This window comes from Nelumbo nucifera, chromosome 6, assembly GCF_055504915.1.
Source record: "Nelumbo nucifera cultivar China Antique chromosome 6, China Antique-T2T, whole genome shotgun sequence".
Classification (NCBI taxonomy): Eukaryota; Viridiplantae; Streptophyta; class Magnoliopsida; order Proteales; family Nelumbonaceae; genus Nelumbo; species Nelumbo nucifera.
Genome location: NC_142654.1, coordinates 8,773,003 through 8,844,408, shown reverse-complemented (window position 1 = coordinate 8,844,408; position 71,406 = coordinate 8,773,003). Strand labels below are relative to the sequence as shown.

Genomic DNA, 71,406 nt, shown 5'->3' with positions numbered 1-71,406 from the left:
TCATTAGATCACATTCAATGAAGACTTTATTGTGTTCATTGGATCACTACTCTTCTTTTTCTTTTTTTTTTTTCTTCATTTGGTTTTGGAGTAAATGAGCAATGAGCAGAACAAGATGTCTATAGCTTACTCAATGAGCACTTCATTGTTTTCTTGGTTTAAATCAAAGAAGACATCCTTTCCTGATCAATGCCAATTGAACATGTAAGTGCATATAGATAAGCATCGCGGAGATTGCAATGAGGACAAGTTTGGTGTGTAGAATCACCAAAATCCATTTCAAAATGTTAATACTTCTAATAATAAGCACAGGGGCTAATTGTAAGTGCATGTAGATTAGTATCGCGAAAATTGAGATGAGGATCATGATCATAAAAGGGTGACCACCACAGACCCCTTAATTTGTTCCCCTATTTTATGCTTTATTTTTTTATTTAATTTGAACTCATTCATATATGTCAATTCAACTAACTTTGTTTGTTTGTTTGTAAGAAGTAAAATAGGAAGTAAAATGATATTATCCCCAACTTACATGAAGGAGATGGAGGTAGCAGGAGGGTTATTTGTTTTGGAATGGGGTAGGAAGCAAAATGGCATGGTCCCCTCTTTATTTGAAAGCAAAAATTGAGGTAGGAAGGTGGAGAAAATTTACATATGTACTGTCAATTAGTGCAAATAAGACAAAATATGCAAATTTTGTATCAAATAGGAGTGAGAATCAAAATTACAAGCAAATAGAGGTAAAACAGAACCCAATACAAATTTTGAATCCAATTTAGATTTGTAGTGAAAATAAAAAGAGCCTTTGTATCAGTTTGTTTGAAGTGTAAATGTTGTAAATGCATGGGTGTGCAAAAGGCTTAGTGTAAATTCTGGGTTTATCTTTGCTTCAAATTTGATTTTTTTTTTCTTATTTGTTTTTTATAATTAAAATGAAGTCATGCCCGCTTTATGTGAAAGATAAAGGAGATAAGATCATAGGAGGTTATTTGTTTGGGGCTGTGTGAACGGAAGTTAGATGTTGTAATTTCCCACTTTATATGAGAGAATTGAATCAATTGATGCAAGAGGATGGTGGTGCAAATTTTTTATCAGTTTTTAGATGTAAAATTTGCACTACCAATGAATGCAAATGAAAAATAAAAAGTGCAAAATTTGCAATAAATACATGCATAAATTATAACTACAATCAGCAAATGCAAAGCATAAATTTATATAACAAGTATTAAAAGTTTGTAAAGTTTATTTATTGCGCACAGATATGGTGGGTCATCTATAGTCCCTCAGGATCAAATGCATAGCCTCATGAAGCATATGTTCTCTAAGAGGAAGTTCCCCAATATGTATGATTTTGTTTTCTCAAAACAAAAAGAAATAATGACTTCATTAGTGAAAGTCATATTGTTTTTGCTGATTTGATAGTTACTTTTTTGTTTTGAACAAGGTTAAAGGTATTGACACGCCCAATACAAGTCCATATCTGCTGAGTGCTGACCATAACACTTTGCTAGTTAATTCATCCAACGGTTAGGGATGCAAATGGATCAAATTGAATTCGAATAGAGGTATATCTAAATCCGATCCAATCCGATGACCTAATGGATTTCACCAAAATCAATTCGAATTTGAACTTGCTAAGGATGTCGAATATCAAAGTCTGATTTTTTTAATTATCTACAAGTTAACATTTAACAAATTATTAATAAAAACAAAGTAAACAGAACAGTCTATACAAACAAGCATTTTTTCAACCACTTTTAACATAGATATTTTAAACAAAATAGGGATATACATGGATTTTTATAAAATAATATAAAGAATATAAAAAATCAAATTACAAAATAGGATTGGATCCTATTTTTCTATTCGATCCGATTCAAAAATCCGGTAGGGCAATATCAATGATATAAAGTAGAAGAAATGTTTCCAATGTACGACTATATGAACTTGGCCAAAAATGTGTTGTGGTCAGCAGATCCAAACTTTCTCCATAATCCATTTCTAATATTGAGCATATTGAGCATATCAAGCATGTCAAAGCTTCAATTCTGACTACCCCAAATAGGCCATGTATTTGGTTAGTTTGTTTTCACAATTTTTTAGCTAACATAAATTATTATGCACATGTTTGATTAGGGCGTAGGGCAAAGTCTATAGTGTATCCATTATACCATGCAATAAAAGACATGATTGGTTAAATACAATGACAAGTGCATTTTATTAAAAATAAAAATATTTTTTTGTAAAACATGAACCATTAAAAAGTTATAATAAACTTGAACGTGATTAATTAAAATTTAAATATAACATGCAGTTAATATTAATTAATGCGCTCTAATTGAACTTTTAGATGAATTATTCTAAAAATCGGCAGAAGATATTTCATTGGAGCTAATCTTTCAAGTCTTCAAGCCAATGGTCCCAATTTGCCATGAGTAAGAGTGACGACCTTCACTTGATTATCACTCTAATATTAAAATATTCCCATAATCCCACCAGGAGTAGAGACAAACGCCTTCAATATTGGTGCTTGGATCTGCCTGTTCTAGTTGGAATGATTAAGGTGGTGTTTGGTATTAAAATAACTAGATTAGGATTAAGGCATAACATACAATGTATAATATTTTATTGTAATTTCAAATATGCATGTTCTACATATGACAAATAAAGTGGAAATGCTCATAATGAGCATAGATCTCTTGAAAGCAAAAATAATGTATACACGATTTTAACTTTTTAAGAGATCCCATCTCCCTCACAACACCCCCACGACTCGATGCAAAAGTGTGGTGTCTTCATTTAGGTTAAATTTGCTGAATCAAATATGTTTTATTTTGTATAATAAAGTTAAGCCCATGCTTTTAAAAGGCACTAAGGCGTATGCCTTAAGGCTAGGGTTATCCAAACTGTGGGCTTTTTTTTGAACTGAATTGGTAGTACTGGTTTTTGGAAAATCGATAACCAGAATAAAATCGAAATTTGTCGGCTAATCAGTTGACCGATTCAGTTAATTGTCAGTTTTTCAATTTTTTTGTTTTTACAATATATATTATATAAATATATAATAAAAATTTATAAATATATATAAAATAGTATATTTTAAATAATGAATAATATATAATATATTATAAATATATATATATATATATTTATATATAATGCATATTTATTAATTTATAATATATAAAAAATATATAATATACGTAAATATATATAAAATATATAGAAATACAAGTATACCGGTCGGTTCGGTTAATCGCCGGTTTTTTATATTGGTTAACCGAAACCGAACCAGTACCTTTAGTTTTTATAAAACACCAAACCAACTGGTTCAGTTAATCGATTTTTTTGGTTCAATTTCGGTCGATTTTTCAGTCGATTCAGTTTTTTCGGTTTTTTTTTTCTTGCTCACCCCTACTCAAGGCAAGGTGGCGCCAAAATTAGAACTGTTAATGGGTCGGGTCCAGTTAGAACTGGAACCAACTCGACAAGAAATATTAAAGATTTGGAGCTGAAGTGAACCCGGTAGGATATGTAATTTTAGACCCAAAACTGAACTGATTGGTTATTGGGACAGTCGAGTCTGATTCGATTATAATAAACCTGTTGAAATATTAAGACCTGATGGCCCAACCCATTGACAACCCTAGCCAAAATGCCTAAGGCGCCTTGCCCCATACTAAGGGGCTACAACCGCTATTTTTGAGAGGCATACGCCTCACTGCCTTACGCCTTGTGCGTGAAATTGTTGAGGTGCAAATCTCATATAAAAAGCATTAAAACTGAAAAAAAAAAAGAAAAAAATATTGTAAATTAATTATAATCCTTCTTAAAATTTAAGAAGATTAATTATTTAGTTATTTGTAATAAAAATAAATCAACCTATATTAAAAAAAATTCCCATAATACTTCTTTTAAACCAAAAAAAATGTCATTTATTTTCCTATTACTGAATGTATACGTTAGAATAGGATTTCTTTTTCTCAAATCAAATTACAATGAATAAAAAAAGATCTAATATATATATATATATATATATATATATATATATATATAAAGTAAAGGAAATTTTTATTTAGTATAAAACGGTTATAAATGTAAAATAAAATTTAAAAAGGGTATCACATTAAAAAGAACATAATTTAATAAAAAAATAAATATATATAAATTAACTAAGAAAGAAAAATATAATTGAAAACATATAAGGAAATTATATTTTATAGATAAACTATTAAATAAATGGATAATTTTATTTAGGTAAAGCATTACACCATAAAACATATGATTAATTTAAGACAAAAAATTGAACTTAAATATAAAAATTGCTATAAAATAAATAAATTGTACCCTTAATGCATAAAATATTACAAATGATTTTAGTATGTATGTATGTCTATATTAAAAATGTATATAAACAGGGTTATAAACATAAAACAAAATAGAAAATAAAATTAAAAAAAAATGTAAGGGTTATAATAAAAAGAAGGGAAAAATCCACTTTAGTACCCTAAACTTTGGGGGTAGTGTCAAGTTAATACCCGAACTTTCAAACATGTCACTGCAGTCCCCAAACTTTCAAAAACTGTAAATTTATTCCCTTATGTTAACAGTTTGTTAGTTATCTTATCATATGATGACATGTGCAACTTGAATTTTTTCAAAAATATCAAAGCTACCCTTTGTTCATTGTCTTCTACTTTAAGATTGAATCATAATAACGGTGAACCACATTGGATTGACTTGATGAGAGAACAGAGTGCATGAACTGATGAATTCAAACCCATGAACACCAGTTCATATCTTTGTTGAAGCAAACTATAACAATCATATCTTTGCATGTTCTGTTTTTGTCGATTTTTTTTTTTTACCTTCATAAAGAAATCTATATCTAAGTATGGTTTAATTGATTTTTTTTTCTCTCTTCTTGTAAGTTAAGTAAGGACATCTGCAATGATTTGTTAAGAGAGTGAAACCCAATAGTTATTATAGTTGTTTGAAGTTGAAGGTTTCCCTTACTGTATTTTCATTTTTAACACAAACGATTTTCTCTTTCGATTTTGATTGTGGATTTCTTCTTTTCATAGGACAAAGAATTCCTAATGGTTCTCTCTCTTTTTGTTTCAATGATATTTATTATTATCTCCTTTTGCAATTAACCTTCTAATTAATCCTTTAGGCTCAGTTTGGAAAGAGTATAAGTATAAATGTATATAAAATAATACAAAGTACATACTTGACATTTTCTACTCACTTTTATACAAAGTTTTGCACTCTACGTATTTGTATTTATATTCCTTCCAAACTGAGTCTTAATTAAACAGTAAGAGAAAGAGGTAAAACCTGCAGTAGACATTCACAAAAGGAGAGCAAATATGGCGTGCCACTCTGATTGTTTTATTGCTTTACCAGGTACATACCTTTCTCTTATTCATCATTTTCCTTTGTTATTCGTTCAAAATGGAACCCCCTCACTCGTCCTGTTTATAGGTGGCTGTGGAACCCTGGAGTTATTGGAGGTCATCACCTGGGCTAATCACGTGTGGAAAAATAAAAAGAAAAAGGAAATTTTCTGGGCTTGAAAGTTGAGAGTAATAAGAAAGAAGCACAAAAGAATAAAAGAGATAGAAGATGCTCTCCCTTGTCCTCAAATTCGGAGGTGCCACCAGCGACGACGATGCAGGACCCAATAATTGCAACTACAGAGTCGCTGAAATGGAGATGGTGGTTAGAGATCCGAATATGAATCAAAAGAAAATTAGATGATAGGTGAAGGGAATTTTTGTTCTTTTATATGATACTTAACGTTAGTCAACGGTTTTGGACCAACTTGACACTTTTTGAAAGTTTGGATACTGTAATGACACGTTTAAAAGTTCAAGATACTAAAGTGGAATTTTCCCTAAAATGAACAGATATATAATAAAAAAGAAAATATATAAATTGAATATAATTATATTTATAGTTTGAGGCTTTGGCCTCAAATTGCCTTGAGACTTTTGCATGGCCTCTTTGGCACCCAATTGCCTCACCTCTACCTTTAGCCTTTTAAAACCTTAATTAAACCTATATGGGCTCATGTGGAGAATTCAGGATACAACATCAAGGTACCAAATATCACCTAGGTTTAGGTTACACAATGTGTGGTTTTTCTCATCTAGTCTGATCTTGTGGAGTAAAGAGACAATGAATGAGATACCACAACCTAGGAGGAGAGTGCTGCAATATTTGGATCAGATCAAATTTGTTTTGAAAGGTTCTAATGCTCTATTAATATGATGCAAATTTTGCATTCATTTTATTTGTAATTATGATTTGATCTCCTATCTGATACAAAATTTGTACTTATGTTCATGCATGGATTTATTTGTAATTATGATTCGTGTGTTGTAAGGGGTTCTCTAAAGAACCACCTCTAACACCTTGTTGCAACTTGCCTGTATTACCTTTTGTGCTCTTTTGCTTGTGCATCCAAGGGCAGAGCCAAAAATATTTTATGAAGGGGGCCAAAACCTAAAGTGGATTGAGGGTGAGGAGAAATAAATATTGATGGGTCATAGGATGGGGCCAACAATTGGGGTGGGGGGTAGGGAAGCCGAGAGGGGGGAATTTAAATGAAAGAGGGCATTTACAAGTGAGGTTTTCTGGACCATAGGGGGAAGCTCCTAGCTCCACCCCTACACGTATCAATCTCCACCAATGACCACTCTTCTGGGTAAGTGTTTTGGGTTCGATCTATCCGCTCTTCCTTCCTCTACTCCCCGTTCCTAACATTGAAATTATATTTGTTTATTTAAACAATAATTTAAAATTTAATTTTGATTTCTATAAAAATGATAGAAATACTAAATTACTTATATTTTAATAAATTAAACATTTTTTACTAATATTAACTTATTTATTATTTATAAAATTTATCATTTCAAACATAAAATATGATAAAAATTATAAAAAAGAATAAAAAATATTATACGTTTAATAACATAATCGGTTTAGATCCATTGGGTAGACTCGATCCATAGGCAGTCCTACCTTCTTCCCATCAGTTTGAAGGAAGGGATATGAAGGTCATTTGATACTTGAACTGCATGTGGAAAATGATTTTCGATTTCCACATTTCCATATTTCTAACCTTCATAGTTCATAGGAAATAACTTTGTGCTGTTTGGCAAATCTTTTTAGGAAGATCTTCTAGCAGTTTAGATGGCTAAAAGGCATGTTGAGCTTTTGAGGTCTTGTCTTTAAGGGCAAAGATGGTTTTGTAAGCAGCTTGGTATAATAGGCTTTTAAAAATGTGTTTAGAGGCTATATATCACATAAAACGACCAAAAAACTTCATTTGAAACTTTCCAAAATTCGACATTTTCGATCTTTTCAGGTCTTTCTATGCATGTGTGTTATCATCTTCCCACCTTTTGATTACCAAATGGAAAAGACGGATTTTCGATCTTTCAAGTTTGCCTAAGCCCACAATACCACACGGAAGACTTGCCAAACACCACATTCTTTTACCCTTGTAAGATGCCGCCATTAAGGCCCCATTCATTTGTTGGTAAATAAACTTGGGAAAGTTTGTCAATGGGTGTCTTTTTCCCCTTGACAAACTTTAAAATGTTATTTCTGCATTTACTAATGGGTACATAGTAAAATAAGTTCCACTTCCCCGGTAGAGCTGTAAAACGGGTCGTGCTGGGTCAGCACAACACAGTCCGTGTACGGCCTGCATAAAGTGCCATGGGCTGGGCTGGTTCGTGGGTTGAGCCCTTAGGCTGTAGACTGAGCCAAAGCTTTTTATTTAAAAAATTGAAAATAAAAATTTTAAAATTTTAATTTTATATGAATTTTGATGTATACAATTGTTTATATATACAATAATTAAATAAAATAGTATAATAATATTGAAAATAATTGTATATTTTATTAATATATTATATACTATATATTATTATATAATTTTATAATTATAAGTGATATAATATATTATATATTATATATAAATATATATGGGTCATACTGGCCTATAAACCTAAAACCCCAAGCCCGACATGACCCATACAATCGTGTCGTGCCTAGCACGACCCGATTTTACACATTTTTTCCCCAGGTAAAACTTATCCATCTCACAAGTGGTAAGTAACTTTCCCACCTATGAGAAAATAATGGGTCAACTTTACCCATTTTCATATTATCTTTTTATAGGTAAAAATATCATTATATTACTTATTTGGGAATCCTAGATTTAAAAAGAAGATGGACAAATGCACTTACCCAGATAAATGTGAGTTTGAACTCCAAATGAAAACTCCACTAAACAAAGATGCTATCTACCATTAACAGATTGCAGGAGATTCTTGGGTAAGATAAAACTACAAGACGTTCTCCTAAAGTATTCTCAGACATGGAGGACGAGGGCCGGGGTGAGATCTCCCGATGTTTGAAGGACTAGGAATAATTACGATAGTGACTTCCCCATTCTTCCCTTCTTCTTTGTTTTACAATGAAACGTAGGTTCTCTTAGAATACAGAACTAAAGTTCAGGTCTACTCGGTAGGATGGGAAATGGTGGTGCTTCGATAGATTCCATATATATGACGATGATTGTATCATCTTTCCTTCAAGCAAACATCAAGGACTGCATACCTCTTTACAGGGTTATCAACACCAAGGGGAAAGTAAAATTAGAACCAAATCCTTCATTATCATGGGTATGGTGTTGATATAGAACCAAATCCAACATCTCAGCAATAGCCTTTTGATTCTCAACTATCAGTTGCAGAGCACATTCTGAAACATTTGAAATCTTACAATCGAATTATTTTCTTCATTGTATTTCTTATACTGCTAGTAGGTGGAGAATTTGGCCATTCTACTCCTTGATTATAGTTGTAGCAATTCTTTTCTTGTCGTTTTTGCACTAGTTGGTGCCCAACACCAAATACCAAAAAAAAAAAAAAACCTTAGGTGTCCTCTATTTAACTTCTTTTTAAGTTTAAAAAAAAAATCAGTTAACGGAAGTTTTACTTTGGTATTTGGTGTAACCCTTTCTGGTCACGTACTAATTTTTTTCGTGATGTATCAATCTTTTGGCTAAGTACCTCATCCTTTGACCTGCTCCCAAGTGGTCTGTGACTCAGAGGATGATGGAGCTCCGTGGTTGTGAACTGCCTGGTGGTGAACTACTTGGTAGCGAACTCCCTGGTCATGAGCTACTTGGTGGCAAACTCCCTGGTGGTGAGCTACTTGGCGAGCTCCTTGGTAGTGAACCACCTTGATAAGCCGTTGAGTGCGCTGCCTTGGTGGTGAGCTCCCTGGTGTAGTGCAACCCGACTGCCCTTTGCATGAGATGATCTGCTCCTCTTTGTAGGCGACGGGAGCCGAGGAACTTGCGAGAACTGAATCAGAGGACCCGAGGGTATTTACCCGGCGGGGCCACTCCGATGGCTAAGTTAGCACTCTGATAGTAGAGAGCTTGAAGATGATATTAGAGAAATGAGAGAGCTAGAGAGCAGGGGTTACCTCCATTTTTCCTCCCTCTCCCCTTTGGGGGGTCGGAGCTCTTATATAGCGGTGTCCTGACAGATCTGGCGTAACCGCCTCTGATTCTCTGTCACAGTTGTTATTTGCTAGGGCTGAGCTGGTGGGTGCAGGTAACCGTTGCAGGGTACGACCCTACTAGACAAGGGACGCTTGTCAGGGACTGGCAAACACGATGCCGCCTGGCCAGAGTCGCGGGAGCATTCTCCAGATCTGGCAGGTATGGTTGTCGGGCGATACACCGAGCTACCTGGTACTGTGCTACTGCTAATATGCCGAGGTGCTTCTACCCGAGGCAAGTCTTTGAGGCGTACTAGGAGGCGAGTTGTCCGTAAGACGGCAGGTTGTCTGTGGAGTGGTCAACAGCCTATGCCGAGCTGCTTGTAAGTGGCAAACGGCCTATGTCGAGCTGCCTGTAAGTGGTGAGCTGCCTATAAGTGGCGGGCTGTCTGTAAGTGGCGAGTTGCCCGTAGGTGACGAGCTGCCTGTATGTGCGAACTGCCTGTAAGTGGCAAGCTGCCTGTAGGTGTTGAGTTGTTTGTAGCTAGCTCGAGCTGTCTAGTTGGCAAGAGGCTGCACTTAGTTGGCATGAGGTGTCAGGTGTCATAATTTCACTAGAGGGCCAAATCCGCCCTCATCATTTGCCCCCCACTCCCGAGATGAGAGTAACTCGGCAAAGGGAATATATTTCTCCTTTTGGTCCGTAAGTCGACGAGTTTGTAAGCGCTAATCTATTTTCTTAGGCTCTGGGTGCTGCTTGTAAGTGGCGAGCTGCCTGCTGCCTGTAAGGTGAGGTGGTCTTCGCCAGTTCTGTACTGTAGCCCTTAGGCTCTAGGGGCAACTTATAGTCCACTTTTGCTGATTTTGCCCATGCTGAAGAAGCGACTGGGTCTTAAGCAGTAATGTGGCCCGTAGGCTTTGGGAGCAACTCGTAGTCCACTCTTCTTGACTTTGCTCATGCCGAAGAGGCGACTGGGTCTTAAGTAGTAATGTGGCTCATAAGCTTTGGGAGCGGCTCGTAGTCCACTCTTCTTGACTTTGCCCATGCTGAAGAGGCGACTACGTTTTAAGCAGTAATGTGGCCCGTAGGCTTTGGGAGCGACTCGTAGTCCACTCTTCTTGACTTTGCCAATGTTGAAGAGGCAACTGGGTCTTAAGCAGTAATGTGGCCTGTAGGCTTTGGGAGTGACTCGTAGTCCACTCTTCTGGACTTTGCCCATGCCGAAGAGGCGACTGGGACTTATGTGGTGCCGAGGTCTCTGCCTGTGAGGTGCCAAGCTGACCAGGTGCCGAGCTACCTGTGAGGTGTCGGGCTGACCGGGTGCCGAGCTGCCTGGGAGGTGCCGAGCTGACCAGGTGCCAAGCTGACCAGGTGTCAAGCTGCCTGTGAGGTGTCGGGCTGACCGAGTGCCGAGCTACTTGTGAGGTGCCGAGCTGACCAGGTGTCGAGCTGCCTGTGAGGTGTCGGGCTGACCGGGTGTCGAGCTACCTGTGAGATGTCGAGTTGACCAGGTGTTGAGCTGCCTGTGAGGTGTTGGACTGACCAAGTGCCGAGCTACCTGTGAGGTGCCAAGCTGACCAGGTGGGTGCCTTAGAGCTATGATTGCGCTGCATCAGCCTTGTAATGCCGATCACCCACTCCTACAAGAAGCTACTAGGAGCTCGACCTTTGGGGGCAACACTATTAACTTTAGGTCACCAGTTCACGCAGGAGCCTTGGAAGGCTCGACCAGCAAGGACGCACATGTAGTTTATTGGCCGCCAACTCCCACGAAAGCCGTAAAGAGCTCATCTTTGTAAGGGGGACCTCATGAAGAGGACTAACGAGGTTTTATCTGAATTGAAAGTAAAGTTGGTAGAGCTGCTTAGTCTGTTAGCTCTCTGCATAGTCTTTGAGTTCATAAAAAATGGAAACTATAAAGTGAGAGCTCTAGTTTGTAAAAAGTGAGGACTTAGCTTTTTGTAGGATGAGAACTTAGCTTTTTGTAGCATATTCCCACAGACGGCCTGGCCACGTACCAATTTTTTTCGTGATGTATCAATCTTTTGGCTAAGTACCTCGTCCTTTGACCTGCTCTCAGGTGGCCTATGACTCAGAGGATGATGGAGCTCCCTGGTGGCGAACTGCTTGGTGGTGAGCTACTTGTTGGCGAACTCCCTAGTGGTGAGCTACTTGGCGAGCTCCCTGGTAGTGAGCCACCTTGATGAGCTGCTGAGTGTGTTGCCTTGGTGGTGAGCTCCCTAGTGTAGTGCAACCCGACTGCCCTTTGCATGAGATGATCTGCTCCTCTTTGTAGGCGGCGGGAGCCGAGGAACTTGCGAGAACTGAATCTGAGGACCCGAGGGTATTTACCCGGCGGGGCCATTCCGATGGCTAAGTTAGCACTTTGATAGTAGAGAGCTTGAAGATGATATTAGAGAAATGAGAGAGCTAGAGAGCAGGGGTTACTTCCATTTTTCCTCACTCTCCCCTCTGGGGGGTCGGAGCTCTTATATAGCGGTGTCCTGACAGATCTGGCGTAACCGCCTCTGATTCTCTGCCATAGCCGTTATTTGCCAGGGCTGAGTTGGTGGGCACAGGTAATCGTTGCAAGGTACAACCCTAACAGACAAGGGACGCTTGTTAGGGACTTGCAAGCACGACGCACCTGGCCAGAGTCATGGGAGCAGTCTCCAGATCTGGCAAGTATGGTTGTCGGGCGATACACCGAGCTACCTGGTACTGTGCTATTGCTAATATGCCGAGGTGCTTCTACCCAAAGCATGTCTTTGAAGCGTATTAGGAGGCGAGCTGTCCGTAAGACGACAGGCTGTCTGTAGAGTGGCCAGTTGCCTGTGGCGAGCTGCCTATGCCGAGCTGCCTGTAAGTGGCGAGCTGCCTATAAGTGGCGAGCTGTCTGTAAGTGGCGAGTTGCCCGTAGGTGATGAGTTGCTTGTAAGTGGCAAGATGCCTGTAGGTGACGAATTGCTTGTAACTAGCTCGAATTGTCTAATTGGTAAGATGCTGCACTTACTTGGCATGAGGTGCCTGTAGGGCTCATCAAGGCTATGGCAAGAGAAGTTTGACCATTTGATTCTTCTATTCAAAAGAATAAGATGCACAACACCAAATTAAAAAAAAAAAAGAAATGAGTTAACGGAAGTTTTAGTTTGGTATTCATTTATGATTGGAAGTGCACCCCGCCCACACCATTCTTTTATGGAAAAAAGATGAGCTATACAAGACGGGGGGTAGCTCTTCCCCTCAAATCAGCATCACAAATGAAACTAAGATCACAAAATCTAAAATCTCTATTACTATCTTGACACCTTAGAGCCCTTAAGGCTAACGCATTCCAATCCCCAGGAAGGAGTGATTCTACCATTGGTGATCTGTTGGTTCTTGTAGTTGATCGCTACATTTATTACTTCCCAAGCCACCCACGCTTCAGCAAGGTTAATTGTCGTTGATCCAATCCTAAAGGCCTTGGTTTCAAGAACTTTGCCCTGACAATTCCTAGCAATGCATCCGATGGCAGAACTTCCATTATTAGAACATTTTAGCATAGAAGTTTATTTTAATGCAATCAGGTTTAGGTTTGAGCCATTCAATTTGCTTCAAAGACTTACCCAAGACTGATTCATTACTCAACATTGGTTTCTTTAATTTGCTTCAAAGACCACCAAAACATTTTTCATTTATATTCTTCCATATGAACCAATAAAAACAAGTTATTTTCTCTTTTATGAATTTATCCTTGAAACCACAATTATGGCTACCTAAGAGACATTTACTTGAATAAATGCAAGAAAAAACCAATGAGATCAAAAAGAAAAGAAAAAAAAAAATCACGTGAGAAGAAACAACCGATTTGGTGGAACTAAACTATGCTAACCCGATAACGTTGATAACGTTGGGCTTCCAGATAGATGACCGTAGAATACGGTGGGGTAGGATGAAAAGGAAATCAGTGATAGGTATACAGACACGAGAGGTCGATAGTTACATAGTATCACTCCCTCACTTCTTTATCAAACCAAAGAAGTGAGAACTCAGAAGCAGAGTTCTACGGCCATGGCGGACGAGACAACGGAGATCCGAAACAACGCCAGGCTGGCCATACTGGAGCTCGCCAACATGATCAGCGTCCCGATGTCCCTCAACGCCATCGTCCGCCTCAAGGTCCCCGACGCCATCTGGCAAAGTGGTTCCAACGTCCCTCTCTCCGCCTCCGAGATCCTAGCACGTGCCCTCCCAACCGGCGATCCCGAAAACCTCCAGCGCATCCTCCGAATGCTCACCACCTACGATGTCTTCTCGGAGCACATCGCCGACGGCTCCTCGGAGCGCAAATACTCCCTGACCGAGATTGGAAAGACATTGGTCACCGATGGGGAGGGTCTATCCTACGCCGCGTACGTTCTGCAGCACCACCAGGACGCACTGATGAAGGCGTGGCCCATCCTGCACGAGGCGGTGGTGGACCCGAAAGAGGAACCGTTCGTGAAGGCGAACGGTGAACCGGCGTACTCGTACTATGGAGATAAATCGGAGATGAACGAACTAATGCAGAAGGCCATGTCGGGGGTATCCGTGCCGTTTATGAAGGCGATATTGGAAGGCTACAATGGATTCAAAGGGGTGGAGCGCCTGGTGGATGTGGGTGGAAGCGCCGGAGATTGCCTGCGGATGATACTACACAAGCATCCTCATGTCCGAGAAGGAATCAATTTCGATCTGCCAGAGGTGGTGGCAAAAGCCCCAAATATTCCCGGTGAGCAATATAATATTCATTTTTTGTTTTCATTAAACTATCAAATTCAGCCTCTGCATCTGCGTCTTATCTTCTGACAGTGACGAGTATGGTTTTGTGCAGGAGTGACACACGTCGGTGGAGATATGTTCGAGTCGATTCCGGCTGGCGATGCCATCTTTATGAAGGTACGCACACTGCCCACAGTCTACTCCACTCTGCTCACGACCTGGTTTGATTTGATTCTCCTCTGATCTTCTCTAATTCTAATTGGCCGGTGGAGTGTGAAACACCACCAAACACAGCCTTAAAACTCTTCAGCCAGGACACGTCGTCACAGCATACTCTTTCAACCCAATGAAATTCGGACACATCACTACATCAGCTGTGGAAATAAAATAAAAGGGAAAGGACTTTATTTGAAATTATTTCCACCGCTGATGCGTTTGTTTTTGATTGGAGGATCGCTAAAGGGCTGTGCAGGCTGCAGCGACAGTCTTACTTTTATTTCTATGGTCCCGTCTGCCTTTTCTGTGCGCGGCTTCATAGAATGGAGGTGGTCATTGACAGATACGTATTGAACTTTCAATTGTAGCATTCAATACTCTGAACTCTCAAAAATAGGCATTTTGGTCCCTCCATTAGTATTTTGTTAGTTAAACATTACATGACGTCAAAATTATATTTTCGTACAAGCTTTTAAAAACGATCCAGAAAAGAAACCGTTTCAACCACCTGATTTTGGGTCAGGTTCGACCATCTATCGAAGGGTCAAGAGGTTTTCATAGAAATTCCACTCATCAATTCTTTTTCTTTTGTTTTTTTTTTCAAATTACAAAAATGTCATTCTCTCCTACCAATTCTCTCTCTTTCTCTTTCTCCTGTTTTTTTCTTTCAAATTATAAGAATGCCACTCTCTCTTTCTTTTTTTTTTTTACAAATTATAAGAATACCATCTCTTTATAAATTACAAGAATGCCACTCTCTCTCCAACCGAGGGAGACCTCATCTCGGCTGCTAGGGGACCTGCAATTAAAGGTAGTCGAGCTGAGCATGAAGTTTTGAGCTAAAGCTCAAGTCTCTAAATCGAATCGAGCTCAAACTAGACGACACCTCGACCACTTAGAGAGACCTCAGCTCGGCACCTCGGTCACTGAGGGAGATCTCGGCTCAATACCTCAACAATTGAGGGAGACCTTAGCTGGGCACCTTGTCAACTAAGGCAGACCTTAGCTCGACACCTTGCCTGCTGGGGAAACCTCAGCTCAACACTTCAGTAGCTGAGGGAGACCTCGGTTTGGCACCTCGACAATTAAGGGAGACCTCGACTTCTTGAAAGACCTGCAATCAAATGTAGCTGAGTTTGAACTTCCGAGCTTTTGACTCAAGCCGAGCTCGAGCTTGAGCTCAAGTCTCTAATTCGAATCGAGCTCGAGCCTAATAATTTATGAGCGAGCCCCTACAACGCAGGGCCCCCTCCGCTAGTATGTCTCATTAAAAGAGAAGTGGGGTGACTATTGGCTAAGAAATGAAAAAGAAAGGGAAAGAAACAAAGAAAGGAAAGAAAGAATAAAGGAAGGAAGAAGAAGAAGGAGGAGATGCTCAATGAAGATGTTTACCGGTGGTAGTGACAACGGTGGTGGGCTGGTGGCGATAGAAAGCAGCGACAACGTTTCTCCCCAACCCCCCTCTCTCTCTCTCTGATATGAGATCTCTCATTCTCAAGACTGAGATCATTTCTCCCCCATCTCTACATCACATTTTTTCTTTGTTAATGATACTTAAAATAAAAAAATAAATAAATATTTTATTAAATCGTGAACCACTAACTAGGTTGAACGGTTTAGTGGTTTAACCGCTTGGGTTAGTGGTTCTCTAACCATTTCAACGAATTTTGCAAAATAATGGTTCAAGGCCAAAACAGAAACCAGTGACTAGATTGGTTCTTGGGCCAAACTGTTCGACCATCTGGGCCAATCCGGTTTTCAAAACAATGTTTTCAAACCATTTTGTCCTTCTAGTGTATAAACCCCAATTTGTAAACCTTTTCTTCTTTTTTTTCATCCTTAGGCCTCAACTACTGCAACGGTGGATGAATTACAAAAAAATAATGAAAAAATGGATAAAGGTGTACAAATTGGGGTTTTATACACTAGAAGGGAAAAGTAGTCTAAAAATACACGAGAAGGGGAGTTTTGGCAATATATAATGTTTAATTGATGAAATACTAATGGATGAACCCATGTGTCTATTTTTTAGAGTTCAGAGTATTCAAGTGTTGCAATTGAAAGGTCATGGTACCTATGTGTCACTACCCTCAAAGTATAAGGTATCCATCTGTAATTTATCCAAAAATATAAGTTTGGGAATTTGATTCATTCCCCTTGCGTGTAAATATTCCAACTATAAAACCATGTGTGAGCATCATTTTGTGAGGACCCAATGAACAATAAAAACCCTTATCTATAACTTCTTATGTAGATGAGGTTTTATTGCTTTTATATATATAACTCTCAACTTTTTTACTTGATTTCTGTGAGAGTTGTTTTTTATTAAAAAAACTAGTGGGGACCCGTGTGATGCACGGGATTTATTAAGCGAAAGTTAAATAATAGAAAGGGTTATTTACTAAAATACCCCTTATAGTTTCATGGATTTACAAAAATCTACCATATAATTAGCATTTTACTAAAACACCACTTATAATTTGTAACACTTCCATTAGATGATAGTGGAAAATGATAGTCTTGACCCTGATGTTTAAATAAATTTAATCAAAAGAAACTAGAAATAAAAATACCATTCTTGCCCTTAATAAGACATAGACAACCACTCTATTGGTTATATTTGGCTAATTTTGTTTTCTGTATAAAAAAAGTGTTAAGGGTAATTTTGGAATAAAAAATCATGGGCCTAATGGAAAAACAAACACTCCTTAATGAAAAGTTGATCAAGTAAATAAGTTGTAAAATATATGGGATATTTTAATAAAATAAAAACTATAAGGTAGGTTTAAGGAAATATGTAAAATTATAAGATGTATTCTAGTAAATGACCCTAATATAATCACATAAGAGTATACAATTGTTTTATATTTTCAACTTTTTAAATAATTAATAATTATTCATATTTTATATACTATTTTTAATAATTTTTTTATAATACAAAAATAACAATAATTAATTTCAGTTAGGTTTATTCATCAAATTGATGAAATTGACCAACCCGATCAACTCGACCCGAGTTGGTTGGTTTTCTAGTATTTTAGGTCGGGTTTTGGTTAAAAAATTTCCCAATTCGATCAACTTGGATCAATTTCACTTTTGTCATTTGTAAACCAACCAAAATCGAACGACCTAACCATGGATATATATTAATATTTTATATTTTAAATATAATTTTTAATATGAAAAAGTGAGAAATTTTCCATATTTCTTAGTCTAAAATATTTCATTTCATAAATCTAATTTTTATATTTATTTTTTAATAATTGCATTGTAATTTTTAAAATTAAATTTAACTTTTAAGTTTAAATCTTTTGAGACAACTGACCTTTTGTGAAAACTGACCCAAACCGAAACAACTTGAGTGGGTCAGTTTTCACAAAAGGTCAGTCGGTTTCAACTAACCAAATTTTTATCTCCAATAATTATTGAAAGTTTTCTGTTAAATAACAAAACAAAATAAATTTATACATAATCATTGAAAATACATATATCACAAAAAACAATAAATAATTACTGAAATACAATAAATATTAATTTTAGTATATATAATTATTAATAAATATTAATTTTTTTGAAAGTTATTTCCTCGAATTATTACATGATATAAGTGAAATTAGTTATTTACTATATTATGTAGAAATATTAAATTATTATTAATTTCAATATTATGTTATAATTATTTTTCTACTTTTCAGAAATTTTTAAATTTACTACATAATTTCTTTTCTTAACTATTTAAAATCTAGTTATTACTTAAAATATTTAGTTATTTAAATCCTTAAATAGTATGTAAAATATTTAAATTTTAAAATATTAATTATTTATTGAATTTAACTGTCCATAAAATCATAATTTATACTATTATTACGTAATTTCATTATTAGTTTTGTAAAATATTAAATTATTATTAATTTCAGTATTATGTTATAATTATTTTTCTACTTTGAAGAAATTTTTTAAATTTATTACGTAATTCTGTTATTTTAACTATTTATTATGTTATAATTATTTTTCTACTTTTCATTTTATTTATTTATAGCTATTACATATTATTAAATATTTGAAAAACATTTAAATTGATAATTCAGAAAAACATAATTTATATTGTTAGTACATAATTTTGTGATATATTTTGTAAAAATATAAAATTATTTTTTGTTTTTAATAAATATTTTAAAGTTGTTATATAATTATGTTAGAATATTTAAATAATTCTTAAATGTTTTAATCCAAACTTTCTTTGGATAGATATAGATAAATAGTAGGGGAGAGGATAAATAGGAATTAGAGATAATTTTGGAGATAAATAGGAATTAGAGATAATTTAGAAGGTAAATAGGAATTAAAGATAAATTTGGAGAAAGTGTGGGAGATAGTTTAGGAGAAATTTTAGGAGAAGAGATTATTTAGGTTATGGGAAAGTGCATCTCATTAGAGAAGAGATTATTTAGGTTATGGGATCTGTTGATACCTATGTATCTTGAAACAGAAATAAACAGAAAAAAAATGTTGCTTCCATACACTTGATTTCTCAATTCAGTGCCTGATTGAGAGGAATTGGGATCTGTTCCTCATAAATTGCACTCACAGGCACACCCCTCATATATTGGGAACATCTTCCATGAATTCTAATTTATAACACACAAGTACAGGAGTTCTTGGTGAGATGTGCCTGTGAGGTCAGTGTGAGGTGTGCTCTCTGAGGAGCAGATCCAGTCTCGTTTGGGAGGGCTTTCGGGCAGCAGCTTCGAGGTATTGGAATTTTGTCCAAGGTTCCTTATTCCCTCGAAATCCAAGAAAAAAAATGTTATTAAAACATTACTCATCGGTACCAAACATTGCCTAAGTTGATTTCTCAATTCAGTGCCTGTGTGGGAGGTTTGGGCAGTGGCTTCTAGTTCTAGTGTTGTGAGGTGAGAGCCCCACGACGAAAATTCAAACCATCAGATTTTGTTGAGTTGATTAAATGATTAAAGAACTCACATGGGCAACTAGACAAAAGTCCAACTTTTTCCAAAGCCACCCATTGGAAAACCGAAGGATGTGTCTTTTTAAAGAAATTCCGGTTACTGGAGACGTGTTTCATCAATATTGAAGGAAGCAAAGGTTTTTCGTCATCTTTTTCTTCTTCAAAATTTATATCTTTTTTTTTTATGTTAGGTGTTTTCTCAACTCATTACCGTGAAAAGAAAGGTGATATTTAATCTACAAAAACATAACTTTGATAGACTATCATCTTTATCTTAAAGAGTTCTGAAGTGAATTGTTACATGGCAACTCATTCATATACTTCAAATCATTGTCATTAGAGCTGTTACAAGATTATATCTGTTAAATTATTTCCTCCAAAGTTAGCAGCAAGTTCATAACACCTATTTTACTGTCACTACCCTCTCCGACTGTGAATCAATGGAAAGTCATTGAAGGTAAAAAAAAAATCAACTACAAGAATCACATGGACTATTGAGCACTCATTAATCACTACACAACACACCACACCACAATTAAATAACTTTTGCTGAAACACTTGCTGTTATAGGGTTCAGCACCAAACCCTATTGCTATCACACACATTCAACCACAAGTATGAAGAGAAAAACAGTCCCCACACATACCTGCCAATCAACAGGCAGCAACAAATGATTTCAAAATACGAACCCAAACCATTTCAAAATTAGCAACAATATCGTTTTTCTGTCAATTTACTGATTTGCTCAGCTATTGAACATGTTATTATTTTATCAAACATGATTTATGCATATGGTAGCAACTTTTGACGAGTTGTTTAACTAAAGCAACTTCTTCCTAGCAGCTCAACGGAAGCTGAAGCCCTCCCAAATGGGCTCTTATTTTCAGCATTTTTATTGTATTTTCAATGAATAATTGGTTTAAATGTCAAACCGAGCCAGGCATCATTGACAGGCCTAAGGACAGAGGAGGGTGCATGTCAAATCCTCACGAAGAGCGTAGGGTTACAGAAGTTCGATACCGTGCCTAAACACAAACTTTAGCAAGGTTCTTATGATTTATGTGTTCATGTCTTGTAACAGTGGGTGTTGACAACATGGACGGATGATGAATGCAAGTTGATAATGAGAAACTGTTATGAAGCCCTCCCTCCAGGAGGAAAGATGATTGCTTGCGAACCAGTGCTGCCGAAGGAATCAGACAGAAGCCATAGGACTCGAGCGCTGCTGGAAGGTGACATCTTTGTCATGGCTATCTACAGAGCCAAGGGTAAACATCGGACTGAGGAAGAATTTAAGCAGTTGGGTCTAGCCTCTGGCTTTCCCCATTTCCGAGCATTCTATATTGATCAGTTCTACACCGTCTTGGAATTTCAGAAGTGAAAATGAAAAGCATTGTAGCTTAGCTTTATTTGGTTTTCATTTGCTCTGATTTCCTCAGGTAGAGATAATATTGGCTCTAGCTGGTTATATATGAATTTATGCAGATTACATTCTCAAGGCAAATAATGTATGAATTAATTTTATGTCTGTGGAGCAGATTCTTGGGGTACCAAGTTGAGATTTATTCATAAATTAAAGTGGCTATAGTTTTAGGAACTAGCCTTGAGAAGATTGAAGAAATCATCACAGAGGCATATAGGTGCCTATGATAAAACCATGAAACATTGTTTATTATATTAAACATTTATAATCGGTTTGGGAGAGCTAAAACCTCTCCCAACCCAACAATTATAACCGAGATAGAAATGGCAAAACCAGAACGGACCAATTATAGTTTATAGAAGCAGACCCAGTATAATTGATTTGGTTAGGTTCAGTTTTGTTAGGTAAGCCCGACCCATTTACAGCTCTAGTGAACTATTAGGACAGTGTTGATAAATCATTAAATCATGGTAAAATCTTGGACTGATTCAAACCAGAGGGCAATTACTTTGCGCGAAAAATGCCAAAGGTTAAGGCCATACCTAGTCTAGCCCTCTCAAGATCCCAGTCCCTAGATAGCTGAGACAAATACTGGGTAATTAAGGGACAGGTGTCAAAAATTTTCAAATGCTTATTGAAAGTGCTTACAACGTTGTGCCATGGGCTACATGAATTCTGATCTGCCATTCCATTAGAATACAACATTCCGATCTAATTGCGCATTATGGGGGGTTGAGGGGTGAGAACCGAGCAGAGTGAACTAAGGTCCATTGACTTACCATGGAGAGCCTACAGTTTGGCAGGATTGATCTTATACCTCCATTTTTGGAGAGACCTCGAATGACCATCTCAGCTATTGGGTCATCCACTACTAACATGTTCAAATTTAAACTGAAAATGACTTGTAAATCTCAATTAGTAACTTTAATCAAATTTGTGGAAAAAATCATCTCAGTCTGATGTGGGATGAGGAAGAGGCATTCAATATTTATTGCCATTCAAGGTGTAGTTAGAAAGAACTGTAAGAGGAATGAATGGTGGGATACTGTCAATTTCACTTCTTAATATCTTATTGCTGGTAGGTTGAAGCTTTATATTCACTGCATCAATTGCTTCTTCACTTACCTACATAGAAGTTGCACCAACCAGTGTTGTCAGACTCAAATTGGACAGAAAACTGGAAAGCTCACTGGACCATGGTCTCTGGTTCACCCGTTCAACTATATTTGGTGGGGTCCATATAACAGAAAATACTTGATTTCTATCCGGTCGGAGGACATGGATCTAATTAAAATCATTTTATACAAGATTCAGGTTAGGGTTTAAGGGTTTTTTAGAGTTTAAATTTTTAAAATTTAGATTTTAGAGTTTAGGATTAATGGGTTTAAAGTTTAGATTTTAGAATTAATAAATTTAGGGTTTAAGGATTTAAAATATAGATTCTAGGATTTAGGGTTCACAATTCATTAATTTGGCCGCTTCCACCCGATGATAGATGCCAAGTACTGCCCCCCATATAACATACCATGACCTGCATTAACTAATCAGTGGTTCATGCAAAGGGTGTATTCTGACTGCATGTAGGGTCATAGATACCCAATCAAGTACGTATCACGTGTATCGGGTCCACCACCCAGAAAGAACGTATCCGGATCCGGTACGACCCACCTGTCCCGCACCCAATCCTCATAATTTAATGTACCTTTTCATTCATTTTACTCCACTGTCCACCCTTCACCATTCCCGTATTAATTAGCATGCATACGTAAGGGTGTCAATGGAACGGTTTTGGATTGGATCCCGTCCAGTCCAAAATTAATTTGAACTGATTGGACCAATAAGATATATTGGATTGAATCAATCTGATCTAAAATATTTATTAGATTAGATTGGACTTGATTCATCTGTAACAAATTTATATGGATTGAATTGGATTAAGTAAATATCTAATCTATTGATATAAGATAAAAATATATCAATAAATTGCGTTTGAATTGAAATTAATCTAAATCAAAATAAATTTGAACGGATTAGACAGTCCAAAAATTAAATTGGACCAATCTAAATTAACTCAAAATATTCATTAGATTGAATTAAGCCTGATCCATTATTCATATTAAACTGGATCGAATTGGACCAAATACAGTCCAATTGACACCCCTATACATACGGCACCATTTTATTGAAATCGATACCGACAAAGGGACTAAAAGAGAAGCTCAGCAACAAAGAATACTTTTCTTTTTCAAAGACTCGTGATTTGATAGACTTTGTCAGATGACTCCCATCTTCTTCATTCAATTACAACGACAAGGACTCCTCGAAGAGGAAAGTAAACTTTCTCCCAAACTGCTGATGGGCCCCATGTTAGTGTGGCCCAGGCCCAACACCCACCCATTGGATGGATGGATGAAGGATGATGATCAATCAAGATTGTACTTCCCAGTTCCAAACGTCTATGTTGTTTTTGGGTTAAGCGATATGGTTTAGCCAAGGGTTTTCGTATCATATGAATCCCATATGAAAGTTGGGAGTCGTGTCTGTTCACAACAATACAATGGATATAATATTAAAGGTCCGTTTGGTTTGCAGTCAGAATTGGAATTGAAATGATCTATTCTCATAGTTTGTTTAGTTCAGATAAGAATGAGAATGGGAATTGAAATCAGTAGGAATGGAATTTCATTCCTTAAGGGCTGGGAATGACCATTCCCTTAAATAGGGGAATAACATTCTAGCAGGAATGGGAATAGAATTCCGATTCCATCCAATCAAACAGTTGGAATCGAAATAACCCATTCCGATTCCGATTCCAGACCCCTATTCCCATGAACCAAACGGGCCCTAAATAAAATGAAATGGTGAAACAGGAGGAACAAGATTCTTATGATTGACCCTAATAAGGCTTGATCGGTGATGATGATGATGGTGCCACTTTGACGGATCAAATCGTTAGTTTAAATTGTTACATCATTTGGATAGATCTGATTAATCAATTGTTAATCTTGATTTTTGAATTGATTTGATACCTTGTTTTAATTTAGTAATTGTAATCATCTCTTAAGGTATGAAAATGTCCAAAATACCTATACAGTCACTATCGAGGCTGGTTTTTTGAAAAAAAAAAAACAATACAAACTTTATGAACAATTAAAAATAAAAACAAAGGGAATTTAAAATTGCAATTTTACATTTGAGTGATTGATATGAAGGGTAAATTTAAAAAATAAATCAACTTCAAAAAAAAGATTGAAAGGGTTTAAGATAGTAATTCATATGAAAAGAAAATTTGAAAAATAAACATTTTTATTAATGCTTTTTTTAGAAGAAGATTCTTAATAAATAGAGTGTATATCAGCAATAGCGAGAAACTTCAGGGGGAGGTTTCAGACTTTCAGCCCCATTATTTAAGTTAAAATGTTTGCATCACTTGGATGGTTGAGATCAATTTAATCCGTTGATTTGTCAATTGGATGGTTGAGATGAATTTAATGGCATTTTGATGGTCCAGATCTTGAAGTCACAACATATCAATGGTAGAGATCTTATGATAGAAAATAAAGGTTTTTTTTAGAAAGATTTTGATGACACGTGGCGTGATATGAAAGTAGGGGGGGGGGGGACAAGTTGTGAAAAACAGTAGTAAAGTGTCAAAAGCTTCCAAAGTAGAGGGAGGATCTCTCATCTCTGTAATTAATCATCCTAAACTAATCAGAAAAGTTGGGTAAGCATTGTACTTTTACCCAATCTGATACATGGTATGTTTCGGGCGCACGTTAGCAAAGAGAGATGTGATAGGGAGATCCGATTGGAGGGAGAGAACGTCGACGGAGGAGAAACGGTTGGGAGTGGCGGAGGAGGAGGAGGCGCGGTGGTGATGGACCTGGTGGTCACATCAACGGGATTTATTATTCGCGAAATGAAGGAACGATAGATATCAGAATAATTAATTGGTTAATTAATTAGTGAAGAGAGAGAGAGAGAGTAACGAAAATAACGAACGAGATGGATCATGGATGTCTGTGGGCTCCCCTTGTCTGGACGCTGATTTTTTGCACCGGCGCTGCGATCTTATTAAAAATTAATTAAATTCCGCCCGGAGTCCTGAGACCTGTACCCACTTCTGAACTACGTTAATGGTGTTATTCCTCCATAGCTGACAGTCAGAACGACGACGTTCCGCCCATTAATATTCTCGTCTGGTTTTCTCTGACACCACAATAAAACGCCCAATATCTTAACTATGACCAGTTAATGCTCTGTGTGTATGTGTGTGAATATGGGGTGGTGGTGGGATTGGTGGTGATTGTGATTGCAATGGGTGTGTTGTTTGAAGGGATGAAATGAGATTTTGGAGAATTTGAAGGGAGAAAGAAGGATGTTCAAGCTGCACAAGCACAAGTCTAAATCAGGGTCAGGGTCAGGGAAGAGAATAGATTTCAGATTCTCTAATTTTCAGGCACTTCAGGTACTCAAAACAACTCTCTTTCTCTCTCTCTGTCTAGTGTTTCCATAACAACTCCAATTTATTTTGCTTGAATGCTGTTGTTATGAATGCACAACTGTTGTGATACAAACAGAAACATTCTTTTCTTCCTTTCTTTTTCTTCACTAAATTTGTTTTTTTTTTTTTTGTTTTATTTCCATGTAATCCAACTCTTGGGCATTATAAGTTTGGAATAAATTCAGCATTGAGAACAACACTTGAGCATCCTTCCAGTCCCAAAGTTTTTTTAGGGCATCCGGTTTCTCATGCAACCCAACTCTTGGGCATTATAAGTTCTTTAGAATTAATTAAGCATAGAGGACAACACTTTAGCATGCTCTGCAATTGTGAGACTTATTCCCATAGTTTGTTGAGGGTATCTGGTTTCTCATGAATAGCCAATTTTTCTCAATTGTGAGACTTATTCCCATAGTTTGTTGAGGGTATCTGGTTTCTCATGAATGGGAAGGCATAAAATTCCCAATTTCAGAATCACAAGTAACTGTGGGACAATGGAAGAAAGAAATTGCAGCTTAGTTTCCAGGACTCATTGTTGTGATTCACCGTCAAATGAGACAAATCTCATTTGACAGATAAGTTTGATTACAGCAGTTCTTCCTAATTGAGCTTGAAAGTTTTTTTTACGTGCAAACTAATTGTATCAAGTACACTAATAACCTCTATAGGTTTTCTTATTTATTCTTTTGTTTTTTTTTTTTTGGGTAGGGGGATTCTAGTGAAGTGTCGATTGCCCTAGAAGTCTGTAGATATTACTAATGAACATTAGAAAAGAAGCTAGCATATAGACTTAAATTGATGTAACTAACATCAAATTACACCAAAAACCATTTTGACATGGTTATAGATTCAAGTGCCAAAAACCAAAGCAGATATGAGGTGGCTCAGCAGATATGATTTAATTTTTTTTTAATTTTATCACTAATAAATATTATTGATTTCATATAAATAAAGATGCAACTTTTGAAAAACAAATCAAATGACCTTTATTGTACAATGCTAATATTTGACTTGGCCTCACGTCAATAAGACCATCACAAAATTTTAGTCCATTTGTTTTTTCACTCATCTTGCACACACATTTGCATGTACCACTGAACCAGTATATATAAACTCAAACCAATGCAAGTGGATTTCATTGTCATGAGTCCCCAACATTGTTAGGGTGCTTAGTTTTGAAGGATACATGTAAGTATAGACTGAAAATGGCCAACTAGGAACTACACTTCTGTGCAATGGAAGGATCAAATAGAAGTCTAGTAGATCCTATATTGAGAAAACAATATTTGATTTGTTTTGAGAATATCAAGTTACTGTTTAGTTATCTAAATCCATCTGCTCAGTCTTTTTCATGAAGAACTTGGAAAATTTTTTCTCCATGAAATTTCTCTTTTAGATAGGTGTTGTAATTATTCTGATGCTTTTCCAGTATAGATGTCCAATTCCATCATAATCAATTTTAAATGTTTGATGCGTGCTCCAACAATGAATGTATTTTTTATCTTGCTAGCAATGCTTGTATAGTCTTAAATACATCTTGGGTGCTTCAAGGCCCATAGTGTAATTATCCTTTGATAAATTACCCTTTTAAAAACAAGTGCTCAAACAATGTATCACCTTTGATAAGAAAAAAAGTGAAGACTAAAAATGGTTTACATAAGTAAAACATGGCTGACTAGAGAAGTTAGCCCAATTTATATTGATCAGCATGTTAGACCTTGGCACTATTGTCTCAAGATGTCAAGCAATAAGCACCTCAGTAAAGCATGGAGCATTCTCTCTGGACTGAAATTAGTTTTTGTGCAAGAAGAGTCCCAAGTGTTATAATGGCTATTCATGTTTTTATCATCTGTATTCTCATATTTTGGTGTGAACCTCCATATTGTCTTCAGGTTGTGAATTTATCATAAATTAGTTGTAATTCTTGTTATGTTTCGAAGAAGAAAGTGAAAATCTGAAAGGGTATAGACTTAATTGAAATTGAAAAGTAGCTTCAACACTGTCATAGTGCCTACACCAACAAGGACTCTCCCTTGTGGAGTTGAAATCATCATAGACTTCTAAGTGAAACAATAATTTTACAGAAGTCTACATATTTTGGGCGCTTAATTTTTCTTTTAAGCTTCCAAACTCCCTTATGGACCTATACATGTCTTTGCAGTTGATATTTTTATTAAGAGTGTTAGACCATGGAAATTTTTCCTGCTTGAATTGTTTTTGATTACTTTAATTATCTTTAACACAGGTACCAAAAGGATGGGAGAAGCTTTCTGTGTATGTCGTTTCTTTGGAAACTGGGAAAACAACTTCCAAGACAAGCAAAGTAGCAGTAAGAGATGGAACTTGTCAATGGACCGAGACACTGATAGAATCTTTATGGGTTTCACGTGAATCAAAGGAGTCTGAAGAATGTCTCATTAAGCTTTTCATGGTCTGATATTATTTATTAAATTTTTATCGTTATTAAGTATTTGATAAACTCCATTTGCTAAAGCATTAAACACCACTGTTCTCACTGAAGATTTATTCTCAAGTTTAACTTAACTAATCTGAATAACATGCTTGTTCTAGGGTTCGTCCAAATCTGGTATTCTTGGAGAGGTTATCCTCAACCTAACAAGCTACATGAATTCAAGTGCAACTGTTCCTCTTTTATTTCCATTGAAGAAATGCAATTATGGGACAGTTTTACAAGTGAGGCAATAATCCTTTTTTTTTTTAAATTATACGCATAAACTTCTTGTTTTGTAATTATATATGCATTCTTTACTAAGAAATGCTTACAAGTGGAAGTAATTTAGATATTATGTGGATGTTCATTATCGTCCAAGCCTTAGCCCAAGTATATGGGGTCGGCTACATGAATCCTATTTTGGCATTTCATTCTGTTTAATGTCATATCCATTGTTAAATTATTAGCACTTAAATCATTTCTTACTGCTTCAAACAAATCCTTGTTGGTCTTCCGCTAGCCCTTCTAACTCCTTCAACTTGCAACTGATCACTTCTTATGGGTGCTGTCAAAGGTCTTCTATTGATGTAATCAAACCATATCTTGGTCTACTTTCTCTCATTTTATCATCTATTTCAACTACTCCTATGTTTTAAATGACTTCATTTGTGACCCTATCCTTTCTATTTTTTATACTCATCCATCTCCACATATAAATTTCTGCCACTAAATTTTTGGACATGTTTCTTGACTGCAAGGGTGGGTCTTGGCGCAATGGTTGGGTTTCTCCATTGTGACCTAGGTGACCAGGGTTCAAATCTTGGAAACAGCCTCTCTGTGTATCTGTGGGGATAAGGCTGCGTATATCTGTCCCTCCCCACACCCCACATTGGCAGGAGCCTCTCATGCACTGGGCAGCCCTTGTTTCTTGACTGCCCAACACTCTGCTCCATAAAGCATAATTGGCCTTACAAATGTTTTATAGAACTTTCCTTTTAATCTGTGGTATTCGCCTTTCGCATAAGATTCTTGATGTTCTTCGGAATAAAATATTTACTAAGTTTCACAATGGTTGAGGGACTAGATGCTGATTCACAATATCAGTAGAATGCCAATTATCCCATCCATTTCTTTGCATCATGGCAAAAGTGACAAATTCATGATCATCTCCTAACTTGGTTCTTTTTGTCTTGAAAGCATGCAATTTCTTGTTATTCATAAGTAACATGGATGTCTTCCTTGTCTGAAAATTTCAGGTCAAAATTCAGTGCCTCACACAAATAAGAGACAGGTTTCTGCCTTTTATTTTACCATACAAATATTATACTAACCAAGCTGGCTGGGTCCAAAATATTGCAAACTATTTACTTCATTCTAATTATCCTCTGTTTCATTTGATTGTGGAAACTATATTTCAGGGATGAACAATGGAAAGAAAGAAGTTCCCATCTGGAAGATCTGAATGCAGACTATTATGATTTGGACAACCGATCAAATAGGTCTGATAATGCATTTGCTAAGAATGTTGGATCTACTTCTAGTAACCTTTTGAGTAGCACCTCTCGTCCAGGAGAACTTGGGAGTAGGGTGTGGTTACCTTTGTCACTCTTAATCACTTGTCTCTTTTTTTTTTTTTTTTTAGCATTTCTATATGCAATTGACAGTGTACTTATTTGTCACGTGTTTGTCATGATTAATAATTAATCCTGTAAAATGGGGAAAATCAATAAAATGTAATATCCTTTTAAATGCTTTTTTTCGGTTTGGCTCACATTTTCCACTAAAAAACATTTTAAATTTCTTAAACTATTATTTTGGTTCTGGATCATGAAACATGAAGCATACTAGAGTCTAAGAGACTAGAAGACATATTCATTTTCCAAGGTAATTATCATTCTAATTCATTAGCTGACTCCATATAGCTGGAATAAGACTTGGATGATGATGACGATGATGAATTATCATTCTGATTCGTTATATGGACAACATAGCTTATAGCATTAGTAGTTGAAAAGCATGTGCGTTCCTGACAAGCTCTTGCAACTTTCAGACTTTCACTCAGATCATATCTGGGATAGGATTCTTGTGAAAAAGATAAATATATGCAAATTAAAGAATTGATTATCATACAATGAAATGTTTGATAGAGAAAAAATGTGTTGCCTATAAAACTTTAATGTTAATTCTCTTTGTTATATATAGTGCATCATAATGTGTTCTCATATTTGTTGGTTATGGAAAAAAAAATGTTCTTATATGCCTCAGTAGTAAGGGTGGACGACTCTTCTGAATTTAAATAAAATCTTTTTCTTTTTTGATAATATGCTTGAATTGGACAATTAAAGAGAGTATATGTGTGCTTAAAGGACATAGTAAGGTTCAATATGGAAACCTATTCTAAATTGAAGCTAACTGGTAATGCTACCCTACAAAATATGGAAAATTACATATTTAATTCTAAATGCAATCATTATCCAGCCTAATACAATCTCAAATAAATTTCCTTCTTTATTTATAGTGTGATTAGATATGGTGTATCTCATCTCTTTACTCTCTATCTTCCACACTCAAGCACATGGTGATCCAAAGAATCACTGTATCTAACCAATGAAGCCAATGCTGAAGAAACCAATGACAATGAGAACAGAAAATAAGAGCAAAATAGATCTCTCCGGTGAAAGAAAAGTCCGTTCTTAAGAGGGTGGTACTTGAGAGGGCTGAGTAAGCAAGGGAAAGTTGCATGGGGAATGTTGCCTGCTGCAGTTTTTTGGTCTTTATGGAAAGAAAGAAACACTAGGATTTTTGAAAACAAAGTCAGTTCCAAGTAGTTACAAGAAGAATTTTGGGGAAGATGATATCTTGGTTGGCGGGTCACAGAATGTTTAGAGGAAAGAGTACAAATACTTTTTTTTATTTTGAAAATATTTTTATAAACAGTCAGGGTCTGATTGCTTAAATGTTTTTTGAACAGCTTTTTATATTCCCTGTATACAGCAACCTATTGTACAGGGTTTGTCTTTTTGGTTTCCTGTTCATTAATAAATTCATTACTTTCTTCCTCAAAAAAAGAAAAGAAAGGTCCATTCCTAGCTTCCAAGCTGCAGATGTTAACAACTTTCTTCTTGCTACAAGTTGCTGACATTTCTAGACTTTCTACACAACCATGAACCCTTGTGGAAATTAACTTGCCACAAGTTGCTGACATTTCTTCTTGTCACCAACAAATTAACTGGTCCAGTCGAGTGTTCCACCAACGAAGTAACCAGCTTGATTGATGACAATCAATAAAGACAGGATTTACCATGTATTTATTTTGCACTTGCAACTTCAGCAGGATTGAGAAAGAAGAGTGAGAAGTGAGAACTCTGTTATGTGTACATAAGATAAAATACTTGAACTAATCTAAGAGAAAAAGAAAAGTCAAATTAACTCAAAATTTTATTAATAGTATGCTTGAATCACACAATTACAATGAGAAAATATGTGTTTATAAATGGAAATTAACAATAATAGTAGTATCCTACAAAATATGGAAATTAACATATTTAATTCTAAATACATTATTCATCCATCCACAATAGAATCTCAACCAGATTTCATTCTTGCTTATTTGTAGTGTAATGCGATACAGTGTATCTTATCTCTTTACTACCTATAGGATGAGTTTGGATAGGTGCATCTGAGGTAATATTGTCAGACAGGCCCTTGATGCTTCTCTAGTTTTATAGCTTTCTTCATATTACAGTCTTACTGAGATTTCTTACATCCAAGAGGTTTTTCTCTGTAGGCAAATTACATATGCAATTTTATTTTTTTATTTTTCTGCTTTTTGTTGTACTGATTAGCATTTCTTTCCTGGAAAATCACATAATTTTGCTCTCTACTTTTATTACCACAGGACCCAAGTTTCTCAGCGTCAGGGTCACACCATAGTTCTGACTCAGCCGATAGTTCCACAGACAAGATGGACATTTCCCCTGGAAACAACTTGAGTGGCGATGCATATGATCCAACTGAAATAAAAGATTCAACTGGTTCCCAAAGTAGTTTGCCTCGTGGTGTATCTCCTATTTCTGATAATTCTCAATCTGATCTTTTATCATTTAATTCAAGGGCTTCAGATTCAGCCACCAAAGGCTTGCTTGAAGCTTCAGAAGAAACAATTAATGAGCTCCGTGCAGAAGCAAGGATGTGGGAAAGGAATGCTCGGAAGTTAATGCTTGATCTGGAATCATTGAAGAAAGAATTTTCTGACCAGTCAAGATACCAGGCAGATCTTGATATGGAGCTTTCAGAAGCATGCACCGAACGTGATGGGTTGAAACAGGAAATTGAACAACTTAAAATATTGGTGAAGGAAATGACAGACAAAGGAACAGAAACTGAGGATTCAAAACTAAAAGCAGAAGGTATGAGCCATATTCAGAAGGAATTGGAGGATGAGATAAAATTTCAGAAAGAATCAAATGCAAATTTGGCTCTACAACTAAAGAAAACTCAAGAATCAAATATTGAGCTTGTTTCTATTCTTCAGGAACTCGAAGAAACAATAGAGAAACAAAGATTGGAGATAGATAATCTTTCAGAACTTCATAGCTATAACTGTATAAATAATGACATCAGGGAGTTAAATTCAACAACAAGATCTTTGCTCAAGAAAACAAGAAATGCCTCTTCCGATTCTAATTCTGAAGATGGTGATGCTAGAAGTAGAAGTTTGCAAGAAATGATAGACGAAAAGTCTAACTTGGTTCTCCAGCTGAAGGAATTGCAGGAATCACAAGAGAGTTTACAAAATACCATTAAGTTACTGGAGAAAACCCTGGAGGAAAAAAACAAGGTAATTGAGGTTGAGCGGAGCCTGAGGAACCAAGCTATATTGGATGTGAGAAAGAAATGCTTAGAAGTTGGTGCTTCCAAAGACTTTCTTGAATCTTCAGAAGAAACAATTGATGAACTCTGTGCAGAAGCAAGGGTGTGGGAAAAGAATGATCAGAAATTAATGCTTGATCTGCAATCATTGAAGAAAGAATTTTCTGACCAGTCAAGACATCAGGCAGATCTTGATATGGAGCTTTCAGCAGCATGCACTGAACGTGATGGGTTGAAACAGGAAATTGAACAACTTAAAATATTGGTGAAGGAAATGACAGACAAAGGAACAGCAACTGAGTATTCAAAACTTAAGGCAGAAGATATGAGCCATATTCAGAAGGAATTGGAGGATGAGATAAAATTTCAGAAAGAATCAAATGCAAATTTGGCTCTACAACTAAAGAAAACTCAAGAATCAAATATCGAGCTTGTTTCTATTCTTCAGGAACTAGAAGAAACAATAGAGAAACAAAGATTGGAGATAGATGATCTTTCAGCACTTCATAGACTCGAGAAAACAAGAAATGCCTCTTCTGATTCTGATTCTGAAGATGGTGATGCTGGAAACATAAGTAGAAATTTGAATGAAATGGTAGATGGGAAAAAGTCTAACTTGGTTCTCCAGCTTAAGGAGTTGCAGGAATCACAAGAGAACTTGCAAAATACCATCCAGTTACTAGAGAAAACCCTGGAGGAAAGAAACAAGGTAATTGAGGATGAGCAGAGCCTGAGGAACCAAGCTGTATCGGATATTGAGGCTGAATGGAGACATATGCTATCCATGAAAGAAGAACAAATCACCAACTTAGAAGCAATGGTATCTGGTAATCCCAATGATGAAAAAATAGGGTTGGACCATCGAGATGATCCTGATCTTACTAAAGAAATTGAATCCTTGAAAGCAAAAATTGATGAACTAGAGAGAGACTTCAATGAGCTTACAGATGAAAACCTGAATCTTGTACTTATGCTCAATGAATCAAAAAAGGGTCTTCCATCAGGAGGTGCTTCTTTGGATGATTCCAACATTTTTATCGGTATATCTGAGCCTGAAGTCAGAAACTCTGAATCCCAAATATGCCAATTGGAAAATGAGCTACAGGAAGAGATGTTCCCTGAAGAAGTTGCCACCAACTTACAAGCTGAACTGATAGATCTTGAGAACAAGTATACTGAACTGGAGCTTCAGCTACAAATCTTCAAGGATAAAGCTTCTACTCTTGATGCCCAACTTCACAAAAGCCAAGTTGAAGTACAAGAGAGGGATTTGGAAATTACTGCACTGCAACAACGTTTGGAGAGGTCTGAAGGTAGAAAAACTGACAAAGAGGACCCGTACATTGTTGATTGTGCTAGATCTGAATATATTGACTCAAATATTTGCATAGAAATCTCAAATATATTCTCCAAACTAATTAATCAGCTTCAGCTGGCCTTAACTCATGTAAAGAAGCCATGGTATAAGACTTATTCTCATGTAGATACTGAATGTGAAGATGATCTTGATGGTATCATGGCATTGAACAGTATAGCTATAACTAATCTGAAAGAGCAAGGTGAGGCTATTATAAGAAAATTTGTTATGCTAAATAAATTATTGGAAGAAAATATTACAGAATGTAAAAATGCACTTCACCATAAAGAAGTAGAAATCAGGGAGAGGGATGCAAAGTTGTCTGAATCATGTAAAAGCTTGGAAGAATATGAGAAATTGGAGATGGGATTGGAAGAGGACATTGCAGATCTGAGCAAGGAACTTATATCAAGGCAGTATGAAGTAGAGGAGCTTGCAGCCAGTTTGTCATTAAAGGTAGAAGAGATCAATGATCTAAGGCGTTCTCAAACAGAGTTAGAACTTAAGGTTTCTGCTCTTCAAAAAGAAAAACGTGAATTGGAGGAGTACGCAGAAATTTTACTTAGGGAAAACGATATTTTATTGAAGTGTTTGGATAATGTACGACATGATTTGGTGGTTCTTGGCAGCACTGTATCTTCTCATGTTTCTGCCAATAAGACTCTTGAATGGAAATGTTCAGAGCTAGAAAGTGCAAAACAAGAACTGGAGGTCCATATAAATTATCTAGAAGAAGAGAATGTACAGTTATTAGAACGCATATCTGGCTTGGAAGCTCAGTTAAGGTATTTGACAGATGATAAGGAGTCCAGTCGATTGGAACTAGAAAATTCAAAATCTGTTTCCAGTGGTCTCCAGGATGAGATCAGAAGATTGGAAATTCAGATGGAGACTCAAAAAGTGGATCTAAAACAAAAGTTACAGGACATGCAAAAACGGTGGTCAGAAGCTCAAGAAGAATGTGAATATCTAAAAAAAGCAAATCCAAAATTGCAGGCTACTGCAGAAAGTCTCATTGAAGAATGTAGTTCTCTTCAAAAGTTGAATGGAGAGTTAAGGAATCAAAAGCTGGATTTGCACAAACGCTGCATTCAGTTGGAGTCCAAATTGTTCGAATCAAAAATGCATTTCTCTGATTGCTCCAGAAAAGTTGAAGCTTTACAGGAAAAATTTTCTTCAATGCAAGAAGACGTTTCCTTGAAAGAATATTTCCTAACTTCAAAACTGGATGCTCTCCTTCAGGAAAACAAGGAGCACAAAGAGAAACTTATTCTGGAGAAAAACTTATTAAATCAAAAGTATTTGGAAAAGACTGCTGAAGTTGAGAACCTCCAAAGAGAGGTAGCACACCTCGCTGAGCAGTTATTAGCACCTGATGATGAAAGGGAGAGAATAGCTTCAGATGCAGTGCTTGAAGTAATATCTTTACGCGCAGATAAATCAAAATTAGAAAGTTCTCTTCAAGAGGTCCAAGCTAAAGTCAAGTTGTCCGAGAATGAACTAGATGCCCTCAAAGTAAAAACTAATATGAAGGTACAAGTCTTGGTTGATGAACTTGCTGCTTCCAAGAAAAACCATGAATTACTAATATCTGGCAATGAAAAACTGAAGAGATTGTTGGAGGCTACCAAATCTAGTGAAGAGAGATTCAAAAGCACTGTGACTGGTCTCGAGCAAATACTTGCAGATTCTGAGTATGAAAGGCAACACCTATTCGAAGAAATTACTACCTTGAAAATTAAACAGAAGAGGACAGCAGAACTTCAGAATTTAGTTTTGTCTCTTAAGAGCTCACTTAATGAAACTAAGTTTGAGAAGGAAAAACTTGAAACTTTGATGCAGTTACTGTCTGGAGACTGTGAAGAATTGAAAGCAGAGAGAGGACCATTGCTTGAGAAAGTTTCTAGTTTGCAGAAGGCCATGTCTGAATTTGAAGATTGCAGACGCAGCAAAGTTGCCCTGGAAGAAAAGGTTCTGCGACTGGAGGGTGATCTAACTGCAAAAGAAGCATTATTTGCTCAGGATGCTGGGATAAAAATTGAGCTTAGCAGAATTAAAAGAACCAATAGTCAATTTCAGCGGAAAATACAACACCTTGAGGAGGAGAAAGATGAGTACTTAAAGAGAGCTCAAGTCCTTGAGCAGGAATTGAAGCTAAAGAGAGAAGAAAACCGGTTTCAAAGTGTGTCCAGCAATAAAGATCTGTCTGGATTTCCTGAATCTAATGCCAAATTTATGATACATGAAGAACTGAAATTTTCAGAGGTTACTCTTTGATGTATTTTTTTTACTTTAGATTTATTTAAAAATTTTATTCAAACATACAGCAGAATCTGGTGTTTAACTTCAGGCATTATGGTGACAGGAAGGAATGGAGAAGAATGCCCACCAACAGAGAGAAAACCAAGAGAGGTCATCTGTAGAGATTGATCAAATAGGAGAGATTCCACAAGATCAACCAAACCTAGATGCTGTCCAACACTTGGGAGAGGTTATAAATATTCATATATATTTTTTTTTCTTCCTTGATAGTCATTACATGCCTTCCTGGTCTTTCGAACTTTTAGTGGCATAATATACCACTGGCTATTGCAACAGTGGTTTAGTCATGGACGATCTGTCTTTTTCTATTCATTACATTTGAACGCTCTCTCTCTTATTTTGGTTCCAGGGTGATAACCTTAATTCTAATCATATTAGAAGTCCTCAAGGTACAAGAGTTGATCCCACAGTAAGGATTCAGGCTCTTGAGATTGAACTTTCTGAGGCTTTGGAAGCAAATAATATGTATAAAGAACAACTTAAGAGGTAAGTGCAAATATTTTCCAACTTAACTGACCACCTATATTTGGTTCGTTAGAATTTACCCTGTTGTGCAACATAGCTGATAAGTTTCCTATTTATTATGTCAACCAGGTTATTAGCTGAGGAGGAAAATGAACATTCAGGTGATACTGAGGCCACTGAAGATTTTACAAAAGAAGGATACAATGACAAGATATCATCCCTAGAGGCAGAGTTGAAAGAAATGCATGAGAGGTACACTGAGATGAGCATCAAATATGCTGAGGTAGAAGCAGAGCGTGAGGAGCTTGTATTGAAGCTCAAGGCACAGCCGCAAAGGAGTGGGAGGAGGTGGTTCTGATGAATCTGCTGCTTTAGCAGGGTACTTTTCTTTTCTCCAATATTCAGTTTTTTTTTTTTCCAAATTTTTAATCCTCTTTCATATTTGAAAGAAAATAATGTATTTCTGAATACAAAATCATTAACCAAGGGAGGAGTGCTTGTAAAAAGGAATAGAGAAAAGAAAGTTAGGCTACTAAACATGATTGTACGTAATTAGAGCAATAAAAGGAAATCCAAGGTCAATGCTTATAGGTAACTCAACATTCAATCAATCCAAGCAAGAATTATGGAAATCAGGGCCCAAGAACTTGTGACTTGTGTATGCAGAGAATTAGCAAGGAGTAGGTAAGTAGAGGGTTTTCTATCAGCTGCTTATGCTAATCGAAGCTCAAATAAACTCCATGTAGTAGAAGCACTAGTTTAGAAATGACATAATTCTGGTGGATAGTGATATCCTTTTGAGATGGATGCCAAGAATAATGTGATTTGAACCAGCTCAGATCCTACTGATGCCAAGTTTTAATTATTTATTTGCACTGGCTAAGACAACACCTATCTCATGGTCCTGACCAGCATTTCACTGGAGGTGGAGAATGCCTAGATGAATCTGGGCAAGTGATTGACCTGCTCTGTCTAACTTTATTTTAATTTTTTTTTATAGAAAAATAAAAAACTTCATTAAGAAAAAGGAACTGCCAACAAAAAACACCCATTCTACACTGCCACAACTCAAACAATATCCACTCCAATACAACACCCCAAAAATAGCATAAAAAAGGAACAGTAGAAATCTCTAAATCCCTAACTCTACCAACATTACAGGCCCCAACAAAACATACACTCACTTCCCCAATGAAAGTCAACAAAACAACAACCCTTAAAAACCTAACCTCCAAGACGTTTTCCAATAAAAACATTACACCCTACCCACCATATCTTTACAACAAGATGGTCAGACGATCCCATAGGGCCCATCCTGAAGCCACCCAAAACTCCAAGGAGCTTCACCTTTATTCAATCCAGCTCCCTAACCAATTCTTTCCTTTATACTTGACGGATTCTTTATATATGAGATGTAATTTCTTTTTGAAGCTCTATTTCCTGATAATCTCAATTAGCATTATACGATGGACATAGATGTGTCTAATGGTGTCAATGGGTTAAAATGGATTAAATCTGGATCATGTAAAAGCACCTAGTCCTGAAGGCAGGTGAGATCAGTCTTTCCTAGATTGTAAACTATATGTGGAAAATCTTTGTAAAATATAAAGAGAACATGTGTCAATTCCATAGCAGGTTAGGAAAAGCTAGGATTAGCTACCATCAAGTAGGCTTGTAACTGAATTCCTTCTTCTTAGGAGTTATAATTTGTTAGATTTGGTTATTCTTTTTCTCTGTGGTAATACCAGGAACTATTAATATTATCAAAAATAACAATGAAAGAGATGATAATGATGTCAATAATCAAGGTTTTTTTTTGGTAAAAGTAATCAAGGTTTGAACAGGATCAATTAATGTAGGGCTTGGAAGTCGCCATTTACAAAGCCTAATAAACCCATCTATAGAGCAACCTTGCTCAAATGGTATTATCTTCATCAGACCCTCGGCATATTTCAAACCGACTAAAGAGGAAAAACAACAAGTAAGAATCTTAAAAGGAAGAGTTTATTATCATGAAATCAAAACCAACTTGTATGAGAAGATTTAAGAAGAAAAGGTCTTTAAAATAAATTTACTAGTACATTCTAGGAAGTTAGAAACTTAAGATGCTAACAATTACATCCTTTGGATGGTACACTAAGAATTGTTGGTTAGGAACTCTCTAATTGGAACATGTATGCTAAAATTCAATTTTATTGGATTTTTAATAATTTACTTAACTTTATATAATTATATTTAGATTTAAGTAGACATTGTTTTTTCATTTATAAGAATTTTGCATGGCAAGTCTTATTCAAGTTTTTTCTGTTTTAAAAAGGACAAACCTTGTTCTTTTTATTTTTATAATATTCATCATTTCTTGGCAACTATTTAAGGCCTTTACCCAATTGTTGGTCCAGCTACTTTTGGCACAAAGTGGCTGTTATCAGGCTTGAATTAGCATTTTCACGCTTCGTAATTATTTATGCTAATAAGAATTCTGAAAGTATGAAATTTGTCAATTAAAATTTCTAGATTTAGATTTTAAAATTTAACAGTTTATACTAAAGATCTAAAAGCATTGTAGGTAGTTACAAGGCTGACCAGATTTATTCAAATTATTTTCCTACAACCAATTATTACAAACTTAGATTTTTACATTGGTATCAATCATGACAAGGGATATTTTTACACAATCTGTATGGAATTCAAATTATTATTAAATCTGATACATAGTTTATATAATCATATTTAAAGTAACCTCTTAAGAATTTGAATAATAAATTAACAAGTTCTTAGATGTAATTGCATGCTAGTAAATAATTGACAATAAAATATTGATACATAAAAAAGGACGAGAACTTATGAGGCAAAAGTGAACCATCCATTTGACAAGGAATTCCTTGGGTTTAGCCTCACATATAGTGCCCTCACCTGCCAAAAAATTGTAGCTGCCGTTGAGTTCCCTTGTACTTTTTCAGTTGTTCAGCAGCTAGCTAAAAAGACAACTACTTTCTATTGCAGTGGTACCATGAGGCGATCTAGTGAAGCTGCAGAACACCTGCCAAAAAATGCAGAGGATCTGAATGGATTCTTTCTGGGAGATTGGTTAAGCCAAAATCTGACCAGTATGCTAACTATATATGCATAACTTCTTTTGGATGGTTATAAGTTTGCAACCTTGGACAGCACTAGGTGAAAGTTTAACTGCAGGAGTATATACGATTTTTGGTACCATACTGGATTGAAGTGCACTCCATAGTCCATACTACAAAAGTTGCCCATGCTCATTTTCCTCCGAGTTTTCTCTAGGAGTTATGTGATTGGACACTATTGGCAAGTACAGCATGTAAAATCTTTCTCAAGTCATAGTTGCTTAGGCTTATAAAAGTTATAAGTTGTCTATACCCTCCAATGGAAGAAGAAGAAGAAGAAGAAGAAGAAGAAGAAGAAGAAATAGTTGGGATGCATGGCTGTAAGATGGGAACTTCCAATGAGAAAACTGTGTTGAAGATAGAGCTCCCTCTGATGCCTACTCCTGGGGCCTGGCGGAAGTCTTCACTAGAGAAAAGCATCGAGTTATTTTGACCTGAAATCAACATCCAATCGCATTCATCACTTCGAGAACCCATATCAGTTGTTGCTATTCAGCCTGATTGTCTAAAACTGGATTCTCTTGGTTCTGTCAACATGAAACCCATCGGTTCCAATTCCAAATAGGTCGAGCTGTTAATCTTGTGCAGTGTCTGTAGAAACTAGTATGTTTCTTGGGGCGACTTTTCCAGATGATGCTGTTCCAAATGGCTTGCCACCGGATCGGTTCCCCTTAGAATGTAATAGCATACAACTGTTACTTGTAAAAGATGATTACAGAAGAGATGGATATCACTTTACAACCAACCCAAGAGCTTAGAACGGGCCACTCTTTCCAACGTGGGATTATATTCATTCCATGCACTACTTTGAATCCCAACAGAAGTATAACCATTGGTTTTCTTTTTCTTTTTCCCTGAATCCACAGGCATCAAATCCCCTTTCTCATGCTGCTGCTGCTCCTCTAACGGCAACATCTCTGTGAATGCTGTTGTGTCCATTAAGTTAAGCAAGTTAATGAATGATGGATTTCAGCCCCTAACTCTCAACAAATCACGAGTTTTGACTCGTAACAAAAAGATCGTCCACCGTCAAGCTCAAACTTACAAGTAGAAAGCCTTACGTTTCAATAACAAATGCCAATTAGCCATGCTCTGTTCTACTCTACCTTTAAGTCGACGATGCAGAAAGGAGCAAAATGCGTTAATCCAATGCCCTCACTTTACTCATCCGACAAATAGTACAGAACTAATTAATCCAATAAACTTGGGGAGAAAACTCTGCATATGGTGAAATCGATGTTTTACCTCTTCAATTTCAACGCGGAAACATCTACAGAAGCAGATTGTACATGTGGAGTCTTTTTTTTCTCTTCTTTACGAGCAAGAATGAGCTACCATCTAGTCAGGACTCAGGAGGGTACTAACAAATACACGGTTCGGCTATGTTATGGCTAAATAAATCAAACCATCTTGGCCGATTCCTGAGATTTTCCCGTTTGTTATGCATGTGGATTAACGGATTTCCTGATAACAAGGATACCCAGTTATCATATTACCCATCATCCCCTTCATTGTCACCCCCCAACTCCGGGGATCTACAGCATCAGGCGGTTGATTGCATACCACAAATAACAGACTCCGATGTGCTAGAAACAAGATATGCAACACCCATTTAGAAATAAGAAATAAATACATCAGTGATCCATCGCGTAATCCTGACCCAAAAAATTGATACATAGTGCAATCAGATCTGTAGCAACTGACTGTTTACTTTTTGATTGGGTGTTACAACTTACAATCTTGTCTTTAGCAGATCCGGATTCTGCATATCTGCATTTGAGCAAGAGGCAGTTTATCTACCAAAAAAGAGCAAGAGGAATGTGGGAAGTACACTGTCCACCTGGAAATGATGAAAATGAAGCATGGAACAGTGTCTTGCTTTCGTATTTGTGTGTGCATGTATGCACTCAATGCGAGCACGCATCTTAGCTGGCTTTATCCAATAACTAAAAGACCAGACCACCAAGTTTGAAGACAACATCTTTTATTGAGACATGAATGATGAATCGTAATCGAAGGTACCATTTGTCATTCCAAACATAAATTTACATAATGTTCCGCAATCCTGGAAATGATCAGAACAGCGGCAAAAAAGAACAAAACAATCTAAAGACAAGAACCTGATGGAGCCATGAAAATAGCAAATATCAAGGCTCTTCAGCAACATCTTATCTTACCTTTTTTTTTTATTTTTTCTTTCTTCTCTTTCTTTCTTTCTTTCTTGTTTTTTTTTTTTTTCTCTTCTCTTTACAGTATAGAATAAGCTCGGATCACCTCAACGATTGGTGCCCTGCACAGTGGACATTTTCCTCCACCTCGAACCAACTCGTTTGCACATTTTGAACAAGTGCACATATGTCCACATCTGTAAATAACAGAGGATAAAGAAACATGGACAGATTATTGGTAACTGCACATAGACTTGGTGTTTACTGTTAAATTGGACAAGGCACGAAAAATTTTATTATGTAGACCACCAACCTGTACAGTAACGAATCAATATCACAATCACAACACACACAGCATGCCCCTTTGCTTACATGACCCCATTTCGATCCATCCTCCGATGATTCCACACCTATCCCTGACACAAAACAGCAACTTCACTAGAAAGCAACGAGTGATATGTCATTGTAATTAGTTAATTACTAATTATATGGTCTTCTTGCATAGAGCGTTTTTAGCATAAACATGTCTCTGTGTGTCAAAAGCTGTACAGACCTTGCCCACCAGCTGACCGGTTCAATGCTGCAGAGACTTCCTGCCTAACTGAACGCTGCAACTCAAGTTGCATATCCATGCAGGCTTCCAACATCCTCTGCATGTGGCTCATCCCATGCTGAAGCCTAGCCATGTCAGCCCTCAAATCATTGATGATCTCCCACTCCTGCTCCAAATAAAGCACCCACACTCAATTGAAACAAATACGAGGAATTCTTGTGCAATGAGTGAAGAAATGTTCATGAAACAATGAGTCTTTTTAGATAACAAGATTATATAATAAAAGAGAATTGATTCTACCCTTCCCTTGTATGTCAAGAGAGAAAACAAATAAACAAAAATAAAAATAAACTATTAAAAAAATAGCATGTACACTTTGAATAAAAGAGGTTACTGGTGTCATCTAAAAATAAGAGGCTACTGGAGAACAGATTTCAAGGGATAAAACTTCTGTCCCAGAGTAAACTCAAGGTCAAGGGTGCATAAACCGACTCCACCAGAGCCGGGAGCAAGCCAACCCATTAGTAAAAGGCTCTTCACAATCAACCACGAGGATTAAGTAGCCAAATGTCACATCAATCAATTGATCTATCATCCATGAAAGCATGATAATTTGAATGGTCAAAAATAGAAATTAATTTTAATTACCATCTAACAGAATACAATTTCACTAAATATTTACAAAACCCTAAATCAGTGGGTTCTGATGTTGTGGTCCATGAGGTCACCATTGGAGATATTGCTGTAGATTTAGAGACTTTGAAATAGAAGGATAACAGTCACAACTCTGACAGGCTTGCAAGTTGCAACATTGACTTTGCAAACAGAAGAGTGCAAGTTCAAGCTATGAAATCTCAGTGGTCTACACCTATAATACTTTTCACCTTGAAAAAATGACGTGTGACTCCATAAAGTGCGACATGTAAGGAAAACCAAAAATATCAAACTTGTCAAGTTTAATAAAATCATTGAACATATAATGCTATTGCCAAAGGGTTCTAGTTGAAGTGTTACAGAGAAAAAATGGCGCACAATTTCTGAACGATGCATGCTGTGCCTAGGCCAATTAGCATGATGCAGATCCTGGTGCCAAATAGGTCGTGGTGGGGGGACTGGTGGAGGAGGCAGCACAAGTGGAGGTCTCACAACAGTATCAGGCTGATCACCATTCTGATCATCTCTTTGTTCCTGATCTTGCTGGGGTGAAGTAGGTGTGACCAAAGTCCGATGTAGATCCCAATCAATGGGAGAACGACCTTGTCTTTCTACATATGACTGTATCAATTGGTCCAGGCTCTCACGGAATCCACTCCGAAGAAGATTAGAAACACTTCGCCTACAGAGTAGCCAAAGTTCAATTAAGCAAAACAATAAGAAATCGATGGATAACCATTGCAAATAATTCAAAAGGTCAAGTTGTAAAAATAAAACAATTTCAGAGGATAAGATCAGACACCTGCTGAGGAGTTCCCTCAATTCCATACTATACACATTATCATCATCAGGTGGGTAGAACCTACTGACCCGCCTAACAGGAACAGCTCTTCGAGTTCTTGGAGGATCAGAAGGCCCATCTGTCCAATTCTCAACACCCTCCCTAGAAACATCTTCATGCCACTCCTGTGTTTCTTGCAGGTGACTAGTTTCTCCACCATCATTTCCTGAAGTTTCCTGGGGCCAATTCCTAGCTGTATTCTCTTGCCAGTTTCCATCCATTTCTTCCCTATTACCACCTTGCCATTCACTAAGCTCAGCTTCATTAGGCTGTTGCAATTCTCTTCTACCATCTTCAACAATTTGTTCTTGCCAATCACCACCTTCAATACTGGATCTTTGCATATTTGTGCTTTCAATAGTTGCATTGCTTGTAAATTCTACCGTACGCTCTGACAAAAGATGAATTTCATTTTCCTGCCTTCTAGATTGAAATTGTTCATGGTTCTCAGTTGTTACTTCAGGTACAGTGCTAGACTGAATTTCTTCATCTCTAGACCCATTTATGTTGTTGTCAGATGAAGTATTCGAATGGCCGCTTACTTGACCACGAACAATATTTTCTGGTCTAGAGTGAAATCCCTCCCTGATTTACATAAAAGGTGTCAAATTAACAAATTATGATTACATTTCTAATCCAGATGAAAAGAGAAGGTGATGCAGAAGTAAAGAAGCCAAACTGAAACATTCTATTTTTTTCATGTAATATTTTTTTCTGCCAACAGGCCATTTTGGTCATTTTGCATGTTGTCTGTGAAGTCCAGCCTTAGAGTTCAGTTTGTCTAATCATAAGTAAATTGTGTTTTTTAAAGTTTCATAGTCATTGTTTAAGTAGTTTAGGAATTATTTTCCTATGATATTGGTAATCAAGGCTGTCAACAACCATAAATTCATCAAATGGTGATCATTAAACTTTCCCAAGGGACTATAACTGATCCAGATAAGTTTTCCGTATTTATCATCAAACCCAAAGTTTTCCAATTCCAACAGCTTTTGTACATTTGTGCCAAACCATTTCCAAGTGCTCTCATATTTGGGTGCCCTCCATGGATTTTCATAACCATTCCACCAAATCTCTCAAAGTTCCACCTAAAACCCTAGATTCCATAATTTTCAGGTTTTCTCCACAAAGCAAAGTGTTCATCATCATACTCCAAGCCCTACCAAATGTGGTCACTACTTATGTTTATCCAGGATAAAACCTACATACAGAATTTCATTAATAAAATCTAACACTAAACCCATTTTCCCCAAACAAAAATTTTTCACAGTTTTGGGACAAATCTACAATTGTTACAGTTAAGTCTCAAGACCCTTCCTAACCTGATCAACTCTACCTTAGTGTTAAGATCATTCCTCAACCCTGTTCTACCCAATCAACACCTACCTTCCAATGCTCACCCTCAGGTTCATCCTACATCAATTGGTATAAGAGAAGGTGATCCTACACCAAAAAGTAAGAAACAGACTTACATATTGGGTTGCACAAATATAATTTAGCAACATATTAATATACAACATGAAATTAAGCACAAATAGTTGAAAAAAAATAACTACGGTAATGATTAAAAACCTTCTACAAAAGATTCCAATTAAAGGCAGATCACCAAACAAGTGAATCCATGCAATAGATAACAACTAGAATCAGTGTTGCATTGACCCTCCTAAATGGGTGACACACTCCACAGATTCTTGAGAACACTTTTACATAACATTTCCCTTTTACCTCCTATCTTATTTCACGTAAATGAACAGCTAATGTACAAGATAAATGTCGTTTTTTGTATCTTTTGTTACTTGGTAACAAATAGGGGTGGACACGAACAGAGCTTTTCATGAGCTATTTGAGCTCAACTCGTGAAAAACTCGATTCGACTCGGTTTAAACTGAGCTTTGAGCTGAGCTTGAGCCCAATATGGCTCATTTGCTAATCAAGCCAAGCTCAAGCCTAATGAAGCTCCCGCTCGTGAGGCTCACAAGCCTAATCAAGCTTAAATTATATATAATATTTTTAGTTTTATATACAATAACAAATAACTTTTTATATGTATAACCACAAATAGTTTTTTACATATAGAATTTTTATTTTTTACATGTATACCTTTTTATTTTTATTGAAGCTTGGCTCACTATCAACAAAAGCAACATTTTTAACCCTTTTTTGCAGGTATATAATACAAAAGGTATGGATTATCTTAATAGGCTTTTCAAATAAGGTGTGTAGGCATGTAGGCTTTTTATAACAATTATTAAAGTTCTAAAAGGCACGTAGGCTTTAGGAAGATGGTTACAGACTTTCAGTCAAGCAACAAGAACAAATCGAGCTATTACATTATTAGACATTCACATCTCAAAAAGTTCTTCGTAATTGCTGATGTCAAGACAAGACTTAACCTTTTCTTCCTTGAAAAACGGATTCAAGAAAATGTCATGGCATGGCCCTTGAGGGTTAAACCAATGTCGACCCAGAGGCTGAACCACTTTTGCCTTGGGCGGATGGGTCAATGGTCAACTGTGAAATTGCTGCAATAAAAAAAATCAAAAAAAATGTGAAAACCTTCTAAGCCAGTGAACAGGCCAAACAAGTCAATGGTTCAATCCTTTGGGTCAACAGGACAAGTTAATGGTTTTTTGTAAAGTGGCAGGAATTAGATCAGTCAGAACCAGAATCATTACTGGGTCATTGATCCAATTCCCACCAGCCCGGTCAATGACGAATTGAAAACATTGGGTTAAACAACTCAAACCCATCCTCGTGCTTTGGACACTTAGGGGAGTATACCCCATCTGTTGAAGTTTGCCTTATGTCAGCAAAAAGCAGCTCAAAGATTAATCAAAAACTAGGCTACCAGAGAAGTATGACTAGGAAACAAACAAAATAGAAAAGAGAAACTGTTTTTGTTACAAATTCTTATTTTCTATATTGTTTGAGCAATGAGCAAATGTTGCACTGCTTACTTTTAACATATTTGTAATCTTTTAAACCCTTTGGATGCTTTACTTAATCACTTCCCATCAAGGGTCGTTCGAGTAAATAAAGAGCAGTTGTAGACCCAACAATATGCTTGTACTTCTTCTTGGCTTAATCTGATGAATATTATCAACTGTTAATATGAAGTAAAAATTAAAAAAAAAATGAAAATAAAAAAAAAATCTCACCAAAATGTTCAAACAGGGCTTTGTCTATTTACTGGTATTTCATTTTTAACCAATTTTGAGAATGGAGGTTCACAAGCTCAAGTCATGTGCCTGAGTGCCTCATGCATATGGAGGGCTCTCATCATCCTAAGCAAGATCTCACCATAACACAACAAAAACAATACCAAACCACCAAAACCTGCCATTCAATACAGTGATACATCAGAGATATTTTATTTCTTCACTCCTACTCCCCATCCCCCACCACACCCCTCATTTAGTCATTTCCATCTTTGCAGCAAACGCCATGGTCCACTCTCCATCATCATCCAATCTTATCAACACCCTCCTATGATCATAAATCCCCTTCTAAATACTATCATAAAAGTGGAAAAGAAACAAATTTATTTTGAATATAGGCATGTGATCAAAATCCTTAAGAATTCCACTCAAGACATTAGATTAGATACTTCTCCAACTTCAAGTGCTTTCAAGACATTACAGGATGTTCTACCATATCGTATAATCCAGGACATTATTCCATGGGCATTGGTGTGCATTCCTTCAATCAAAAGGAGCTATAATGGGGAGTAACTCGAGCCCTAAATTGACAGGACTCCAGACAGGAGCTTGCAGAAACAACTAAAATCAATTTTCATTAATAAAGGTTTTCCAAGTATCAGCTTGGACACACTAGCTCAATATTTAACCTTAAAATGTCTCTACAGTATGTGCTTAGTACCATTTCCCGAGTCTTTCTTATTGATTACCATATGTATTTTTCAAATATCACAAACAAGAAGAATAGAACTCCTAGGAATTTAATTTATAAAGATGTATGATTAAAATCAAGGGGGCATCTTTTTCTTTTAATCCATACCTATACTACATGCCAATAAAGGACAGAAGTTAAAAGAACTAGCAAAACAGTCCCAAATGAGAATTTAACCCACAGGCTCCAAAGGAAATTATTGATGAACATTTAAAAAAATGGGTAACAAATGTTCTATAAGATTTATGGAAGATTTTCAAACATAAAAGCCCTAAACCAACTTTTGGGAAGGAAAGGCTTGTGAACAAGACACCAAGTGGAATCAGTCTCTTGCCAAAGACACGAAGCAGGCAACAATCAAATTCTTCCTTCAATTTGTATCCTGATCTCAACTTAGGTTTGTCAATTGATAATTTCACAACTTTTCAATAATGATGTTTTGGAAGTTGGAACTGTTAAGAATTATAATCTCAACATTGTTTTCAACTTAAGATTTGCAAACTTCCCTTGTTTATTTAGCCTGTAATGGGTTCTTAGCAACACACAAATTGAAATTAATTTTCTATGAATAAATGTCAACAAAATTATCCGTCGCTAAATTTTATCTGCCAAAGATGTATCAGGCGTAAATTCTTATTTTCCAACTAATCAAACTGGAAGTACACTACCAAAGAGAATGCATACAAACAATATTATAGAATTGTGTCCTCTTTACATGCTCTACAAAGAAGTAGAAATTGCAGAGCTGAACCAGAAAGAAAATGTACCAGGTAGTAACAAATAAAGCACAATGCAAGAAAAATAATGTGAAGGCAATGCTGAAAAGGGTAGAGAAGACATGGAATAGAACAGGTAATGCATACCTTAAACCAGATACAGTATGCCATTGTCTTAACTGGCCTAACTCACTCGCCGCCATTGAAGGTGGCCTCTCATCCTCATAAGATCTTTCATTTCGCAAGAATCTACCTCTGAGTAATGACTGGAAAAAATACCACATCAGATTCCAAGGTCATACAATAGCATATAGCATGTAATTTAAACATCATAGTAACAAATATAATTTCTATAGATGGTCTCATCTGGAATTCTAACTTGTGAGTAGTCAATGTTGAGAACTGAGAACATAAGCATCCTATATATTTAAAAATGAATACCTACTCATGGAATTATTGAAGATAATAAAATGATTCTAAATGAATTCATTGGGCATTAAATGACTAGAAACTTTATTAGTAAATCATTTGAAGATGTAAAAATTATAAAAAAAGAAGACAGCGAAAATAGTTGATTCTAGGACAAAAGACTTCGTCTAAGTTGAAAATAAAAACATTTTAGGAACATTTGAATCAAAATAGTAGAATAGTTTTGGAAAGATTAAAATATCATAATCATCAGATAAATTCCTTGATATCTCAAGGAATGATAAAAAAAGAGGCATGGTTTAACCATCCATTTATTATGTAAATTCTAAGTACTATATAAGATGAGGTACACCTCAAAGTTACAAAAGAAGTTGTTAATTAATGCATGGGTGCACGGGTACGTGTATGCATGCATAAGCACAGTTATGCATGTATTACATTCTAGGTATCACATTTTATCTAGCTTTTATTACTCAATTATAAATATGCATTTCAAGTAAAGAGAGACACTCAAGACATTGAATTTCTATCTCTTAAGCATGTTACCAACACACCTAGCCCTAATTGGCTAGGTCCCATCCTAAAAAAGTATCGAGTTTCCAAATCAGACTATCAGAGTACCTAGAATTTAATTTCCTTGTGGAATTGCAGATAACAAGAGTAAATGCAATATTCATACATACTAGGGTAAACATAAAAGAAATGAACATTTTGATAAGCAACTGACCTGGATACGGTTGCGATGAGCAAAGTCCGAGACAGCTCGATGCTCCAACAAGCTTTGCAGTTCCCTTTGCCTTTCCCTCTCAACCCTTACCAACAAATCAATGAGAGCTTGTCTTCCACGCAACCGCAGCCTGTCCCTTCGAATGTGCACAGTTTGGCGTTCATCATGGTCAACAACCATACCATCACGAACCCTTTCAATCTGAGAACCAAGTGCAACAGCTCTTTCTTCCCTTCTACTGCTACGAGAACCTCTCTGCTGCTGACTTGTCATTTGGACCCACTCTCTCACGAGTCTTACCCTCTCCCGTTCAGTTTCACCAAGCCACTCCGCCCTAGGGCTATTGTTTCTCTGGGAAGCATTGGACGTGTGGTCACTCATGCCAATGTCCATCCATCCCCTAACAATCTGCCTCACTCTTTCCCTTTCAACTTCGCCAATATCAGGAGACTGTTCACGGCTAGAATTGTTATGATCTCCACGTTCATTATGTGACTCCATTTGACCTTGAGACCACGTCCCATACTCGTTCTCACTCTCACTTGCATCATCCAAACTGCCACGGTGTTCACTCTCCCGGGTTTCAGACATGTTTGTGGTTGAAAGATTGGTATTAGATTCAACATCCCTCTGCTGCCTCAACCTTTCCCTCACCCTTTCTCGGGCATGGTTGAGCACGTGCTCATCCTCCAGCTCCCGCCACATTTGCAGGAGAGAGGATGCCTGCGTGCTCGGCCTCTCAACAGCCCCCTGCCGTCTTGAAGTGGGAGACTGTGACTCCCTCAAAAAGGAAGAATCAAGCATGGAAACAGTATGCAAACCGGCAAGAGCCATGAGTTCAGATTCACGGTTCCGCCTCTCAATGGTAGTAATCATCTCCTGGGCCTGCCGAGCAGCCCACCTACTCAGAATACGCGAGTGGCGCCTTCGCGCCGCAGACGACTCAGCCAAATCATCCCCTTCGAGATCCGACCGTCGCCTGCGGCGCACAAGCTGATCACCCTCCTCATCATCATCCTCCTGATCTCGAGTAGAGCTACACGAAGCCAATGACATACAATCATCCAAATGACCACGCATCAACTCCTCCAAACCCCGCTGGAACTCCGCACGAGCATCATTGCTCTCCTGCTTCTGTTGCCGCGGCCCAAAATCAGTCATGTTATCCCCTCCCCGTCCCCGTCCCCGTCCCCAACCACTCAACTACCACCTAACCCCCGGTGCCTCGAAGGTGAAACCGACACATGACAACACACATCCTCCGTATCGGATCCTAAAATCAAGGATCAAACAACGAAACACTAGAACTCGTGAACAACCGCAATCCTAAACCTTGTCAATTTCGTGAAGAAACAGAAACAAATCCTATTCCAAATTTCCAATTAGGCCACACCACTCCCCTCAACAGATACAAAACCATTCACACCCCCCAAGAATTGCGAGATTACAGTTGAGAAATGAACCAGTTTGTTCAAACAACCGAATCGTCTACAATAAAACAAAAGATCAAATCGACATTCAAAAACCAGAGCAAGAATCGACAAAACTACAATTAAGAATGGAAGAATGCAAAAGAACGTACCTCTGAAGCTCTGCTCTTCCTCCACGCAACCAGAAAACCAGAAGCCCTATCTTTACAGGACAATCTACATATAATAAGCCAAGATTTTCTTCAGGTCAGAGATTATAAATACCAGAGGGAACAGAAAGAAAGACGAGTTTTCCTTATTCTTTTAAAATTATTTATTTATTTTTTTCTCCTTTTTCTTTTTTCTTTTCGAAGAGAAGCGCCGATTTCAATTTTTTAATGATATTATTTTCACGATATAGCCTTGATCAGGTGACACGCGGCAAACTTTCCACAAAATTACGAAATGGCCGCGCTTTAATTCTGTTTTCCTTTGTGGAGCGGCGTTCAGTGGGGCTGCTGCTATAAGATTAAGACTAAGTTAACTCTCTATTAATTTAAATAATCAAGGTTAGTGTCACTGTTATGATACTTACGTTATCTGTTCATACAAAATTTAAACGGTTTATAATTAATTATTTTTACGGTGCTGAGAACGGACAGGAGTTTCGCTGTACACCTTCATTTTTCACCTACCCTGATGCCCATGATCTGGGTGGTTTTGCCGTATGGCCGTAGTCAAATGCATGCGGTGGGCCCAGTAATCATGACCTTTGATCAATTACAAAGTTGGCGGGACCGTCAGATCATTACGTCACAACAGTACCATCATTGGTGTACAGTATACACTTTTGTATAGTATAAGCGTATACGGTTACGATTACCAAGCAGTATCTTGGTATTGTTATTGGTCGGCAGGAAGGAGATTTAACGGGCACCTTCGGATTAGAATCTATATTCTTGGATGTAGATGTAGTGTATGGATGTACCACCGTCTGATCTGTATGTATTAAAAATGGAGGGCCTGGATTAATGATTGATGAGTGTGCAGGGATTAGATTTGGAAGTTGGGATTTCGTTCGTACAGCGAGGAACAAATGATGGGGACTAGAAAAGTGATATGGGACCTTATCGGGCTTCTTACTTGTAGAGATATGTCAATGGGTCGGGTTAAACGGTAAACCGCGCCGGTCCGACCTTATTGGAAAATGGTTGGGTCATCTATAATCGGGTTTGGGTTGAGGTATTACGCACTGCCCTTATCCATTTGCATTTTGAGATATTCACATTTTATAGGCTTTGTTTGAATATAGGTGCACTACATATGGGACCGGTTAAGTCCGGGTTGGTGTGGCTTTAGGTTGGGTTCGGAATGAACCAACAACCCCGTGAAGGTGAAGGCGAAGAAGCAAAAGGGACGGAACTTGGAAGTAGAGAATAGTAGGATGTTCATGATTAGACCTATTTATGGGCTAAGCCGAACTTTTACTCTTTATTAATAGGATTTTTCAAGTCCGAGCACGAGCCCAAAGCCCGGCTGTGTATACAACTTTGTTGCTCGGTACAATGGAAAAACAATCATCCATTGTTCATCTACAATTGAATTAAAGCATCAATCAAGAGAGAAATACAAATTTTATTGATTCATGTAGTTGTTTGTACATAGAAATAGAATTCGTGGCTTCCCTACAATTGTAAGGTAAAACTTGTTTTTCTTTTTCGTCGTCATCTACTATAGCATTAAAAATAACTAGAGTTAGAATGAGAAGTGAGAAAGAGGACTCATTGCCGGTCACTGGTCGCGCGATGCCTAAGTTTGCCTTTGAGAGTGCCTAAGTTCACCGGTTAGAGTTGAGAGTGAGAAAGAATGAAAACCGAAAAGGGTTTGGTTTAGGAATTTAGGGTTTAAAAGCTGGGTCGGGCCAAGCTTGGGTTAGACTTTTTTGACAAATCCTAAGCTCGGCCCAAAAAATCGAGCCGAGCTTTTAGACCCAAGGTCAAGCCCACGGGCTAAAAATCTTGTTCATGGGTCGGGCCGAGCTTGGGCTAGGCTTTTTTGACAAATCCCGAACTCGGCCCAAAAAAATCGAGCCAAGCTTTTAGGCCCACGGGCTAAAAATCTTGTTCAAGCCTGTCTGGGGGCCAGGCCGGGCGGGGCTGAACCGACCTGTCAGGCTACCCGATGGACTAAGCTTGGGTTTAGTTTTTGCTAAATTTTGAATAAGCCCAACTCGAAGCAGTGTAAAATATTCACACCAAATTACAATAAACAACACCTTGTGGGTTTAAGGTAGTGAAACCCGAACTCTAATCGGATTGAACAATCAAAACCTAAACTCGATTCTATAAGCCGAGTTTACCATCGTATCCGGCCCCTTGACATCCCTTGGAGAGCAGAGAGATTGAGTGAGGGGAAGGAGCGGTTAAAGAGTTAGTTGAATGTTGTTGGTCGATTCGCTACGACAAAGAGCAAAGCGCAAGCGGTTGTCTTACTCCTACTCCAGCCATTGAAGTGGGGTGGGTTGGGTTGGCTTTTCCAATCCTGATGTTGATATAGAAATTGCCAACTGACAACTGACCGGTCTAAAATAAAAATAGATTTGTAATCTTATCAACAAAAGCAAAATGTATTACAAGTTAAATTGAATCAACACCGTCCGATTATTGACCATGTAAACAACTGAACTAGTTAAATTAAATTGGCGGTTTAACTATTGAGAGGGCCTTGTCAAACAGGCGCAATGGGCCAGGTTTATCGTCAATTTAGAGGGTGTTTGGTTCCATTTATGTTTATTCAGTAAATGTTTATTGACGGTGTCATATCTGTGCCACTTCAGCATTTTCCCTCTCTTACTCTTTTGTATGTATCCAAAATGAAAAAAAATTAATTTTGATTTTTGCGCATGCCAACTGTTTGTGAAAATTATTTTTTAAAGTTTTCACAAATGGCTAGGTGTTTTTTCACTTTTATGCTGATATGGAGCGTGGTAGTGACTAATTGTGATAAACGATTATAATTATTATATTTTTCCATTTTATCAACAAATAAAATACAAAGAACCAAAAACATACTTTAAGTTCAATCATAAAATTTAAGTTTAAGGCCCAAACCTAAGGTCACAGGTCTGATTTTTTTTTTTCAATCACAAATCCTAATTCAATCTGAAGAACAAAAAACCAAACTCAATACTTGTAAAATTTCGGGTTAAATCGGTCAGGACTCGGATTGAACCCGCCCAAATTTCACCCCTAACTATAGACCACAGACAGTAAAATTTTCGCTGCCTCCATATGTCCTGGGCCTCTGGGCATATAAATGATCGACTTGTCTCTTAAATGGACGATTAAGATGATCTAGATTTATCATAAGGATCTTGGTTAGGTGCTTGGGCTTGGGTGGGGCTCAACAACCAGTTGTGTGAATTTGTCTGCATTTGCGTATTGACAAATAAAAATGACAACCCTGATGAAAGGTCACACACCACATAACTATGATTTGACTACACTCGATCAGACTAATCGAAATAATAAGTCTAATCTAAGTACGATTATGATGGTGGTTGATCACTCATCCACTCTATGTGGGGCCTAAAGGTAATCCAACCATACATCTTACTGCGGCACAGCAATTTTTATACTATAAAACCCCTTTTTTATTTTTGAGTCAGATATTGTCGGAGGAAAACATTCCAATTTCAACAAATATAAAAAAAAGGAAAATAAAATTACAAATGGCACAGAAGACAAAGTAGATCATAGATCGAGAGTCTAAATCCAAATGTGATGAATCAGTATCTCTTATCCACACAATCTCTCCTTACGTTTATTGCAGTCACATATGAACAACATCTCATCCACGAGATAATATTATATAATATTCTTAATTTATGAAGAATAGTATATTATAAATAAACGTGGACAGAATTCTTATGGACAGGAGATCTGAACTCAAATGTGACGTCTTCTGCACACAACTACGACCTGTTTAAGATGAGCGGGTTTAAAAAAGACCACGTGACTGTATTTCAAAAATCCAGGTGTCATGGTGGCATCTCATCAACCTGTGATGGTTGTATACCTCCGCGAAACAGGATATCATCCGGTCCGATTCGGTACTGGTTGACCGACCTGCAGCAGACCAGGGCAACGGGATTCTTTCCAAGCAGTAACCCTGCACATGGTTTGAATGCACGCCTGCACGGGAATCCAACCATGCATACATCAGAGCATCTTTCCATGAGTCTATGTACGGAGATATTCTTAATATATGACCGGATGTTAGTGCGCAAAGTTTTTGATTTCAAGAGATTTTGGTTCCCGAGCAAATAGAGGCACGGCCCGTGCAAAGTACGGGTCGTTACGGGCCATGCCGCCTTTCTCCGTAAAAAAAATTGGGGGTTGGCCTAGCCTATACGGACCCGTGCCGTGTCGTAGGTCGGGTTGGCCCGTGGGCTGAGCCTTGGGCTTGGTCGGGTTATACATCGGGCCAAAGTTATTTATTTAAAAAAATTAACAAAAAACTTAAAATTTTAATTTTATATAAATTTTATGTATACAATTGTTTCTATATACAATAATTAAATAAATTAGTATAATAAAAATAAAAAAAATATTTATTTTATTAATATATTATATATTGTATATTGTTATATAATTATAATTTATATAATATTATATAATATATATAAAATATATATATGGGCCGTGTTGGACTGCACCATGGGCTGTGCTAGTTGTGTCGTGCCATACCGTACCAGCCCATAGACTTAAAACCCCAGGCCTAACATGGCCTACATGATCATGTCGGGCCTGGCACGGCCCATAAACCGTCATACAGAGCCGTGCAAGACCGCGGGCCAAGTTCCAAATTTATGACCGGATATTAGTGCGCAAAGTTTTTGATTTCAAGAGATTTTGGTTCCTGAGGAAAGGCCATTTTCGATTTGAATCCAAAATGATCCGAGCAAATAAAATGGATTCCGAACCCGATCCGGGCCATCCTCTATTTGTAAGTAAAGGTTATGCCTACGGCTGTGTTTTGCATTGTGGTGTTGTTTAAAAGTTGTGTTTGTAATTTAGAATTTTTTATATCAAATATATAAGTATTGGAAGTTGGGAAAATAATACATGGTTTTTGAACCGTTGTTAATTAATTCAGATGGATGGACCTGTTTGAATTGTTTCACCCCCTGAATTGTTTCCGTTGATTTAGTCAATGACCCACTTATTCAGGTAAGCGAACCATCGACCTCTGTTTCAATCAAATAATAATTTTTGACATTTTTGTTTTAATTATTATTTTTTTTTTATTTTTACTTTTAATTTTAATGAATCAATCATTCAGATCAAATGGTTGAACCACTGACCAAAAACCAAATTTGTGTCAGTTTTTAAAACATTGAAAGTACGTATTGAGATGTTAAAACATTTATTCAGATCAAATGGTTGAACCACCTACCTTTCCCGTGTTTTTTCTACTCTTTCCTTGAAACCAAACACAGTCTTGGCCTCTTGGGGATTAGGTTTGGTATTATTGGGTGGGCGGGATGCTGAGATATTAATTAGTTGACATGAAATTAGCATCCTATGTTATAGATAATGTCTAAGTTGAAAAGGGAGTGTTGGAAGGGACCATGCCAAAACGTTGTTTTCATGGTGATGTCCATTTCTTGCAAAAGGAACAACTCTTCTCTCTCTCTCTCTATTAGAAAATGACATGCACATAGATAAGTTTGGTTGCCATTGTCTTGCAAGGAGGCCCTGTTCATTTGACAGTAAATTGAGAGGGAGGGGGTTTGGTCAATGACTCAATGTAGAAGCTGACCATCTTTTCTTTGCCTTGCCTTATTTTACAAGGAAATATAGGGCCCACAAAAAATAAACTTTTCCTATTGTAAAACTAAAATCCCCTTCGTAGCATGTAAAAGTTTAGGACTCTTTTGGAAAATTGTCTCACTTCCCATTTAATATTTCTCAACAAAATAACTTTACTTGGGAAAGTGTTATCTGAATAAACAACTTAGTAGAATGGCATTTCCCCATTTGCGAGAATGGCCATTTTCTTCTCCCCTCCTTTAGGAATCAAATCCCATCCTAATTGATTCTAATTGCAATTCTGAGTTCTGTCTGAACTCAATAGATTATAGGAATAGGCTATTCCCATTCCAATTTCAAAGGATTTCGATTCCAATTTCAATTATAACTGCAAACTAAATGAACCCTTATTCTCCAAAAACAATTCATTGCCAAACTATGTCACTCTATCATCTGCAACCACAGACGTAAATTGTTCATATGGTCAAATCATCTAGATCCAAGTGGACCGTTTTAAGCCGGTCCCATTTGTAGCCAATTTGGACGTTTTTCTTTCCAGTTCTTCAGTCTCCTGCAATCAATCGAAAAACCCATTTTATTGAGGGGTCAGAAGCTGTCCTAATACCAAGGTCTGGGGACACACCGACACTGGACCTAGAAGATCAGGGGCCAGGGTCCAATGGGTTCTTTCTAAGAGAAGGCCTACACCTACGACAAAATGACAATAAGCTATGAAAGCAAAATAAACTACTGTAGCTGTTGACTGGTTGATAAGTGTCGAGCTTTCAAATGGGGAAATCATGTGATGAATTGTGGCGTTCTATGGGAATTTGGGCACAGGCTACCCCAGGCTTGTGAGGCTCCTCCTATTAACTGAAAATAATACCACTAGCTATTGGCTAAGTGGTTTGATAAGATATAAAGTGATTGAATTGATAGATTTGTTGTTTTGTCTTTTAGGGGATGTTTGTTAATAAATATGAATCTATCTATATCTATATGATGTATAAAGTGGATACTTGCCTTGGTTTATGTGTATGTTATAAAAGTTAATTTTAATTATAAAATATTAATATATATTACTCGCATACATACATATCACGTGTTTTTACCCTAGCTTTAAATAAAGAAAAATCGTCAAACCTTCTTAGAGGTTATAAATATCAAAACCTCCCCTAAGTAAAATGATTTTGCTGCTAACTTTAATAGAATGGGAGAAATATCAAGAATGCTCTTATAGGGTTTTGGAAGTGTGAATCTAATACCAAAAGTGCCTACTTGTGGGTAAGTCATCTGAATTAATGGCTTTATGGCACATCAAAACCTCTACAAAAACCACCCATATTGAAGCTCATCCACTAAATATGTGACCTGTAAATATTGGGCCCAATCAAAGGTTGGCATGTAATCCAAAGTTTGATTTCTATTTTTACAAGATTTCGTTAATGGACATAGGATTATTATTTGATAGGAGGAGGGTGTATGTAAAGTTTCTACTTCTAGGAGATCCTGTCAACATCTAATGTCATTAAGGTAACCCATGTTTTAACATTTATGAGAAACTTCAGGAGAGAATTTCTCCTTTATAAATATTTGATAGGAGGTCCTTAGGCACTTGCCTAGGTGGTGGTTGTATTAATTTTTATAGAACTATAAAATTACCCTAATAAATTGTAGATTTCCATTTAGAATTATAAACCAAAAATGTTTTTACCCTGATCAATGGTCCCAAGGATGAATAGGGTAAACAATTTATGAGAACCACAAAGCAATAACCTATTCAGTTCAGTCACTTCAGCTGTTAAAATGGACCATAAACAAGGCCTAGAGAGTTGAACTAGCAAACAATTGGGCATGGATTCAATGGGAGCCACCTGTAGATTGAACCCAAGCCCTCCCAACTACTGAAGCAGGGTTCATTTTCTCACACCAGCTGAAATCTTCCTCTAGTTGAAGGTATTTCTCCCTCCGGGTTCTCAGACATCATTACATTTAGGTCTTCAAACTTTAATTTGTGACAGAGAGCTACCCTATACTTTCAGATTACAACACTCTCTACCTCTGCTGTTAGCAGTCCACCAGTCTTAAACTTTTCTGAGACTATTTTATTCTTTCCTTTAATAAGTTGTTAAAACTACCTAAAATTTAATCCAAGTTATCTGAATCCTCACCTATTTGGCATTTAGAATCTAATATTTGTATTGTTCACAAACAACTGAAATACACACACACACACACATATATATATATATATATATATATATATATATATATATATATGGTTCAGAGTTATATAGAGGCATGCTAATTTATAATTTATCAAGAATAAATTTTCCAAATCTCTCAGAGTTTTAGATAAGAAATAAAATTCCTTGGATTGCTTTCCATACAGCTGCTTTCCCTTCTTGATCATGTAACCCAAATTCTGTCCCTCCTGCTCCTCAGTAATAAGGCAGAGTTATCCACATTTCAGTGTATCATCTCTAACATTGTGGCTCCCCATAGACTGAGAAAAATTGCATTTATATGGATATAGCATAAGGCAGCATGAATGGCAGCCTAAAGGCTTTTTTTGTTTTTCATTCATCCCTTCATGGATCATAATTAGAAACAATATTCTAATTAGAAAAATTAGAAATCTTTTTTTTTCTATTTATTACATTATAAACATATTTAGATAAATTAATTAATTAATTTTCACCAAATTTTAGTTATTTCAGCCCAAGAGTACTGATTTTGATTACCCAACTTTTATTCTTAAGCTGGAATTAATTTCTTTTAAACCCATTATAAATGTCTGTTAGCTCCTCCTCACTCACAACTCACAAGTACTTAGGCACTAATGTTGACCAAATTCTAGATCTACCTAGATGAAAATCACTATTTGCATCATCATCATCATTGTCATCACCACCACCACCACCATCATCATCATTATCAAAAGCCTTGTCTTAACTATATGGGGTCCACTACATGAATTCTCTTTTGCCATATTATAGGCACTTAAATAATTTCTTATTATTTCTGCTCAAGTCTTTTTTTAGGTCAATCTACCCTTGGTATCACATCTTTTAATAGATGCTGTAGATGGTCTTTGCATGTGAGATTAATTCCTTTCCATAACTTCATTTCTAACCCTGTACTTTTTATTTTATCACTCATCCATATGAGCATTTGCACTTCTGCCATGAAAATCACCTGCAATTAGGGAAAAATCAATGGATCTATCTATCTAGCTAGAGTGTTAGGCAACAAAAGATTGTTGCACACTGGCAAAGTTATGCAAGATTTCTTCGCCCCACTCCCACACTCATAGTCTTTTCATGGATCCCACATGGTCTGAAATTAAAGAGTAGATCAATTTTTGTACTGTTAATACAAGAAAACAATGAGTCCAAATCCAAATGCTCTCTGCTTGTTCAAGGCTAGAGAGTGGGAGGCTTTGGAAACCAGCTAGCAAATTAAAAACTATATTAACAGACGTTGATAAAACAAAAACACAAAAAGCTAGAGACCTACGTACAAATCGAACAAACAACCAAATAAAATCAAACCCCATTTGCTCAACCAACCAAACAGTGAGAGAAAAAAAAAATAGAAAAAGGCGCTGCTGCTTCAAGGAACAAATTCAAAATAATGCTCGAAACATGGAGATCACCACCCTTTAAAAATCTTCGTCACAGTATGTCCGGTCGAACACCTTCGACGAGGACAAGTGCAGCACGACGGGCGAGCACGTCGCCTTCATGGTGCACTTCGTTGACTTCCAGGCACCAACCTTGAACCGAATTCTGGCCTTAACACGCACCACTAGCTCAACATCTCCAGACGTTTTCTCAAGCCGGAGATCCTCGGAAACAGAATCCAGTAGAGGCACTGACCGAGCCACGGGCTTCACTTCGAGACGGGTGGCATTGCGATGAGGTTGGAAGAATGGCTTGACGACATCCATGGCGAGGGTCTGATCGTCATAGGCCACATAAACCTCGATGGAGTCATAGTACAGAGAGACCTTACTGTTCGGATTGTAGGCCCTGATGGCAAAGTCGAAGGAAGCATTGAGATGGTTGTGGTTCAGATCGAAGCCATGAACCAACCCATCTTCAATGGTGTACTGAAATCTTCTGGGGTTGACTACCAGCCAGATGATGAGTACAGCGAGGCCAGTCAAGACGACCAGGACAAGTATGGTGATGGCAATGCATCTGAGTAGTCCTGACCGGCTTGAAGGGGCCTTCTGGGCGCTGCTCCTCGACGCTGGACCAGCCATGGGAGTCGACGTCTGTGCTGCCCAGCTGCCTACCCAGAAATATTAGCCTTTGTTTTATATTTATAGCAGACCGAGAAAAAGTTTGAAGAATGTCATGTGTTGGGTTGATAATGGATTAATGGAGTATTTTATTGTTACCTCTAGAGGAAGAATTCCTTCTGGGGGGAGCCCTGAGGAATGTAGAATATTGTGGAATAGTGACTAGTGAAATAAGATTTTGTGGGGCTGACTGGTTATCTTTATCTTCTTTCTTTAATCTAGTCTCTTTGCTTTCTTTATTACTTGACAGTTCACACACTTGAACTTTTTTTTTTTGTTTCTTCCATGAATTTCAAGCTATCTGAGACTGAGAGGTTCGGCACTTGAGCTCACTTAATTAGTTGTATATAGATCTAGATTCTCATTTTGGTTTAAATTCCAACTGTGGAGTATGGACTTCTTCATGCATGTTTGATGTATGAACATGGGCGGTTTTATCAACTTTACTCTTCCTGGAATAAACTGAGTTCCAAGCGATCCTTTCTGGTCCTTTTGAGGTGGTGCAATTTTAATTTCTTTCTATATTCTTGACTCGGCCCCCACGTTATTCCATTTGTAGGCCCAAAAGTCGGTCACAAAGGCACAGATTTAAGCTGATTCCTGAAATGCATTTTGAGGGTGAAAAGATACAAATTTGCAGAAGATAGACCAATTATGTAACGTATAGAAGAGGTCTTATAGAAGGTGGAACATTTTTCTTTCTTCTTTCTCTTCATGGCGGTGGATATAAGAGGAGCTGCTGGGAGCCAGAAACATATCATCCACATTCTATATATGCATAACTTCATTCAATGTATGTATATATGTGTGTATGCATATTTAATAAATTCTGAATGTAATTTACATGACAATAATAAGTGACACTAGGGGTGCAAGTCGGGCCGGGTTAGGTCAGGATCAGGTTGGGTTCAAGTTGGGCTCAGATTGGGTTTAGGTCAGTCTCAGGTTGGTACAACTTCTCTACTTACTATTTCCAAATGTGTTTATTTCCTAGACCGTAAGGGTTCATATTAGCATTATTACGTGTAAAACAAAACATGGTTATTATGAACAATATACATGTATTTTTGTATAAATTTATATATAATTATGTATATACATGAAATACAAAAGTATTAACAGTGAAAAAATACATAGATAGTTAGATATGTACATTTATGGATTCATAGCTGCATATACGTACATACATGAATGAATAGTAAATATACATATACATAATTACTACATAGTATACATACATAAATACTTATTTGTATGATATTTATACATGCAAATATTAAGTTAGGTTGAGTTGGTCAAGGTCTCAACCCTAACCCGCCAATCCAAAGTTAAGTCAGAGTTCATACCTTTTTGGTTTGTATACTAAAATGGATTTATTTGGTCTTAAAATTTCTCACATCCTAATTTACTGGTTTGATTTGAAATCTTCTCCAAACTAGAGGTGTAAATCGGGCCACCATGATTTTGGACCGGCCTGGCCTAGCATGGCATGGCGGCTAACGGGTTGTGCCAAGCCCGGAGCGGAGGTCTATGCCGTGTTGGGCCGAGAGTTCGAGGCCCATGGGCCGGCACGACATGGCACAATAGCACGTGCCATGCCACCTGTGGCCCGTGTGTTGGCACGGCCCAGCCCAAGGCATAGCACGACACGGCCCGCCAGGCCTGTAATGGGCCACGTTTGGCCCGCCCGGGAATATAGCCATTGGGCCCCCTCCCAAAGGGGCCCAACGGCTAGTTTCAGCTTTTGGAGGGGGGTTTACAGAAATACCCCCCAAATAGCTATAAACAACCATATTAGGGGGGTATTTCTAAATTTTGCTTATGGGGGATTGAAAAATGACATAAATGCCCCCCAATAGCTATATAACAACTAGTTTAGGGGGGCACTTTGGGTAAAGTTATAAATAACTTTATAATGACCAAAATACCCCTCCCAACAACTAAATAACAGATAACTTTTTGGGTATTTTGGGCAATTGAATTATGTCCAATTCCTATAAATAACCCTATCATCCACCATTCTCATCACACCAATTCAACAATTCTCTTAATTCTCTCTCTCTCTCATACTCATACATTGTCAATTATCTGCAATCTGAGAAATTCTAATTAGTTGATTGTTTGATTCTGCATTCTCTAATTATCAAGTCTCAACTTTATCGAAGTTTCAACTTTCAACAAGAAGAATGCTTGTTCAACCAGCTCAAGTATCTCAATTCAGGGGGATTGGATATTGAAATCAAGTTGGGATTTTGAACCGGCAATCCGGGTAAGTCGAGTTAGATTAATTTTTATCTTTTTAGAATTAAAAAAAATGGCCGGCCCTTCTCAAAACCGATTCCCTAACATGTTCACCAATTCAATCGCATCACGATGGTATTAGTGTTAACATTGATGCCGATGCGTTTGATGTCGATGGAAGTGGAACTTTCACCCCCGGTAGTAGTGATACTAGGTGAAAAAGGAGGGCTTCTAAGCTAAGTAGCCCGATTTGGAAAGTTTTCAAAGTATAGGATATTGAGGGGAAGGGGAAATGGGCCGTTTGCCAAAAATGTAGGAAATACTTTAGTTGTTGTAGCAAGGGTGGTACGGGCCATTTGAGCAAACATCTGCTCACACATGAGCGAGAGGAAGATGAAGGGAGAGAAACAACCCAAACACAGATTGGGAGGGGGACTAGTTTTGGTACTCTTAGATATTCACAAGAAAAAATGAGACAAGAACTTGTTAAGTATATTGTATATGTAGAACAATCATTTATGTTAGGTGAAGATCCAAAGCTAGAAAAATGGTTGTGTAGTTCTGTAAACCCACAATATAAAAAAATTTCTAGGAATACTATAAGAATTGATGCTTTAAAAATTTTTTATTCATATAAACAAAATTTAATTTCTTTGTTAGCAAATCTTAATTTAAAGTTGCAATTATTTCGGATGTTTGGACATTCAAATTTAATATTAGTTATATTTGCATTACCAACCATTTCATTGATGAAAATTGGCTTTTGAATAAAGGAATTTTAAGGTTTATTAGGCTTGAAAGGGTACATAGTGGCCCAGCTATTGCTGCAAGTATTTTAAATACTTTGCATGCTTATGGAATAGAAAACATATTGTTTTCTATTAATTTTGATAATGCTATCAATAATGATTCTGCAATAAATATTTTAAAATCTCAATTAAAACCATGCTTAAATGGTAAATTATTTCATATTAGATGTGTATGTCACATCTTAAATTTATGTATTCAAGATGTCGTGAATATTATTTCAAATCATATTTCAAAAATTAGAAATTGTATTATATATATAAAAAGTTCAGGGGCAAGAAAACAAAAATTTTAATATTTATACCAAAATTATGGTTTAAAATATAAACATTTTATATTATATGTAAAGCATAGGTGGAATTCTACCTATGCTATGTTAGAAAGTTGTATATCTCATAAACAAATTCTTTCTGATTTTTATAATTTAAAAATGCCTAATAATATGATATTTGAGGAAGATTGGGAAATGGCAATCTGTATAAGAGATTTTTTAAAATATTTTTTTGATGCAACAAATGAATTATCTGGAATTTATTATCCAACTACTTGTAATTTACCGTATCAATTAATGGTAATTAGTGATTGTTTTGCCAAATATAGAAATAATCCACAATTTCAATGTATTGTTGAAAATATGAAAAATAAATTTAAAAAAATATTGGGAGAACATTTCTTCCCTTTATTGTTTAGCTACAATATTAAACCCTAGGATTAGGAAAGATGGTTTAGATATTTTACTTGAAACATATTATGAAAATATGAATATTGATATAGGAAATAAAAAGAAGAAATTAATAATTTATTATTTGAAATGTACAATTTGTATGAATCTAAAGTTGTAGGAAATCCTACAACTTGTTCATCATCTTCTTCTTCTCCTTTTGACTTTGAGCCCAATAGTAGAAGAAAAAAACATTTTTATTTAATAAGTAGAAAGCAGAAATTTGCTAGTTCTACAACAAGTTCATTTACTGAATTTAATTTTTATTTGCAAGAAAAATTTTCTAATTTAGGTGAACCATCAAAGAATTTTGATATTTTAGCCTAGTGGAGTGAACACTCGAAAAATTATCCGGTTCTCGCCGCCATGACACGTGATCTACTAACCCCTCCAATGTCTACAATTCCACCGGAGTCTTGTTTTAGTGCAGGTACCAGGGTGCTGGATGACAAAAGAAGATGCATGAACGATGAGAGCATAGAGATGTGCATCTGCTTCAAGGATTGGCTAGATGTAGCAGATAGATTAGAAGACAAGGGAGGGCATGATACAACACCGGACATTTCACCCAAAGTAGATGATGAAAGTCATGAATGATGATTCATGAATTTGACTACTTGTAGAATTTTTCATTTTTTTCAAATTATTGTAAAATTTTTAAATTTTATTTGATATATTTTTTTAATTTTTTAACAATGTAATTTTGTATTTTCAATTTGTAACCATATTGTATTTTTTATATTTTATTAATTTATTCCATTTTTATATTTCATTCATCAAATCCAATCATTGTATTTGTAATTCACTAATTTGTACCATTCAAATTTAAATGAAATAAAATTTCTATTTTTCTTCCAATTTGTTATTCCATCATTCTTATTTCAGTTTGGTTAAGTATTTTTTTTTATTTATGTATTAAATAACTTAGATTTCTCATTTCTTAATTTTTAAATAGTTTCTAATTCCCAAAGTTCATAGGAAAGTTAAATATTTTAGTTTTACAATTTTACTTAGAAAAGAAATCAAAATTAAAAAAAAAAAAACAATACAGCCCAATTCGGCCTAGGCCCAAGGCCCACCCTATGGCTCAGCCCGGCATGGTCCAAGCCCACGGCACGGCCTGCAGCCCGGCCCTGCCCAGGCCCACGTGCCGGCACGGCACGAGCCCGCTTGGGCCTGGGTTGTGGGCCGTGCTAGGCTGAACCCCAAAATTTCCATCAGGGAGGACGGCATGGCCCACTTTACACCTCTACTCTAAACCAGATCGTGAACGTCTCTAATAAATACAATATGAATGTCAAGTGTATTATACATATAATAAAATTGAATCAAATCATGATCAATAGGGATAGATTCATATTTTTTCCAATTATGAACAGATTGATGATGGGATAGTCCAATTTTCACATGCATGGCATATAAAATATAAGCTATCTGGTACTTTCATACCAGTGAATCATTGTTGCCAATTCTACAGAATTGGAAATTTTAAATCTACTTAGTTTTCAGATTCAGCTTCACTATGCAATTCAACCTAAACAAAGAACTAACTGAGGGGTGACTAAGTTGGGAGATCAAATCAGCCCCCCACAATGTCCCACAGCACATCTCCGCTGTATATTGGAAACATTTTCCGATGATGACAGATGTTCCCAATACACGAAGGAAATGTGCTGTGGGACGGTGGGGCAATCTTGTGGGAGGCTGATTTGAACTCCTCAGTTGTTAGTTGGTACAATAGTACATTAGTTGGATGGTTCCAACAGAGATGTGGATTTAAGTCCTGTTACCATCTAGTTTAAAGAAGAGTTATTAGTGTGTTGCTATTGTAATTCCATAAAAAGTAAAAAAAAAAATTTCAGGCATACAATTAAATAAAAAAAAAACTAAACAAAAGATTTGATGAATTTGCAGAATTTTAATCACATTCTGTTCCTAGCACCACATTCCATTATATATTATTAATAATATATAAATAAAATATTATAAAATATCTATCCAAATCGGATTTTGGGCTTTGTATAGGACCGGGCTTGGGCTTGGGCATGGTCATTTTCTATTTTTATAAAGAAACAATGTTTGGCCCAAACCCAGCCCGTGAACAGGTCCACTTATCACACCGTATATGGTGGAAATCTTTAATTAATTTACCCTTTTTTTAAGTTGAAAAACCCCATGTGCTATACTCTATTGACTTAGGCCAAGAGTCACATACATCGAAACCATTAATTGATATCTCTCATTACTAAAATGCCCCCTGTAGTTTTATTAATTTACTAAAACTTACCCTATAATTTGTGTTTTATTAAAACATCCCATATGGTTTGTTATCAATTTACTTAATCCACCTTTCATTGCATAAAAGTGGAAAAGGACAGTTTTGACACTAACATCCATTCAAATAAATTTAATCAAAGGAAATTAAAAACAAAAATGTCATTTTTGCCCCTAATAAAATATAGACAACCATTCTATTTTTCTCTATTTGGTCAATTTTTTATATATATAAAATAGTGTTAGGAGTACTTTTGGAATAAAATAACCATGGATCCATACCCTTGAACATTTTCTCCTCAATTTAAAGGTACTTTTGGAATAAACAACCAATGATCCATTCCCTTGAACATTTTCCACTTAGTTTAAGTGAACATATTACTATTTTTATCTGACAAAATAAATAGTTCTTAATAAAAGGCCAATTAAGTAAATAAGTTGCAAACTATAAAGGGTGTTTTAGTAAAATGAAAATTATAGAGTAGGTTTAAGTAAATCTGTGAAACTAAAAAGGGTGTTCTAGTAAATGACCTTTTTTTTAAACTTCAAGCAAAGATCGACATAGCCTTCTATAATTGATTAATTTCTGAATTCCTGACTCATCTTAATATCATCATTTAGCTTAAATTACAAGTCTGATCAAGCTTCCTGTTTCCATTTTATATATGTAGCCCAAGATTATATTACTGCAATAATAAATTAGTATGTCTGCAAGAAGAAGCCTCTGTGTCGATGGCGAACAGGAGGATCAGATTATGAACCATTTCCCTGAGGAAGAAGCCACAGATTCCCGTCAATGTAAGAGATATCAATGAAGGGAGCTGCCTCAGAATGGCTCAGTTGTCTACTGTATGATGTCCTGAGCGTGTAGTTTGCTCCTGGTCCTACACACTCGTATTCCCCAAAGAAGACATTCCTGTCACACATACACTGATGAAACAATTAGCTATAACTTGTGAAGGGTTAGAACTTGATTGATTAAGCAAAGGAAGATGTATGTATATATAGCAAGTAGGATCATCAACCACAGACTGGTCTCTAGAGGGGTCATTCCAATCGTTCCATCCTTCTGGAGCTATGATGTCCGCCATGAATGTTCTGGCAAAGACAACTGAAGCAAAGCCTCCCCAAGCTCGTCCCAGCCACACCCTTCCTGTTCCACCAATGCTGCAATTCACAAAGGAAAACCCAGTTCTCGCATTCATGGACTGCCTCCCATGTGCTGTGATAGCTCCACTGATTCCCACGGAAACCTTCTTAGCTATCAAGTCGATTGTGCAATCCTGATCACCATGATAACATAGCTATTGTCAAGCTCAATATATAGATGTAGCCATTTCCAGTGAAAACTAAGAGCTCGACAGGATTTAATTTATACCTCATAAAGAGATCTGGCATTCCCAAATATGAAGTCTATGGAGCCTTGGATGAAACATTCTTTGAAGTAATGCCTCCCCCTATCATCCAGAAGCGTGTCTTGGGCGCCATAAAAGCCACAACGATAAAATGCAGCTTGGTCACCTGCAATCCTCAGTGCTATTGCCTGACCACCGACATCACCAGGAGATGCTGAAGGAGCTGTATTCTTCAGCCACATTACCCAAATTGAAACCAATTAATGAAGCATGGAAGAGACAGATTAATTGGTTGTGCATGATTCATTGATACGAGCATGGCTGAAACAAAACAATAATAAGGACAGGAGGGAATTAGGTACATTAATTACCTGAAAGCTAATGTCATAAGCTATGAAGTTGGAAGCAAAAATGGCAACTGAGGAGCTGTAAACCGTCCCTCCTGTGGAGTTTGCAGTGTCATTCCATGCTATGGATGTATTGAGATAACCTTGGCCTTGGAATATTAAATTTGTCTTGTTAGTTCCCACAACCACCTTCTCCCTGCAACCATATAAGTTCACCAAAACTTCGTCATCATCTGCAATTAATTAGAGATTACTAACTTGTTCTATTTGTCTATCTATACCATTATTTAGTGCTTTCTTATTGCCCCAGTTCACATAGAAATACCCAGATGAAACTCATCATGTTCAATGAAGACCAATTAGGAACTTAGCCAAAATTAGATATAGATGGATCTATCTGGTCAAGTTTTAGTTGAAGTATAAATTGGAATGAGATCGTTTAAATTAGTTAATTTAGTTACTTGAGTCTTGACAGCAGCCGATCGATGACAGAAGAACAAATTAATTTGACGCAGGAGAATAACTGAATGAATAAACCATGCAATTATATATGTAATTTAGGCTAGCACGAGTAAATTAAAACTTAGAATTGATGGAGACCTGTAAACGCCAGAATCAATCAAGATGAGAGTCCTAGTGGGGCTACGGTCAGGAGCAGCATCTACTGCCTTCTGCACACTACTGAAGTTTGCGCATCCATTCAAATCCACCGTGAAGACAAGAGAGATGTTGTAGCCTGAGACGAGCCAAGAAAACCACTTGGCCTCGTCGCAGACATCCCCACGCCCCCTCCCACGGCGGTGGTGGTGATGGCCTCTCCTACGGATAATGCGCCTAAGGAGTGAAGAAAACACATCTACGCCACTTTGGTTGAGGCCCCTTTTGAAAATGGCGCCAAGCTCAAAGCTATAATATGCACTGCTAATAAGGCTGCTAGGAGAAGAGGAAGAAGGGATGGTGGTGGTGGTGGTGGCAAGTAGAATGGAAAGAAGTGCAACAGAGAAGGCTGAAAACCAAAAGAAGAGTTTGGTTTTTCTTGTCATGATGGAGTTGTTAGGATGGTTGTTGTAGCTCATGTCCATCGATCGACGTTTATTTTGAGTTTGGTGATGGTGGGGTGTGGACAAGTTCGACGACAGTTGTACTGTTTTATCTGCGTGGAAAGTTGAGTGCTGGCTGGCGTGAGAGGTAAGGAACGCCATGTGTAGTGTGTCTAGAGAGAGAGAGATGATCACAACAGTTTTTTAAAGTAAGTAGTGGAGGGTGGTGGGCTGTACAATACAATAGTGCTAGTGCTGGTAGGGTTGGAGGATGAACACGCAAGGTGACTCTATAGAGAGAGAGAATGGTTAATTATGATGAATGCAGAGATACAGTGAGAATGTTTGGCTGTTGCTTCTTGACTTTTCAGGTGGGATTATGGCCTGTTGAGTGTTGAGAATATCTGAAAAGGATGAGCTAACCTGCTTTGCTTATGCAATGATCATGGGATATGGTAGGCATTAAGTTTTTAAGGCTATGTTTGGTTAAAATTCTGCTTCAAGGAATCACGATTCTTTTTTTTTTTTTTAATTTTGAGAACACTGTTATGTTAGTAAATCCAGACTTAAAAGTGATTCTTTTAATCAAAAAGTTCATCAGAACTAATTATCTCAAGGCATTCCAAACGCACCTAAGCCTTTATTCATGAGCCGACCCGGCTGCAGCCTGCGACTGCAAGTGAGGCGGTTCACTTTTTTCATTGATTTGAATTGAAGTTTGGCCAACCAAAACCGCTCAAAAGGACTGGAATAAAGTTGAAAAGCACGTTTAAGGGAGACTTGGGTCACTTATCTCTTATCTGCAACTCAATGACAGTGGAGAACCCACCAAATGGGAAAATAATTCTTCCCTCCATCAAGTATCAACTATTTCGATGATCTCAGTAGGACTCATTTTGTCTGTAAGGCAAAGAACCAGGGGAGAAGCAGGTTGGAACTAGTCAGTATTCAGCCATGGACAATAGAAAATCAAAACTGTTAACACCCAAAGAGTGATTAATCCATGAAGCACACATTCGGATGACAGAATTTTGTCTGGCCACCATTTCCCACACCGCTAAGGCTGCAACTTGGGTAGGGTTAGCCAGAACTCAACCCTAACCC

At 36.9% G+C, this 71,406-nt stretch overlaps 5 protein-coding genes across 12 annotated transcripts; 2 read left to right on the top strand and 3 right to left on the bottom strand.

The window, feature by feature from the left end:
* Positions 1–13,465: 13,465 nt before the first annotated feature.
* LOC104604592 (O-methyltransferase family protein) lies at positions 13,466–20,988 on the top strand. Its single transcript, XM_010269016.3, has 3 exons — positions 13,466–14,285; positions 14,388–14,452; positions 20,542–20,988. The coding sequence occupies exons 1-3, from the start codon at positions 13,586–13,588 to the stop codon at positions 20,839–20,841; spliced, it is 1,065 nt and encodes a 354-aa protein (XP_010267318.1). The 5' UTR covers positions 13,466–13,585; the 3' UTR covers positions 20,842–20,988.
* A 3,617-nt stretch (positions 20,989–24,605) lies between these two features.
* LOC104604590 (uncharacterized) lies at positions 24,606–40,734 on the top strand. Of its 3 annotated transcripts, none has more exons than XM_010269012.3 (10): positions 24,606–25,351; positions 27,633–27,818; positions 27,959–28,081; positions 29,096–29,130; positions 29,258–29,426; positions 31,738–36,333; positions 36,434–36,559; positions 36,740–36,876; positions 36,985–37,234; positions 39,859–40,734. In XM_010269012.3, exons 1-9 carry the CDS (start codon positions 25,262–25,264, stop codon positions 37,211–37,213), a joined length of 5,691 nt encoding a protein of 1,896 aa, XP_010267314.2. In that variant the 5' UTR covers positions 24,606–25,261; the 3' UTR covers positions 37,214–37,234; positions 39,859–40,734. The 3 variants fall into 3 exon arrangements, with proteins under 3 accessions (XP_010267314.2, XP_088746276.1, XP_088746275.1); XM_088890150.1 differs by having other exon boundaries at positions 24,607–25,351; positions 29,258–29,338; XM_088890149.1 differs by lacking the exons at positions 24,606–25,351; positions 29,096–29,130.
* Positions 40,735–41,988: 1,254 nt separating this feature from the next.
* Positions 41,989–51,729, bottom strand: LOC104604591 (uncharacterized). 3 transcript variants are annotated; one of them, XM_010269013.3, is made up of 8 exons: positions 51,569–51,729; positions 49,987–51,474; positions 48,978–49,096; positions 44,167–44,790; positions 43,725–44,046; positions 42,711–42,876; positions 42,471–42,573; positions 41,989–42,354 (listed from the first exon to the last, which is right to left on the bottom strand). In XM_010269013.3, exons 2-8 carry the CDS (start codon positions 51,145–51,147, stop codon positions 42,237–42,239), a joined length of 2,613 nt encoding a protein of 870 aa, XP_010267315.1. In that variant the 5' UTR covers positions 51,148–51,474; positions 51,569–51,729; the 3' UTR covers positions 41,989–42,236. The 3 variants fall into 3 exon arrangements, with proteins under 3 accessions (XP_010267315.1, XP_088746277.1, XP_010267316.1); XM_088890151.1 differs by having other exon boundaries at positions 42,471–42,567; XM_010269014.3 differs by having other exon boundaries at positions 43,743–44,046.
* An 8,815-nt stretch (positions 51,730–60,544) lies between these two features.
* LOC104604588 (uncharacterized protein At1g08160-like) lies at positions 60,545–61,567 on the bottom strand. The gene has a single exon (XM_010269009.3). It carries the CDS (start codon positions 61,476–61,478, stop codon positions 60,873–60,875), a length of 606 nt encoding a protein of 201 aa, XP_010267311.1. The 5' UTR covers positions 61,479–61,567; the 3' UTR covers positions 60,545–60,872.
* Positions 61,568–68,122: 6,555 nt separating this feature from the next.
* LOC104604587 (putative pectinesterase 14) lies at positions 68,123–70,365 on the bottom strand. Of its 4 annotated transcripts, none has more exons than XM_010269006.3 (5): positions 69,863–70,365; positions 69,287–69,458; positions 68,939–69,145; positions 68,586–68,843; positions 68,123–68,490 (listed from the first exon to the last, which is right to left on the bottom strand). In XM_010269006.3, exons 1-5 carry the CDS (start codon positions 70,342–70,344, stop codon positions 68,314–68,316), a joined length of 1,296 nt encoding a protein of 431 aa, XP_010267308.1. In that variant the 5' UTR covers positions 70,345–70,365; the 3' UTR covers positions 68,123–68,313. The 4 variants fall into 4 exon arrangements, with proteins under 4 accessions (XP_010267308.1, XP_010267310.1, XP_088746122.1 ...); XM_010269008.3 differs by having other exon boundaries at positions 68,123–68,476; XM_088889996.1 differs by having other exon boundaries at positions 68,593–68,843.
* Between the last annotated feature and the right edge of the window lie 1,041 nt (positions 70,366–71,406).

What these genes read in the sequence shown, in the direction of transcription:
- LOC104604591 (XM_010269013.3), bottom strand. Translation starts at nt 51,147, where the DNA reads ATGACTGATTTTGGGCCGCGGCAACAGAAGCAGGAGAGCAATGATGCT. An exon ending in CTCATCGCAACCGTATCCAG is followed by an intron (nt 49,097 to 49,986) that starts GTCAGTTGCTTA and finishes TATTTTTTCCAG; the next exon opens with TCATTACTCAGAGGTAGATT. An exon ending in TTGTGCGCCATTTTTTCTCT is followed by an intron (nt 42,877 to 43,724) that starts GTAACACTTCAA and finishes TATTTGGAGCAG; the next exon opens with GAGTGGGAGATCATCAATGA.
- LOC104604587 (XM_010269006.3), bottom strand. Translation starts at nt 70,344, where the DNA reads ATGGACATGAGCTACAACAACCATCCTAACAACTCCATCATGACAAGA. An exon ending in ATTGATTCTGGCGTTTACAG is followed by an intron (nt 69,459 to 69,862) that starts GTCTCCATCAAT and finishes ATATGGTTGCAG; the next exon opens with GGAGAAGGTGGTTGTGGGAA. An exon ending in ATGCCAGATCTCTTTATGAG is followed by an intron (nt 68,844 to 68,938) that starts GTATAAATTAAA and finishes CATGGTGATCAG; the next exon opens with GATTGCACAATCGACTTGAT.
- LOC104604588 (XM_010269009.3), bottom strand. Translation starts at nt 61,478, where the DNA reads ATGGCTGGTCCAGCGTCGAGGAGCAGCGCCCAGAAGGCCCCTTCAAGC.
- LOC104604592 (XM_010269016.3), top strand. Translation starts at nt 13,586, where the DNA reads ATGGCGGACGAGACAACGGAGATCCGAAACAACGCCAGGCTGGCCATA. An exon ending in AAAAGCCCCAAATATTCCCG is followed by an intron (nt 14,286 to 14,387) that starts GTGAGCAATATA and finishes GGTTTTGTGCAG; the next exon opens with GAGTGACACACGTCGGTGGA. An exon ending in GCGATGCCATCTTTATGAAG is followed by an intron (nt 14,453 to 20,541) that starts GTACGCACACTG and finishes GTCTTGTAACAG; the next exon opens with TGGGTGTTGACAACATGGAC.
- LOC104604590 (XM_010269012.3), top strand. Translation starts at nt 25,262, where the DNA reads ATGTTCAAGCTGCACAAGCACAAGTCTAAATCAGGGTCAGGGTCAGGG. An exon ending in CTCACACAAATAAGAGACAG is followed by an intron (nt 29,131 to 29,257) that starts GTTTCTGCCTTT and finishes ACTATATTTCAG; the next exon opens with GGATGAACAATGGAAAGAAA. An exon ending in CTGTCCAACACTTGGGAGAG is followed by an intron (nt 36,560 to 36,739) that starts GTTATAAATATT and finishes TTTTGGTTCCAG; the next exon opens with GGTGATAACCTTAATTCTAA.